The sequence below is a fragment of the Zingiber officinale genome, chromosome 1A (genome assembly GCF_018446385.1).
Source record: "Zingiber officinale cultivar Zhangliang chromosome 1A, Zo_v1.1, whole genome shotgun sequence".
Classification (NCBI taxonomy): Eukaryota; Viridiplantae; Streptophyta; class Magnoliopsida; order Zingiberales; family Zingiberaceae; genus Zingiber; species Zingiber officinale.
The window spans coordinates 8630458-8701975 of record NC_055987.1 but is presented as its reverse complement, the minus strand read 5'-3'; the positions used below and the strand labels follow the sequence as shown (position 1 = coordinate 8701975).

General features: G+C 41.8%; 4 protein-coding genes across 6 annotated transcripts; 2 read left to right on the top strand and 2 right to left on the bottom strand.

Annotated features, from left to right (window-relative positions):
• Positions 1–2900: 2900 nt before the first annotated feature.
• On the top strand, positions 2901–8161 carry LOC122017283 (anthranilate synthase alpha subunit 1, chloroplastic-like). Its single transcript, XM_042574855.1, has 12 exons — positions 2901–3239; positions 3364–3593; positions 3683–3873; positions 3947–4136; positions 5164–5315; positions 5871–5986; positions 6082–6328; positions 6445–6501; positions 6822–6974; positions 7141–7221; positions 7439–7525; positions 7706–8161. The coding sequence occupies exons 2-12, from the start codon at positions 3404–3406 to the stop codon at positions 8030–8032; spliced, it is 1791 nt and encodes a 596-aa protein (XP_042430789.1). The 5' UTR covers positions 2901–3239; positions 3364–3403; the 3' UTR covers positions 8033–8161.
• Positions 8162–9411: 1250 nt separating this feature from the next.
• On the top strand, positions 9412–11032 carry LOC122017294 (probable pectate lyase 5). Its single transcript, XM_042574863.1, has 3 exons — positions 9412–9583; positions 9662–10402; positions 10477–11032. Exons 1-3 carry the CDS (start codon positions 9441–9443, stop codon positions 10835–10837), a joined length of 1245 nt encoding a protein of 414 aa, XP_042430797.1. The 5' UTR covers positions 9412–9440; the 3' UTR covers positions 10838–11032.
• A 17504-nt stretch (positions 11033–28536) lies between these two features.
• Positions 28537–40195, bottom strand: LOC122017263 (protein DA1-related 1-like). Of its 3 annotated transcripts, XM_042574845.1 has the most exons (13): positions 40041–40195; positions 39809–39939; positions 38704–38841; positions 37675–37774; positions 35935–36067; positions 33151–33271; positions 32988–33071; positions 30549–30668; positions 30157–30369; positions 30016–30078; positions 29774–29892; positions 29514–29572; positions 28537–29080 (listed from the first exon to the last, which is right to left on the bottom strand). In XM_042574845.1, exons 3-13 carry the CDS (start codon positions 38812–38814, stop codon positions 28767–28769), a joined length of 1437 nt encoding a protein of 478 aa, XP_042430779.1. In that variant the 5' UTR covers positions 38815–38841; positions 39809–39939; positions 40041–40195; the 3' UTR covers positions 28537–28766. The 3 variants fall into 3 exon arrangements, with proteins under 3 accessions (XP_042430779.1, XP_042430771.1, XP_042430762.1); XM_042574837.1 differs by lacking the exon at positions 39809–39939 and having other exon boundaries at positions 38704–38838; XM_042574828.1 differs by lacking the exon at positions 39809–39939 and having other exon boundaries at positions 40041–40194.
• Positions 40196–40913: 718 nt separating this feature from the next.
• On the bottom strand, positions 40914–49689 carry LOC122017255 (alpha/beta hydrolase domain-containing protein 17C-like). The gene is made up of 5 exons (XM_042574819.1): positions 49251–49689; positions 43365–43401; positions 43038–43274; positions 42895–42942; positions 40914–41552 (listed from the first exon to the last, which is right to left on the bottom strand). Exons 1-5 carry the CDS (start codon positions 49550–49552, stop codon positions 41082–41084), a joined length of 1095 nt encoding a protein of 364 aa, XP_042430753.1. The 5' UTR covers positions 49553–49689; the 3' UTR covers positions 40914–41081.
• Positions 49690–71518: the final 21829 nt, after the last annotated feature.

Here is a 71518-nt window from a genome sequence, read left to right as displayed (position 1 = left end):
AAATGTACCCACCTCCAATCGAAAAGTCCAATCTGGCCCGAATACGACGTCGAGATACTCGTCTCGCGTCAAAGTCCCGTGTCACGGATAGAAATACATTTTTATTTAGCTAACTCCTTTAAATAGCTAAATAAAAATCTCTTACACTAAATTAGGGACAAACCCTAATTAACAAAATAACATGAATCTAATCCACGATCCACCATTAGATCAAGAATCCAAACTTAATTCCATTTACACATGATTACACATCTACATAACCAATCACCTAATTCAAATACATAAACAATTATGTATGTACCAATTCCTACCTAAATCAACAGGTATCATAATCATATTCCTTACCTAGATTCACATGATCATCTAACCAATTCCTCCAATTTGGAACATGATCTACAACAAGTATTCAAATACACCTAATCCTTACCTTAATTCAGCCAGCTACTAGAACTCAAGAGTTGATGTTGGACAAAGTACTACTGGATGAAACGTTGCTGCACAATTAGCAGCTGCTCGTTGCCCGACACGAGGTGAGAAGCTGCTGGAAGCAAGAATACCTGCTGGACTCTAGATCAAAATGACCTCTTCCTCACTGCAGGGGCATCCACTCAATTAGATAACATCCCGTACCCATAATTGAACCAAAAAAAAAAAAGACTCTAAGAATCCAAAACTCACAAACGACAGTTTCCTCTCCGACGATCAATGGTGGCGTCGGCTAGGGCAGCACTAGAAAGAGGGTTCGGGTGCCAACAGAGGAGAGGCGACACAGTGAGGAGCGACACTGCTCCGGGCGACGCCGACGGCTTGCTAGGGCACCAGCACAGAAGAGAGGGGCCGGCGATGACTCGTCGGACTAGAGGAGGGGAGAGGAATCGGGAGGCGGCGTCGGCGGAGATGCGAGGGCACAAAGGGACGGCAGTCGGCGCTAGGGCTCGGGTGCCGGCACAGAGGAGTCGGGATCATGATGTGCAGCGGGGAGGAGCGGCTATCGCTGCTCTGCTTCGTGCGGGAAGAAGGAACTCGGTCGGCGGCAGCGTCGGGTAGAGAAGGTGCCGAGAGGAGAGGAGAACGAAGAAAGGGGATCGACGTCTAGGTTTCCGCTCGTGCGGCGCCGGTTAGGGCAGGGGGAAGAAGTCGGGCGCGCGGGGGGCTTTCGGCGAGGAAGGGAAAACGAAGGAAAAGAAATAAAATAAAAAGAAACGGGAAAGCAATTATAAACATAAACATTTCCTCGCTTAAATGGGCAGCCTAAACATGCTTTCCCGGAACCCCGTTTTATCCCTGTAAACTCTTCCATACGAGCTCCGAAAAATTCCCAAAAAAATATCCAAAAATTCCAGAAAATTTCCTTATTAATATTCGCATATTTTCGGTATTTTACAGGGTCGATCACCCACCCCCGGGCTAGTCAATGATGCTAATCGGGTTTATTATTTTGCCCCCGGGGCTATGGTGCAGCGGCAGAGCATTCAGGTTGTCACCCAAACACCGATGATTCAATTCGATCCCCAGCTATGGCGAATTTATAGAAATTTTTCCTACAATGGAGCGTGCAACCAAAGGATATTGGGTCGTCCATTGCGAGCGCTTTCCGATTTACCCTGGTAGCTGGTGGAAAAATTCTATGGGACCAGACTGATCACTCAGGGATAATCAATAAGGCTAACTGGGTTAATCTTTTTTTCTATTGGAATATTTATGTTTAGGAATTATAAGTAAAAATTAGGGTTAGTTATCCCAAACTCGACGTTATCCAACCTGGTTAATCATTTCTATTAGAATGTTTATTATTTTTTCTCTGTAGGCTGATATAGTTATCCGACGGGTATAGAGAAAGAAAAATTTATGTGACAAAAGATGATTTGCTTGCCCCGCCTCCGTCAATCCATCCCTAGGCTAACACGAAGGTGGCCAAGACATAGGGGAGGGCATGCTCGGACGCGTCGAGTTTTGATCCTAAGATCTCATATGGCAACACCCTATACTTTAACTACCGCACTGCCCTGAGGAAACATAGAAAATAAATTCAGATACATAGATAAAAGGTGTAGGGTAGAATAAATTTTAGATCATAAGTTCCTATCAGATTCTCCTGATTGGTATATCATAAATATCGTCCGCCCTGGACAATATTTATAGTGTTTTTATAATCGGTAATTTACCAAAAGGTACATTTATATTTATGAATTGATCAAAAGATGTACTATACTTTGATATTTACATACCAAATAGCGTACTCAACCCACTGATAGACCTAGAAACCTCAGATTAGATTTATTTCAGGTCCTGTAAATTTTTGAGGTTGCAAGGAGTCCAACAGTATCGTTCATTGCATATTTCAACTTCTCCAAAGGTATTAAAATATTATCGAAAGAAATATATTAAATTCTAATCTCGTAGATCTAATATAGAATCATATCAATGAGAGAAAAAGAAAGAGGATGCATGCATTGTACATAGTGAAGGGAAAAGAAATTATATATATTAAAAAGAGAAAAAAAAAATAGATAAATAATTAAGGAATAGAATAGAAAGAATAGAAAATTAAATATAGTATTCCATAACTATCAAAGTATATTTTTTTTTCAGAAATAATAAATTACCGTTATATAATTTATCATAACGTGCATAAAATGCATCGCGGTACTTTCCATGCAAATGATCATACAGTGGGAATGACGTCCTTGTAATTTACGTATTTAGGATTTTATTATTATTATTATTATTATTATTATTATTATTATTATTTATAATTAATTTATTTTTCTTCCCGATTGCGTAGACTAATTTTGGAGCTACACGAAGTAACCTGTTTTACAATTTATTACCTATTATAAGCAGAAAAGCGATGTGAGATGGACGGTCGAGATCATCCAGATTCCTCTTCCCTGCCGATTCCACGGGCCTCGTCTGCTCGCTGTTTGTGCGGCGGGCGTACTTCCACGAGAAGCGGAAACTACCGTTTTGTCGCGCAAACTCATCCCCCGTAAGGATTCGGTTGCTAGGAAAGCCGCCTTTCTGGTGAATCCGTCCCATATCCGGCAGTTGGGCCTCTGTGGGACCCGGCTCGCATTCCCTTCCCCGGCTCGGTTAGACTTTCCATTTGGGGCGCGTGTTTGGGCATTATAAAGGATACCGGCCATGGGAGACCCCGTGTGTTGCCCACGCATTCTTCGCTTTCCTTCATCTGTTCATCGTCCGCAAGATGGCGTTCTAAAGAGGAGCGAACACTAAAGGTGAAATCTTTCATGTGTTTATGTCCATCGGAGCAATTCAAGTATTAGCTTTCTTCGTGTTTCTTGCTCTTGCCGTATTTCTTCTCACGTCCATCGGAGTTCCCGCTTTCTTTGTATGTTGCAGCTATTCGTTGTTTGCTGGAGGCGCAGGAAGTTAATGTGCAATGGTAGCTGTCACCTTCTCGTTCTGCTCGCAGTTGCTGGGCCTACGCGGTCGCCACTTGACCCCACCGTTCCGGTTCCCTTCCGCCGTCGCCGCGTCCTGTCACAAAGGAATCCAATTTCGCATCATCTCTTCGTTAGCTCCCTCAACCAAACGCTCGGCCGTCTCACATTCCTCCTCGGAGGAAACAGGTACCCGCGCTCCACTTGCTACTAAGGGAGTGAGAGTTCAAAGTTATTTTACGCGAATAACCACTAAAGGTTTTTCTTTCTCCATCTAGTTGAAAAAGATGAGGCATTTAAGTTCGCGGAGGCTGCCAAAGTTGGCAATTTGGTGCCCCTTCACCGTTGCATTTTCAGTGACCAGCTGACACCGGTTGTGGCCTATCGTTGTCTTGTGAAGGAGGATGACTTTGAAGCACCAAGCTTTCTATTTGAGTCAGTGGAGCAAGGTTCCCGGGGGAATAATGTGGTCAGATTTGCTTCTTTACTGTTTTTATCAGTTGCCTTCTTCCTTCTTGTTATTAAACAATTTCTCTGATCAGGGACGTTATAGTGTTGTTGGAGCGCATCCAGCAATGGAGATTGTGGCCAGGGAGAACATGGTATCTGTTATGGATCATGAGGAAGAGCGAATGACAGAGGAGATTGTTGATGACCCCATGCAAATCCCCAAGAGTATCATGGAGGGTTGGAGCCCACAGACCATTGATGAATTTCCTGATGCTTTTTGTGGTATATTTTTTTCCCTATGATCAAGTATGTTTCTGCTGAAACATGTCTGTTCCATGTTGTCAATGTCCAGAAAATCTTGTTAAGAATACCCTTGTCGATTTGAGAGTTCTGGCTCATGTAAATAACAACAGCTGGTTGAAATTATAGTGTTTGCCCTTTCTATTCTGGTGATGATGAGAGCTAAATGGCACCTTCAGGACTCACTGGACATTGATTCAGAGTTTCAGAATTGTCAACTCCCACAGCCAAATGTTAAAATATTGACTCATCTGATGAGTGTAAAATTTTAGAAGTCCCAGTTCATTGTGTTAAAATATTTGTAGAGATTCAGATAATTTTTCACAAACCTGTTTCACAACGAACACCCCCATTTGGAGGATCAAAGACCAATTAGTTCAGACAGCATGGTATGGTAATCATCTCATGCGTATTAGAAACTGCTGAGATAAAATAGAAAATGAATTTATAGGAGAGATAGATGAAAGGGAAAATAGATTAAGGTGCATATCCGAATAGGAAAAGAGATGAGGGTCTACCTTTGATGTAAACTTCTGATTGTGACAAAAACTTTAACGTTTGATTCTCCTTCACTTATAAGAAAAGAAACATTTTTTTTCTTTTTTTTATTATGCAGATGCTTTCTTCAGAAGATTCTTTCAAGGACAGAAATTCAATTTAAACCAAAGACTTGTTCATTCCTTGTATTTGGGTTCACTTTGGTATTAATATCATTTTTAATCAAATGAAATACAACATTTGTTTGATGGATATCCAATCACCATGGATGATATGCCACATTTTGTATTGAGTTCTTTCCTAGAACTATGTTTTAACTAATCTCTATTGTACCACTTGTCTCTAAAGTCTAGCTCTTTGTTGGACCACAACTTTTTAGCAGTCTGAAGTTTGCATTCTATTTCTGCTTTACGTCTTGCTGATTTTCACATTAGAATTATGAGAGATGAATGTTAGTGTGCTGGAAAAGCATCTTGAATGTAGTTGCATGAGTGCATGTTGTTTTTTACAGGTGGATGGGTCGGCTACTTTTCCTATGATACCATGCGATATCTAGAGAAGAAAAAGCTTCCATTCTCAGGTTCTCCCAAGGATGATAGAAACCTTCCAGATATCCATTTAGGACTGTACAATGATGTTATAGTGTTTGACCATGTGGAAAAGGTACTTTTTTCAACCCAATAGCTTAGAATGAGCTTCACAATGCGTGCCTCTTGAATCCTTCACATGCATTATTATATATCAGTGTATCAGTGGATCCTTGTTATTTTTGTTATTACTGAATTAGAGGAGTTTTATTTTACATTTCTTCTTTTCCTGTTGCACTTTGCAGCTGCATTCTAGAAGCAAAAGTTGTGTCTCCTTCATCCACGATTTCCCTTTTTTTGGTTTAATAATTATATTCTTTGTTTTTGATTACCATAGATAACAGTTTGATGTTTTCGATATAGAATCAAGAATCAAAACGTTAGTTCCTTAACTGCATATCACAAACAGATTTAGTTTGCAATTACAAATACTGATTGATTTGTTAATCAATGGAAAAAGATCTTTTGGTGCAATTTTAAAGATATATGTTTGTTGAATCTCATCATACCTGAATATTGTGAACCACGTACCAAGTAGGATGTGTCTCTCTCCTCTTTTTTTGAATTAGCAGTTCCTAGTGCTTGTCCAAGTTCCAACTTTTTTCTGTTATTTGTATTAATTATGCTCCAGAAAGCACATGTAATTCATTGGGTAAGATTAGACCAATACTCCTCGATCGAGGAAGCCTATCAAGATGGGAAGAGTCATTTGGAAGCTTTTCTATCGAAGGTGCACACCGGGAAAGTGTGAGTAATTGTGTTAAATCTTTCTGGTGGATAAAATATCTTCTTTCACCTTTCTGGTTTGGTTTATACTCAATTTTTGCAGTTTCATATTTTAGGCCTAGGTTATCTGCTGGATCTATAAAAGTCCATACAAATACTTTTGGCCCTGCTTTAACAAAGTCATCAATGACAAATGAAGAATACAAGAAGGCAGTTTTGCAGGCAAAGGAACACATCTTTGCTGGCGATATTTTTCAGATTGTTTTGAGCCAGCGTTTTGAGCGGCGCACATATGCATCTCCATTTGAAGTATATCGCTCACTGAGAATTGTGAATCCAAGTCCATACATGGCCTACATACAGGTGTGCTATACTCTCATATTCAAACTGAATTTTAATTGCGAAAAGTATCTGCATTTGCATGCTTTGCGCGGTATTATGCTTCCTTTTTTGAACTTTTACAAAATATGTTTTTTCAGGCAAGAGGATGCGTTCTTGTAGCATCCAGCCCTGAAATTCTTACTCGTGTAAAGAAGGTATGCACCTAAAGTTACTCAATATACAGACTTGGTAGCTCACATTTGCTATGTTTGTTTATTTTTTTCTTTATTCTTTTTTCTTTCTCAATATTTGGTTAAGGGTATTTTTACTGTCAGATTAATATTCTTACTATTACTTTTACCTAGGAATCCATGTAATATGCACTTGGATCTTCACCATTTGAAAAATTCACCACATTAAATTTAAGCTGGGGGATCCTAGTTTTACTTCTATTTAGAATAATCTGTCTTATGCTCAGACGCTATTTCAATGATTTCGAAGAAAACCTGAACTTATTTATTTATTGATTTTGCAGAGGAAAATTATTAACCGACCTCTTGCTGGGACAATTAGAAGAGGAACAACAGAGGAGGAGGATAAATCAAATGAACAACAGCTACTAAGCGATGAAAAGCAGCGTGCAGAGCATATCATGCTTGTAGATTTGGGAAGAAATGATGTTGGAAGGGTATGTTCGGTTTAATAATAAGAAGTGAAATGTATGCCCCCTTCTTTGCTGAGGGTGATTTCTTATTCTTCTGATGAAGATCTATGGAAATGTGATTAACATGCTTTCTAGTTGAAGCATTTTTTAAAAAACCTTTTGCCATACTGAAACATGTTTATTGTAACAGGTATCAAAACCTGGATCGGTAAAGGTGGAAAAACTAATGAATATCGAGAGATACTCCCATGTGATGCACATCAGTTCGACGGTAAGGTGGCTTCTTATCAATTCAACCTCTTAGAAGAAGTTTTTTGTTTTGTGAATAACACATGGTTTTAGATGTAGTGGAAATTGATCATGATGCTTCATTAAATTTTAGTTCAACTTCATGTAAGAAGAAAAGTCTTGTGTTAAACGACACTTTTAGTTGAACTTCATTAAATTTTAGTGGAAAAACTAATGAGTATCGAAAGATACTTATGCAGGTAATTGGGGAGTTATATGATCATCTGACTTGCTGGGATGCTCTCCGAGCTGCATTGCCTGTCGGAACAGTCAGTGGAGCTCCAAAGGTTATTCTCTACATGTTACTGTCACGGAATGTGTTCTGTATAGCTGAGTAGACCATTCGATACACGGGCACCATATCAATCCAAACTAGACAGTAGATTGGAATTTTGAACAAAGCAATCAGTATCATCATTTATCTTGCTCATCCATTGTGCCTATAACATTGATTTGCTTTTACTCAGGTAAGAGCCATGGAGTTAATTGATCAATTGGAATTCACACGACGAGGACCGTACGGTGGTGGCTTTGGAGGAATCTCATTTACCGGCGACATGGACATTGCAATTGCTCTTCGGACCATATTATTCTTGACTGGGAGCCAGTACAACACTATGTACTCATACAAGGATCCCGAGAGGCGCCAAGAATGGGTGGCACACCTTCAAGCTGGAGCAGGCATTGTAGCAGACAGCAACCCTGATGATGAGCTGAAAGAATGCGAGAACAAAGCTGCAGCCCTTTCTCGCGCCATTGATCTCGCGGAGTCTACATTTGTCGAAAAATTGTAGGCTCGTAACAGAAGATTTACCAGATAACTCATTTCAGAATCATGTTCTATGCTTTGGTTTCCTCAGGGAAAGTTCAAAATCTCTCTTTGTAAGGACACTTCGACCTCAATAATTCACAACTAATTACTACTTACTGATTTTTCAAGTTACAGCCAAAGAAACTTCTGAAATAAAATCCCCCAGAGCAGTTTCTCTAGTCGACTTGAAGAACAGAATCATGGTAGTTTCGCTTGTGTAACAAGACTCCATGCAATTTAAAGAAGATAGAGTCAGTGATCAAGTAACCATCACACTCTCTCAATTCAAGTACATCAGATAGAAAAGAGGTTGTCAATGGCTCGGATCTTCTTGGTCGCAAGATCAACGGCCCATACGGCAGGCGGTTACCTGGCCAAGCCATGATTGGAATAGAGGGAAGGGGAAACTCTCACATGGGAGAACATGGCATGGCAAGACTTCTCATCTCATCAGTCACCACCACCCTAAGGAATGCTAAAGGGTGCTCACATGGCACGACTAAAGCCCACGTAAGCAGGATCGGTACTGCTCGGTACTATGACAAAACAGAGGTTTATGGCTGCTGAAACAAAATGTCCAGTGCCCCCACACCATGTGCACCAAACACTCCATTACTATCATGGGAAATAATAGTTGTGAGATCAACATGCCTTGAAGCCTAAATAGGCCTCTCCACTTGTAACCTAAAAGTCCTTAAAGATAGCCACCGACAATTCGGACCAATAGTAATGGTTTTTTGGGTGATCAGGATCCTTATTCTTTGGTTAGGTTCATATATATTTGCATAAACTTGTCATATAATTCTTGACTGGTATGAACAAGTATGAAATAGATGAAGGAACTCGAAGCTAAGTGAGACTGAGCAAAGTCACATGGATACAGAATCAAGAAGGCTTAAGACGTCCCCAAACTAAATCTGTGCAATTGTTTACTCCTTCTGGGTCTACCATCATGTGCTCTCCTCGTGGTGGATGCTGACTTTAAGCAAAGATAAGATACCAGTTCGAGTAACTGTGCCACAAGAACAGTAGGGTTTGTGTGTATGATGGTGCCACAAGAACAAACTGGCCTTGTGGATGGAATGGCAATACCTCATCTTGTGGTGTTCTTTAACTCTGCAGTCTGCACTGACGCTGGCCATGTGAGGATGCACTTGCACTGATAGGAGAAACGGTCGAGCTCGACTGAAAGGGAAAAGAAACAAAAACACTGCAATGCTAACTAACAATCCATGTAGGGATGATTCGATAATGCTGTGATGCTGCCATTTCACCAAGTTTAATAATAGAGCCATGTCTTTCTTTGTCTCTTCCCACATCATTCATTGCTAATGCCTTTAAATTCCTCATTACTTTCTCCCGTTTCCTCAATCATAACTAACATCGAGAAAATGGCAGCACTCATGGTGCTCTTCCTCCTCGCCTTGTTGTCCTGCAACGTTCTCTGCTCTTCTTCTCGCACTTTGCCTTCGAAATCAATTGCGGCGGCGGCGGCTGTTGAAGATCCTGAGTTAGTCGTACAAGAGGTGCAAAGGTGAGTTGTCCTGCTCTTATTTTAGTGTTCTTTTCGTGTATTTTGATTGATTCTGATTTGGAGTAAACTAAAATTTAGGAGTTTGAACATGTCGCGGCGGGAACTGGGGTACTTGTCGTGCAAGACCGGGAACCCGATCGACGACTGCTGGCGGTGCGATCCGGGGTGGGCCAAGAACCGGCAGCGGCTGGCGGACTGCGCGATTGGGTTCGGGAAGAACGCGATCGGCGGCCGCGATGGTGACATTTACGTGGTGACTGACAGCGGCGACGACGACCCTGTGAACCCCAAGCCGGGGACGCTGCGGTACGCGGTCATCCAAGAAGAGCCGCTCTGGATCGTCTTCGACCACGACATGACCATCAAGCTCAAGGAGGAGCTGCTGATGAACTCTTACAAGACCCTCGACGGCCGCGGCGCCAACGTGCACATCGCCGGCGGGCCCTGCATCACGGTGCAGTACGTTAGCAACGTCATCATCCACGGCCTCCACATCCACGACTGCAAGCAAGGCGGGAACGCGAACGTGCGCGACTCTCCGGGGCACTACGGATGGCGCACGCTGTCGGACGGCGACGGCGTGTCCATCTTCGCCGGCGCCCACGTGTGGGTCGACCACTGCACGATCTCCAGCTGCCGCGACGGGCTGGTGGACGCCATCCACGGATCCACCGCCATCACCGTCTCCAACAACTACTTCAGCCACCACGACAAGGTGATGCTGCTGGGGCACAGCGACGACCTCGCCGCCGACAAGAGCATGCAGGTCACCATCGCCTTCAACCACTTCGGCGAAGGCCTCGTGCAGAGGATGCCAAGGTCGCTTACCATTGCCGCAAAGATCATGCTCTGTTTTTCTGCTTAAGTGAGCTAATTTGGGGGGCGGATTGCAGGTGTCGCCATGGCTACTTTCACGTGGTGAACAACGACTACGTTCATTGGGAGATGTACGCGATCGGAGGGAGCGCGGCGCCGACAATAAACAGCCAAGGAAACAGGTTCCTCGCACCCAACGATCAGTTCGCCAAGGAGGTGACCAAGCGGGAGGAGGCGGCGGAGAGCGAGTGGAAGAAGTGGAATTGGAGGTCGGAAGGAGATCTGATGCTGAACGGAGCCTTCTTCACGCCGTCGGGGGCCGGAGCATCGTCGAGCTACGCGAAAGCGTCGAGCTTGAGCGCGCGGTCGTCGTCGGTGGTCGACGCGTTAACGGCGGCTGCCGGCGCGCTCACGTGCAAGAAAGGCTCCCGTTGTTGATTAATTAGTGGGAAGAAATTTGGATTGAGGAATATTTTTATATTTTTTATGTTTTACTGTGGGAACCACCTCGGCCTGAGAACCGAACTGAACCGAAGCGGTTGGGTTGAAGGGAACTCATGCGGTTCAAAGGCTCAAAGTGCTGATGTGTAACTATATACTATTTGAATCGAATCGAATCTTAGGTACTGAAAATATTATGATCCTCTCCGAAAGTCGAAAATATTATGATCCTCTCCGAAAATTGAAGAGACGGATGTTAAAAATATGGTGCTTTCATTGATCTCCGGTGGGCTTCGTTTTTGTCTACAACATAAGCAGTGTTAGTGCCGAGCCAGGGAAGGGGTCCCGACGATGACCCTTCGACGCTCAAGTCAGTCTCCGACGAAGCAAGTGTTGATACGGTCTGACCTGGCTGTTGTTTTGATGTTGACACTGATTTAAGTTTGTATCAGATATTAATTAAACTCAGATTGATTACTGATCAATGTTGATCAGGTGGAAGGGAAAAATCCAAGTATGGAAACTTGACACGCGAAGTCAGAGAGGGCTCGGTAGCTCGTTCTCCGGACTATGTCAGAGAGGGCTCGGTAGCTCGTTCTCTGGACCGGACGAGGTCAGAGAGGGCTCGGTAGCTCGTTCTCTGGACCGGACGAAGTCGGAGAGGGCTTGGTAGCTCGTTCTTCGGACTAGGTCAGAGAGGGCTCGGTAGCTCGTTCTCTGGACCGGACGAAGTCGGAGAGGGCTCGGTAGCTCGTTCTCCGGACTAGGTTAGAGAGAGCTTGGTAGCTCGTTCTCTGGACCGGACGAAGTCGAAGAGGGCTCGGTAGCTCGTTCTCCGGACTAGGTCAGAGAGGGCTCGGTAGCTCGTTCTCTAGAACAGGAAGGCTTTAGGGTTTAGGGCTGGGAAGTTCTAAACCTACCTACATAGGCATTGGATCGGTCTGTTGACCGATCCAGTAATACTATGGATATCTGATCGGTCTGTTGACCAATCTAGTGATACTATGGTTATCTGATCGGTCACCAAACCGATCAGTAACCAAACAGTAACTCACTGTGAGAATGACTGATCGGTCTGTAGACCGATCAGTAACCAATCAGTAACATTCTGTGAGATTTACTGATTGGTCTGGAGACCGATCTGTAGGCAATGAAGTTCGGGAGAGAGTATAGGGGATCGGTCTGTGGACCGATCCACCTATAGCCTGATCGGTCCACAGACCGATCAGAACTCTCCTGGACCGATCAGGCCATAGCCTGATCGGTCCAACAAGCTATGGATCGATCTGTTGATCGATCCACAAAACTGTCTGAAGTTTCTGCTGTTTCTCTGCAACTTCTGATCCATCTGAATTAACCATCTGTTGTTAACTTTTTAAGTTGCAAATTGCAGGTATCATGCCAATGCTCAAATTCAAATTAAGCTCCATCAGAAGAATAAGACAAAGGGTTCTTTCTGCTGTGTTTCGCTGCAAATGGTGAAATTGGAGCATCAACGGTTACTGGCTGCGATCAGGCTGTGATCTGGCTGCGATCAGTTGGGAATCAGCTTGACTCTTGCTCATTGGTTCGAGCTTAGAGACCCAAGTAAAGACCATGGGTTCTATTGGTGTGAGTTCAGAGAACCAGAGGAGGAGGAAGAGTGATTGGCAATGTCGTAGCTTGCAGCAGGGATTTGGTGCAGGTTGACAGCAATTCGGGACAGGCTGAACGCAATGGAAGCAGAGGCATAAGAAGAAGGATGAAGAGAGGTTCTAGGAGAGAACTCTCGGTCGATCAAACAAGGGTGCTGAGCTTTGAGTTCTTGGTTGTGCTTCCTTCTTGTGCTCTGTTTAACTGCTGTCTTTGCGTGGCTGTGAACTTCCTTCCTCATTCTCTTTAGCCACTGATCTGTAAGTCTTGTGCTTAATTTTTACATATTTTCTGAGACTTTGTGGAGAGGTTACTCCACCGAGAAGGAGAAATCTTTAGCCGGTATCTATCCGGGGTGTGATCTACCGAAAGATCAAGGGATCGTCCACCTTACAGACACGCCGAGGAGTAGGGGCAAGTTATCCCCAAACCTCGTATATACTGGTGTTAGTGGTGTGTGTTTTTCTTTTCCTTGTATTAGATTTTCATGTGCATATTTCCGCTGCGCTAACGATCTGATTGAAGAATTTAGTTAAGTTATAGAGGAGGCTATTCACACCCCCCCTCTCTAGCCATCCGAAGATCCTAACAAGTGGTATCAGAGCAAGGTGCTCTTCATCCGGATTAACACCCTAAAGAGCAAGAAGATGACTATGAAGGAAGGGTTTAGCACCAATCGTCCACCCTACTTCAACGGAGCAGACTTTCAATACTGGAAGAGCCGCATGAAATATTATCTCAAGACCAACATCTCAATGTGGTTCTCCGTCAAGGAAGGGTTTACACCTCCAAAGGCCGAAGAAGGTAAGGAACTTGACTCATCAAGGTGGTCCACTGAGCAAACTCGCAAAGGACAAGCTGATGCCAAGGCAGTGGTCACTTTACAATGTGGGATAGCCAAGGATCAACTCGTCAAGGTAGGTCCATTCACGAGCGCAAAAGACTTGTGGAACAAGCTCATCGAGCTCCAAGAAGGAACTCGAGACTCTCGGATCGCCAAGAGAGATTTATTCTTAAACCAACTACAAAACCTCACCATGAAGGAGAACGAGACGGTAAGTGAACTACACGGAAGGTTCAAAGAAATTATCAATGGTCTTCATTCCGTAGATGAACGCATAGAGAATCGCGATCTCGTAAGGTATGCTCTCAAAGCCTCTCCTAGGAATGCCCTGTGGTCATCTATGATAGATGCCTACAAGGTCTCCAAGGACCTTTCAATTGTTAAAGTAGATGAATTTTTTATGAAATGGAACTCCATGAGTTTGCTAACAAGGGTCAAAAAGAGAAAGGTATTGCCTTAGTTGCAGGAGAAAAGAGCAAAGATGGAAGAAGGAAGAAAGAAAAGAAGAAGGAAAAAGAGATTCCCTCATCCTCATCCTCCTCCGAGTCTGATGACGAAGGTGGATCATCATCAAGCGAGATGGCTAACTTTGTAAGGAGAATCATGAGAAGAAGCCGGAGATACAAAGGGAAAGGTAAACCTATCGATCAAAATGTTGATAAAACTAATGTTACTTGTTATGAGTGTAGCAAAAAAGGACACTATCGAAGCGAGTGTCCAAAACTCAAGAAGAAGGAGGAAAGGGTCAAGAAGAAGAAAGCTCTCAAGGCTACTTGGGATGAATCCTCCTCAAGCTCATCGGAGGAAGAGAAGAAGGAGAAAAGCACACGTCAATTAGCGTTCATGGCAAGGGAGGAACCGGATTCCGGGAGTGATGGTGACACAAGTGACACCTCAACCGCGACTTCATCATCTTCGGATGATGAAGAGGTAACATCTCCTCATTTAGAGAAATGTTATAAAACCATTGCATATTTATCTACTTTGCTTAAGAAATCAAAAACTCAAATTAAATCATTAAAAGATGAAGTAGAGCACTTGAGGGCCCTTAGGGAAGATGAGGTTGATGACCTACATCTAGAGGTCCTTGAGGATGAAAACAAAGCCTTAAAGGGTGAAGTTGAGAAACTCAAGAAAATGCTTGAAAAATTCTCAACTAGCTCTAAGACATTAGATATGATTCTAAATGCCCAAAGGGCGGTCTACAACAAGGCTGGGTTAGGATATCAACCTAAGGAGTCTAGTTTCATTTCACTAGTGTCTAGAACCCAATTTCATAGATCACATGCTTCTAGGGTTCATGAGACTAGGAAGGTTGTGACCAAGGCATGGGTTCCTAGGTCTTTCATTGTAGATGCATTAGGTCCCAAGATTTAGGTACCTAAAACGTTTATTTTTCGTGTCTTGTAGGCATTGGTCAAGGGGGAGCATCTATCAACTTGGTTTGTTGATAGTGGATGCTCCAAGCACATGACCGGGGACAAGTCACTCTTTGCCACCCTTCAAAACAAAAATAGAGGTAATGTGTCATTTGGTAATAATGGTAGCCTTAAGGTTATAGGAGTTGGAGACATTCATATATCCGAATGTCTCCAAATCAAGAATGTTCTTCTAGTCAAGGGGATGACCTTTAATCTCCTAAGTGTCAGCCAATTGTGTGATACGGGTTACACAATTGAGTTTCATTCAAGTCAATATCTGGTCAAATACATTGACACACTTGACACGGTACTAGTAGGCACAAGAGAAGATAACATTTATCAATTATCTTTTAAAAGTGCTACTAATACCTCTGCTAAGTGCTTCATATCAAAAGAAGAAGAATTATGGCTTTGGCATAGGAGGTTGGCCCATGTGAATATGAAGAATATTCGAAAGCTAGCCAACAAAGGATTAGTGCAAGGTCTACCAAGCATCAAGTACCAAAAGACAAAATTATGTGATGTATGTCAAAAGGGTAAGCAAACAAAAGCGTCTCATAAAGGTAAAAGCGCTGTAAGTACCTCTACTGCTTTAGATTTATTGCATATAGACTTATTTGATTGTAGTAATGTCATTTCATTGAATGGAAGTAGATATTGCTTAGTGATCATTGATGACTTTACTAGATATACATGGACTTTCTTTTTGAAAAATAAGGATCAAACCATAGATATTTTTGTTTCCTTTTGTAGAAGAACTGAAAATGAAAAATCAACAACAATTAAACAATTAGAAGTGATCATGGTGGAGAATTTCAAAATCATAGATTTTTAGAATTTTGTCAAGAAAAAAGATATAGACATGAGTTCTCTACTCCAAGGACCCCACAGCAAAATGAGGTTGTGGAGAGAAAGAATCGAGTCTTGCAAGAGGCTGCACGAAGCATGCTCAATGAGTACTCACTACCGAGCTACTTATGGGCTGAAGTTGTAAATACAGCTTGCTATGTGCAAAACCGAGTCGTGATACATAGGTTTTTAGGAAAGAACTTTAGTTTGGAAAACCTCCTACAATTAAACATCTTAGGGTGTTTGGTTGTAAGGTGTTTATCTTGAACACCAAGGATCATCTTGGAAAGTTCACGGCTAAGGCTGATGAAGGAATACTGGTCGGGTACTCTCTCATCAGCAAAGCCTATCGAGTCTACAACAATAGGACTAAATTGATTGAAGAGTCCTCGGATGTAGCATTTGAAGAAATCCCTAAATCAAATGATCAATCGAGGGATGTAGGAGAAATTCAATTTGAACTTAGAAGGCTAAGTTTGAATGATCAAAACATAGAAAGAGTCGAAGTTGACTCCGATGACGATGAGCGAAGGCAACAAAGGGCTCAGGCTGATCCTTTGCCTAATACTGAGTCTTTGCCTGTGCCTAGTGAGACCACTCATGAGGCACCGCCGACGCCAAGGCAATCCAGGATAGCCTCTAGTCATCCCCAAGACCAGATTGTTGGAGACATCCAACAAGAGGTTAGGACTAGAACATTCTTTAGAAATGAGTCTAATGAGGTCGCCTTGATCTCAGAAATCGAACCAAAAATAGTTGATGTGGCATTGCACGATCCTGACTGGATCATAGCTATGCAAGATGAGTTAAGTCAATTTGAAAGAAACCAGATGTGGGACTTAGTTCCTAGACCTAAGAGAACCACCATTATTGGAACCAAATGGGTCTTCAAAAATAAGTTAAACCAAAAGGGAGAAGTCGTAAGAAACAAGGCAAGACTTGTAGCCAAGGGCTATAGTCAAGTCGAAGGCCTCGATTATGATGAGACTTATGCTCCCGTGACCCGATTAGAGTCCATTCGTTTGATGCTAGCTTTTGCTGCACATAGAGGCTTCAAGCTATATCAAATGGACGTTAAATCGGCCTTCTTAAATGGTTTCATTAAAGAAGAGGTCTATGTTGAACAACCACCGGGATTTGTAAATACCCAAGCTCCAAACCACGTGTACAAGCTCAAGAAAGCTCTTTATGGGCTTAAACAAGCATCTCGAGCTTGGTACAAAAGGTTGTCAACTTACTTACTAGAAAAGGGTTTTGTAAGAGGTCAAATAGATCCAACACTATTTCTGCGTAGAGATGGTGAAGACATATTTGTAGCCCAGGTGTATGTCGATGACATAATTTGTGGCTCAAATAACAAGGGCTATTTGAATGAATTTATCACTCACATGGAAAGTGAGTTTGAGATGAGTCTAGTGGGAGAATTGACATTCTTCCTTGGACTTGAAATCAAACAAACTCGAGATGTCATCTATGTCCATCAGACGAAATACACTCAAGAGATGCTCAAGAAATTCAAAATGAGTGACTTTAAGGAAGTATCCACTCCAATGGCGACAAACACTCGCCTTGACAATGATGAGAATGGAAAACCAGTTGATCTAACGCAATATAGAAGCATGATCGGTAGTCTTCTATATCTCACAGCTAGTCGACCGGACATACTTTTTGCTGTGTGCATGTGCGCTAAATATCAAGTCTGTGCCAAGGAATCTCATTTAATTGCAGTTAAGAGAATCCTGAGATACCTTAAGGGCATAATTAGAGTAGATCTATGGTACCCTCGTACGGAGTCTTTTGACTTGATAGGTTATACCAACTCCGATTATGCTGGGTGCAAATTGGATCGGAAAAGCACTAGTAGGGGTTGCCAATTTTTAGGTTCATCATTGGTTAGTTGGTCAAGCCAGAAGCAACATTGCGTTGTTCTCTCCACGACCGAGGCTGAATACATTGCCATGGGAGAGAGTGTATCACAATTGTTGTGGATGATCCACACCCTAGAAGATTATGGGCTTTCGTATAAGGGAGTGCAAGTGTTGTGTGACAACATCAGCACAATAAACCTAACGAAAAATCCAGTCCATCATTCAAGGACCAAACACATTGAAGTGCGTCATCACTTCATTAGAGATCACGTAGCTAGGGGAGACATTGCGCTCACATATGTTGAGTTAAAATCAAACCTAGCCAATATTTTCATCAAACCCCTTCCGGAAAATGAATTTAGTCATTTAAGGAGAGAATTGGGAATATGTTTGGCTCAATAGGCCATTAGGATTTCATCATGATTAATAAGGATAATTAAAACGACAAGAGAAATTGAGAAATTAATTTGGGCAACTTGGGGACATCTCACACAAATTATAAGGTTTAACAAATTATTTTTGTTTGCTAGAAATGGGGTGAGATGCTAGGATCAGCCAAATTATTCAAAATGTATCATGCATCTCTTGAATAATTAGGTTGAAGAGACATAAATTGAGTATTGGGAAGACCATTACATAATTCATGTGTATTTGGTTCCTAGATCTTACTCATATATTCCAACCAAGGAAACTTGGTTGGACCTTTACCTAGAATTTATCTAACTTTGGCTAATGTGTTGATTGATATTTTTGATCGATACATTTCATGATTTTGATTAAAAATAAGACAAGCTATTGAGGTAATGATAGCAATTTGGATATATTTTGACAAACTTGAAACTGATCATAGCAAGGATGTGTTTTGAACCAGGTAATAAAAAGCATGAGTTTTGATTAATACCCTGGTTCACTATAAATCATAGTTTCAGAAGTTTCTCTGGTTTGAAACCTTAAGGTTCAAAACGTCTGAACTCTATGCGTTTGGAGTTGGTCTGTTTTTTAAATGTTTGTAACTTTTCGGTTCTGAACAACTTCAGACCGTAAGAGCTCATCTTTCGGGAATATTTATGTTTGTAGATTCTTCATGTTCTAGGTTCTGAATTTGGAAGTTTCTGAACTTCTTCAATTCTGAATCTTCAAAATTTTTCGATAGAAAATTTATACGAAATTCAGTTACTTAAATTTCATTTTGTCAGTCACTGATCGGTCCACAGCCCGATCAGGAGATGCTGGATCGATCTATCGACCGATCCAGAACTCTCTGTTTGTTTACTGATCGGTTCAGAGACCGATCATATTATTCTGGCACGCAAGGAGGCTTCTTGATCGGTCCAGGGACCGATCAGGAGGTTCCCTGATCGATCCACCGACCGATCAGGGTATTCAGGAGACCAAGCGAGGATCCTGATCGGTCCAGGGACCGATCAGGAGATTCACTGATCGGTCGGTGGACCGATCAGGGTATTCAGAGGAGATCCTTGTGTTATGTTGAGGATGTTGATTGATACACCTTGTGTTATGTTGGTCATTTTGACTGCCTATGTTTCAGATACTGTTTGATAGATACTGTGTCTGACCTGGATATTAACTGTTTATGCTACTCGTTTTTCTATTACTTGTTTTTTTTTTCAGTTCTTATTGACTGTTTATATGCTTTTCATATATCATGTCTTGATTGTCTCTTATTTACTGTCCGATATTACACTTAGAGGAAATTCTATGTGAATTAAGAAAGAGACAGTATGGGTTAAGGGGGAGTCTTTTGAGTCTTATAACCTAACTCGCACATTTTCGGTGTTTGACAAAGGGGAAGAAGATGACTAAGTTTAGAGATGAATGAAGTCTTGATTTTAGGGGAGAGGATAACCTTGAGGATTATTGACTTCTTTAGTGTTGTATTCATCTTAGGAGGAGGATCCTGATTCTCGGAAATATGAGCATTTCTGATCTAAACTTAAATCGTGTTGTCAAACAACAAAAAAGAGGAGATTGTTGATACGGTCTGACCTGGCTGTTGTTTTGATGTTGACACTGATTTAAGTTTGTATCAGATATTAATTAAACTCAGATTGATTACTGATCAATGTTGATCAGGTGGAAGGGAAAAATCCAAGTATGGAAACTTAGCACGCGAAGTCAGAGAGGGCTCGGTAGCTCGTTCTTCGGACTAGGTCAGAGAGGGCTCGGTAGCTCGTTCTCTGGACCTGACGAGGTCAGAGAGGGCTTGGTAGCTCGTTCTCTGGACCGGACGAAGTCAGAGAGGGCTCGGTAGCTCGTTCTCCAGACTAGGTGAGAGAGGGCTCGGTAGCTCGTTCTCTGGACCGGACGAGGTCAGAGAGGGCTCGGTAGCTCGTTCTCTGGACCGGACGAAGTCGGAGAGGGCTCGGTAGCTCGTTCTCTGGACTAAGTCAGAGAGGGCTAGGTAGCTCGTTCTCTGGACCGGACGAAGTCGGAGAGGGCTCGGTAGCTCGTTCTCTGGACCGGACGAAGTCAGAGAGGGCTCGGTAGCTCGTTCTCCGGACTAGGTCAGAGAGGGCTCGGTAGCTCGTTCTCTAGACCAGGAAGGCTTTAGGGTTTAGGGCTGGGAAGTTCTAAACCTACCTATATAGGCATTGGATCGGTCTGTTGACCGATCCAGTGATACTATGGATATCTGATCGGTCTGTTGACCGATCCAGTGATACTATGGTTATCTGATCGGTCACCAAACCGATCAGTAACCAATCAGTAACTCACTGTGAGAATTATTGATCGGTCTGTAGACCGATTAGTAACCAATCAGTAACATTCTGTGAGATTTACTGATCGGTCTGGAGACCGATCTGTAGGCAATGAAGTTCGGGAGAGAGTATAGGGGATCGGTCTGTGGACCGATCCACCTATAGCCTGATCAGTCCACAGACCGATCAGAACTCTCCTGGACCGATCAGGCCATAGCTTGATCGGTCCAATAAGCTATGGATCGATCTGTTGATCGATCCACAAAACTGTATGAAGTTTCTGCTGTTTCTCTGCAACTTCTGATCCATCTGAATTAACCATCTGTTGTTAGCTTTTTAAGTTGTAGATTGCAGGTATCATGCCAATGCTCAAATTCAAATTAAGCTCCATCAGAAGAATAAGACAAAGGGTTCTTTCTGCTGTGTTTCGCTGCAAATGGTGAAATTGGAGCATCAACGGTTACTGGCTGCGATCAGGCTGTGATCTGGTTGTGATCAGTTGGGAATCAGCTTGACTCTTGCTCATTAGTTCGAGCTCAGAGACCCCAGTAAAGACCATGGGTTCTATTGGTGTGAGTTCAGAGAACCAGAGGAGGAGGAAAAGTGATTGGCGATGTCGTAGCTTGCAGCAGGGATTTGGTGCAGGTTGACAGCAATTCGGGACAGGCTGAACGCAGTGGAAGCAGAGGCATAAGAAGAAGGATGAAGAGAGGTTCTAGGAGTGAACTCTCGGTCGATCAAACAAGGGTACTGAGCTTTGAGTTCTTGGTTGTGCTTCCTTCTTGTGCTCTGTTTAACTGCTGTCTTTGCGTGGCTGTGAACTTCCTTCCTCATTCTCTTTAGCCACTGATCTGTAAGTCTTGTGCTTAATTTTTACATATTTTCTGAGACTTTGTGGAGAGGTTACTCCACCGAGAAGGAGAAATCTTTAGCCGGTATCTATCCGGGGTGTGATCTACCGAAAGATCAAGGGATCGTCCACCTTACGGACACGCCGAGGAGTAGGGGCAAGTTATCCCCGAATCTCGTATATACTGGTGTGTGTTTTTCTTTTCCTTGTATTAGATTTTCATGTGCATATTTCTGCTACGCTAACGATCTGATTGAAGAATTTAGTTAGGTTATAGAGGAGGCTATTCACACACCCCCCCTCTCTAATCATCCGAAGATCCTAACAGCAAGAAGCAAAGAGAACTGTAGCGCAACAATAGAGATCGCGAGAAAAACATACTTCCGCCGATATCTGGATCCCCTTTTATATAGGGTTCCTATAACGTGTGTGCACGCTTCTCAAAGTAGGCACGTTATCCTAAGTTTTCCCTGAAGAGACATGTTAGTAAAGTGTCCCTGACGCAGTACCTTAACGGATTGAGCATATATCTGAAGTGGCAGTGGAAGTTTCTGTCGTACGATCATCTGTCTGACCATGTCGTCCGTCGGTGGCATGAACTCCCAAAAGGATGTCGCAGGATATCCTATTGTGTTTGTTGCTTGGCCGAACACAGTGGTCGCTCGGCTGAAAATACCCTATCCAAATGTTGTCCGTTGTTGGGCCGAGCAGGATGGTCGTTCGATCGGAAGCGCACTGTCGCGCCGAGCGAGAGAGTTGCTCGGTTGAAAGTCCTTAGTCCATGTCGTCCACCGTCGCGTCGAGCAAAAGAGCCGCTCGGTCCGGCTTCTACACGTCCCTTGAGCATCAGTTTGATTACTCCGTGTCGAAGACGATGGGCTGATGCTTAACCCTCAGTCGGAATACTTCTCGCCCGACTGACCAAGATAATTCATCCGTTGATCATCTTAACTTTAACCTCTATTAATTTCCACCGTGACAACGGGGGGCAGGACCCCTTACCATCACCTCATCATATTGAATAAATGATTATTTTTTAAAAAATTAATATATCTCTAGAGTTCTTTGGATAATATTTAATTTTTATTTGCTTCGCTATAGCAAATAAACATTATTGTAAATTCACATTTCATTTAATTTCTTTTCCTAATTAACCAAACAGAACTTGAATCAATCATTTCATGCTTTGCTCAATTCAAGTCTATTTAAAAAAAAAAACAAACCGAGCTATTGATATGATTCAATTTAGTTGGATTTGTTGTGTCTTTATTGTGATTTATTGAGAGATAAATATGAAAAAAAAAAGAAGGAAAACTTAATTAGTAGGAGAAATGCATGTGAGGCAGCATGAAAATTTTGACTTTGGAGCAAGCAATGAAACAAGTTCTTGATCATCAGTGCCATCTTGTCTGGGATTTTTTATTTCTATATTATTATTTTTATTTATTTGATATCTGCCATTTTATCTTGCCATTTTGTTTTTTTCTCAAGGCCAATAATTAATGCTTCAATAACGGCATGAGGTCTCGTTCATTAAAATGATGCTGTTGTTTCCCGGATAACGGTAGAGCTGCATGATGTTATCTTAGTTTTTTTAGTTATTTAAGATCGAGTTTCAGTCTTCATAAAAATTCATATATGAATTTTTACTATTTGTTAATGGACGGTTGATCTGATGGGTATTTATTGTGAATATTTTTAAATTTATTTTGATGGCAGTTGAATTTTTTTTTAAAGTTAGACCGATTATCTAGTCTCCTTAAATTGAATATCTAGTATTAAATAAAAAAAATGAGGTTGTTGTTTTCTTTTTTTTTTATTTTTTTTTATTTGCCATCATATATGTAATTTATACTGGTTAATTTTATAGGTAATCGATTTGATCTCATACAAATCTTATACCACCAGTGAAATAAATTAGAAAGTGTTCACAACGATCTATTAACCCAACAGTCTTAGATTAATAAATTATTATTAAAATTTTATTCGCCCAACTCTGTCCTTAAATATCTTAAAACTAACAGCATAATCTCGGGATTTCCTTCACTTTCTCGTCCTCGATAGAAGAAAGCAAAAGCAGTGGCGTAGTCAAGATTTTTAATTAGGGGAGGCGAATTCAATAAATAAAAAAAATAATACAACACAGAAAATATATAATAAAAGTTATATATGAACTTCATATGTTTTTACAATATCATTCTTCGAGATTTCATATTTTGAAAATACTGAATAATAGCTTCATTATCAATGGTATCAAACACATTTCGCTCAATATATGGTATCAAACAATCATTTACCATATCATCTTCCAACCGATTTCAAAGTGAAGTTTTGATTATTTTCATTGCTGAAAACACTCTCTTTACAATTGTCATTGCAACTGGTAATAACAATACTAGCTTCAAAAGTAAATATACTAAAGGATATAGACGATGTTTTTTCAATTGAACCATCCTTTTAGCAAATTGGCTAATCCCCACAACCTCAGAGAATTGATTGTTACTCCGCATATATATATCAAAAATAAAATTATCAAGTTGGGACTCAAGATGCATTAACTCCATCGGGGAAAAATCGAATGGATAAAACTGAGCAAATTGAAGTAATATTCTCTTATCATAAGTAGAGAATGAATTTGATGGATCAAGACAACTCATACACAACAACTTCGTGTTCACCTCGTTAAAGCGATTGTTCAACTCCTAAAGTTGCAAATCCATCACTTCATAAAACGTTTCAACACGATAATAGTGAAGATTTGTCCTTCCTTCAATATTTCGTCGTGATCTTCCATGAAAGACGAATAAGTCTTCCATGTGCGGGGTGACTACCTCATACTTAACACAAAATAAAGAAACTTCATTCAGTAACAAATTCCAACCATCATCTCTCATAGTTTGCAGTTGATGTTTGCTTGATCTTACAATAATCATGACATTTACAATGTCTTGATCTTTTCTTTGTAAAGCTTGCGATAAATCATTCGTGGCTCCCAAGATATTCTTCATTAAGTGCATCTGAAATATAAATTCATATTTTCCAATCAATTCTAACAGATTATTTGTTTGCGCCTTTTGCTTGTTATTTTTTCCCTCCTCTTCAACAAATAAAAGGACATAAATAACTGAAGGATACAGACATATCAAACTTAACAATGTATTATAATGTGAACCCCAATGTGTGCTCCCAGCTCTTTTTAATGTCATCTCTTGATTCATACCTTGTCCAGTGAAAATATCACCATTGCAAATTCCTTTAATAACTTTTTCAAATTGTTTCTCACGAAGTATATCTCTTCGCTTGCATGATGCTCCAACAATATTGTTCAATTGTGCAACCACATCAAAAAAGTAGAAATTCTTATGTGATTTTCAGCAACAGCTACAAGTGTAAGTTGCAATTGATGAGCAAAACAATGAACATAATAAGCAGATGGATTTTCCATCATAATTAAGATTTTTAAATCATTGAATTCTCCTCTCATATTGCTAGCTCCATCGTATCCTTGCCCCCGTAAATTAGATATAGATAATCCATGTTGGCACAACAAAGAATCAATAGCAGTTTTAAGTGATAAGATAACAGTGTCACTTACATGTACAATGCCTGGAAAGCGTTTAACAATATTTCCCCTTTCATCTACAAAACGTAAAGCAACTACCATTTGTTCTTTAACAGATATATCACAAGCCTCATCAACCAATATAGTAAATAATTCATCACCGAGATCTCTAAGAGTAGAATTAGTGGTTAAATAAACAATAGATTTGATAATATCTTTCTCAATATCAGGCGATATTAATTTGAGATTTGAGATTTGAGGGAGCATTGTCTAGTGCAACTCTATTGATATCCTCATTATGGTCAGCAAGAAATCTTAACAGTTCAAGAAAATTATCATGATTGAATGAGTTTGTTGATTCATCATCACCACGAAATGCTAATCCTTGACGCACAAGAAATCTTATGCAATCAATTGATGTTGTCAAATGAATACGATAATCAATAGTTACTTGACTAGACTGATTGACCAAACAAGTTTCAATATGTTGTTTTTGATTCATTAAATCATAAGTCGTCATCATACACCTATTGTGAATGCTGCTCTGATTTCCAACATATTCATTAAATTTTTCTTTCTTTCTCCAATTTTTAAGTCCCTCAGTAACAAAAGAATCACCACCATGGTTCGTTTTGAATAAATAGCAATAAAGATAGAAAGCCACATCTTTTGCAATGTTGTATTCTAGCCAATTAGGATGAAGACTAAACCATATAGCTCGAAATCTTCGTTTCTCTTTTGGACAAGAATACCAAGGAAATTCATGATTCTTAGGCTGAAAATGACCTTTTTGCAAATAGTAACGTTGAACAATCTCCCTTTCATTAACATTGTACTCAAGATTGTGCTTTCTTAGTCCAGGATCACTAGGATACTCATTTGAGTCAGCATCAAGAGAAGTTGGTGGAGGAGGTGGTGGAGATGATTTATTTAAAGTAGGTTCATCTCGTATTTTCTTAAAATACCTCAACATTGTTATTCCACCTAATTTATCATCAACATAATATTTTAGAAATATAATCATCTAATTAATGACTATTTGTTTTCAACAATTTATAGTCAAAAACAAATAATAAACGAAATTGATAGAAAGAAATCAAAAACATGAATATATGCAAAATTAACACTATATATTTTTTTCAAAAGACATTTGTTGTGGAGCGTCAGTAGCGTTGTCAGCAAACGATAGCAGCGATAGCGGCGAAGCGATGATGGCAGCGTTGGCAGCAAACGATAGCAGCAATAGCGGCGAAGCGATGATGACAGCGTTGGCAGCAAACGATAATGGTGTTGCCGCGTTGGCAACGGCATGCGGTGACAGGCCGACAACAACGTGGATGACAGCAACAATGTGCGACGGAGGATTTTGAGGGCAAAATTAAGATTAGGGGAAAATAAAATGAGAATTAGGGGAGGAAGAAGAACATGGGATAGAGGAAAAAGGAAAGGGTAATAGTGGAGGTAGAAGAAAATAAAAGAGGAAAAAAAAAAGGTTCGACGGGAAGAAGTTTCACCGATAGGGAACAAAATAGTGAAAAAGAAAAAGGGAAAAACTTCGGCGGAGAGAAAAAAACTAGAGAGACAGATAGAATCAAAAAAATTTGGACAAAAGAGATAGAGAGAAAAATATTAAAAAAAGTGCTAGATTTTAATTGGAGTTTTTCATAAAAGTCTAAATAGTTTTAAATTTATAAATAAATGTTTTTTAAATTTTTAACCATATTAATTTTTTTTCTCAAAATTTGAAAGGGGGTGATCGCACCCCCAAAATAACTACGCCCCTGAGCAAAAGCATTCAACTCCAATTTAGATAGAAACATATTGTTCACGCGTGATAGTGTTTAAATCGGATTAAAATAATTATTTTAAAATCTATTTTGACTTATTTTCTATGTTAACAAATAAACTCTAAAACTATTTTTTTTAATAAAAAACATAGATTTTGGTGGCAGAAAAAGATCTAATTTTATCTGATTTTGCATTATTTTATATATATAATCTTTTTAATCCTTCCCTTCATGGGGGAGGTTTTTTATTAGTTGGGGCATTAATTACTCCCTATGCAAGGATCATTCATTATTTGAGATACCTTATGAAATTATTAGAGGTAAAATAATAATTAGAAAACTAAAGGAAGCATTGGGAAGAAAATGGTTAGGGTTGTAAATGAATCAAGCGTTCATGAACAAGTTTGATGTTCAGCTTGGTAAAAGTTTATTTATGTTCATTCAATATACATAAAATTAATTAAACAAACAAGCTTGAACAACTCGTTAAGCTAAGCAAACAAACTTGAACACATATGTGTTCAGCTCGTTAACGTTCATGAATAACGTTCGTAAATAATGTGTTGTTCATGAACAATGTTCACGAACCATATTTATTAACAAAACTCTTTTCAATATGCTAAATAAATAATAAAATAAAATAAAATAAAATAAATAAATAAATTTAAATTATCAAGCTCAATAATCAATCAAATAACTAAAAGTTTCAAACAATCAAACAAGCTTGAATTGAGAGCTTGATAACATCTAAACGAACAAAACTCAAACCAAGCTCAAGCTATGCTTGAATTGAGAGCTTGATAACATTTAAATGAACCAAGCTCAAGCCAAGTTTCAAACAAGCTCAAGTTTATAAAAAATAAACCAAGTCAAACTTGAACACTGATTTCAAAAGTTTGATTCATTTTAAGATCGGCTCAACTCGACTTGGCTACCTTATCAAATAAGCTTGAACACCCCAAAGCTCGGCTCAGCTTGACTTATTTATAGCGCTAATCGTTGGTACCTGGTGACAGCCTGGATATCTTACCGTGTTGCCATGGCCCTAGGGACTGATATGATTAAACTAGTTTATAAATGAAGTAGTTTGGGTGACATCTGCATTTAAAAAAAAATAATAGGTTAATAATTTAAATAAAAGATTGAAAATGGTACATAGATATAAACATACTCAATAATCTGGGGTACATATCTAAATAATAATAAAAAAACACGTCGGTAAAGGAGATCATGAAAATTAAAAACTAAAGAATTAGGCTAAACTATAGAGAAAAACATGAACCAAAATTAAGAAAATTATTCCAAAATACTAGAAGACTAAGGCATAATGAGAAGAGTTACAAACACTGGTAAGAAAAACTTAAAAAAATATAGTGTAAAATAAATATTAGTCATGAATGAGACTAAACTGTGTCTTTTTGAATTTCAATTATTTAATACTTGGTTCAACGAAAATATAATATATCTTCTGCTCAATTAACACTGATTTAAGATTTTTTAATATTTTGCAAATATTAATTAAGTTAATAAAAAATGATCTTCTAAAGGGTAATAGAAAGTCCAACATAAAATAAAATTCACAAAGGTTGTTCTTCTTGATCACCTACAAGATTTATTGCTTTTATCGTGAGAGAGAACGACTTCTATTGTATGACATTGTTGTGAGTTGCTTTCTATGTCAATTCCCTATCGTATATGCAACCCAAGTGACCCTGAACAAGAAGTAACTAAACTCGATATCGATCAGTCTTATAGTGAGTGGTCTTGCTACGCATGATGCCACTTGAAGGATGACTTTGGAAACTCATGCCAAGAATGAATATTTGATAATGAACTTGTTGAACAAAATGTTAGGCTTCAGCTTGAGCATGCAAATACTTACATCATGCGTGTGCAACTAGTAAAAGGTGATCATCCTTTCGATGTGACATTTTGTTTTTAAAAACAGTTAAATAAAACATTTTGGAACCAACCTTGAGAGCATGAGTTTTCAAATTTCCACTCTAATTCCCAGAGGTAGAAACAAATGATAGAATCGAGCATAAAGTTTTAAATAAAAAAAGTTTTCAGTAATTCTTCGCGCAAACAGCAAAAATCTGTGTATTATTTTGTGTTTCCTAAAAACTTTACATTGAACTGCACAAAAAAAGTTGCGAGAAACTGTTTGTGGAAGTGGATTAAATCCAGCTTATTAGTGTAAAGTATAGTAACACTTCATAAAAAAGAATTAATCATTTTGGATTTAACTTATACAGTTGATTGATAACTTCCCTTGTTTACCAGCATAGTCTTTTCATTTTGGTTCCTCAAAAAAAAGCTGTAATCTTTCTTGGAAAGCTTCAGACCCTCGAATCCAATCGAAGGGCTAAGTGATCCACGTAATCTCGTATTCCTCACATAGGAAATGTGCCTGTTAATTTGATATGATCGAGGGTGCGACGGAGGCCGTAGTGAAGAACCGCTTGGTTACCAGCTCTGAAACCATCTCCGTAAGCCGGCGATGTGTCAGATTCAATCTGGTGCTTAAAAAAATCTCCAAGTTTCCTCTCAAACTGAGACCTTGAACCCTTCTTCGATGATGTGGAAGAGGAGGAAGAGGTAGATGCAACATTACTGCCAGAACCTCCCAGAATCTCTGAATCCAGCCACATATGTGCTAGAACCTGACAAATCCCTTCTTCAACTTCTTGACTAAGGGTCCGATAGCCTACAAGGCAATGAGAAGGGCAGATGAATTAAAAAAGAATTAAAAACAAATTCAGTTTTTAGAAGCTCACAAAATACTTTCAAGTGTTGTCAATTTTTTGTTGCAACTTAAAATGGAGAATTCTTTTCATGACTCTTTCATCACACTAGAAATGACTATTATCCAGTTGCGTGTGTACACCCGAACACTCCAAGCCAAAACAGTATATCCAAAAAAAGTTATAAGCCCAAGTCATTTTGAGCTGGTAGCTATAGTTTAATACACAGGAAAGGCAAGCAGTGAGCTAAAATCTGATCCAATTCTTTTAAGACTTGAACAAATTAATTTCACATAGATTAAAGTGTCGGGTGCAAATTTATAATAAATGAATTCATGCCTACCCAACTGAGAACATGAAGACCCATTAGATTTAAAATCAGTATTAACTACCTACCTTTGAGCCGGAGCCATGCGTGCATCATCTCATGAGCTAAAATGGATCCTGTTAGTAGTCTGTACAAACAAGAACAGAATAAGTTCAGCAAACGTATTGGACCACATATCACTTGTGAATTCAATCGATGATATTCTCTCTAAATGGCAAACTTTTCTGTAAGTTATCTAACCTTTTGGTAGCCTATTGCAAAAGGTTGGTAGGGTATTCTAAAGAGCTTAAGTCATTTTCAACGGAAAATAACGTGCATTTTGCAATACCTTGGGAGACCATACAAAATGAGAATTGCAGTTACTTCACATCTACGAGTCAATCTATATGGCTCTGTTATCATGTCCATGACTCTGTTTCCAGCCCCAATCCTCGGTCTCCTTAAAATCTATCCACATTTGAAGTTGTATTGATGAAAAGGTCAAGGATGGAAAAAACACAAAAATAATGCAACCTGAATATCACTGAACCAGGAATCAAAAAAACTAAGTCAGGTGACTAAAGTTTCTACCGTGCTAACAGTCTGTTCCTCAGATAGGCAAAGGCCTCTTGTTTCTGGGAGGCGATGATGACCCTAAACAAAAGAAAACCAAACATCGTGCTAAATTCTGAATAAATAATGACAACAATTATTTCCATGCAATTGGCTCACATGTTTCTCTCCTTCCATGGCCTCATTTAGAGCTTGTCTCTCAACAAGAAGCAAAGGAACCTGCTGTTCAATTTTCATATTTAGGCCTTCATAAAATTCCTGTATATCAAGATATAGTGGTTGGCATTCACTTGTATCCATTATTGAGGAATCAAGGCACTCTAAGCAGAGCTTCCTCCCATCATCTAAAGTGACATACTTTGAGTCTCTGGGCTGGAATTTGCATAAAACAGAAGGGAATAAAATACCACATAATTAAAAAAACATTATGCAAATATACTGAGAAGATAAAAGGTTTTTATGTCGACAGAGAAAGCCATTATTAATAAATTGTATCCAAGTAAATAAATTTTCTAAAACTTGAAGCTTGATATTAGAAACTTAAAAAGAACCTCCATTCTTTCACAACTACAGCATCTTGGTGTACCATCCATTTCATGAGAAGGGCAATACTTCTGCAACCAGAAAGGATGTGCTCTGTACTCAATAAGGCCATTCATATTTGTCGGTATCTGAAAAAAAAATCATGATAATAGGCAATGCATTAGCCAAAACTTCTTAAAAGAAAAAGCTCATTATGGAATTCCTTAATATAGCTGCAGCAGAATTTGAGACTAAGCATCCAAAAGTCAACGTACATAGTGAGACAGGTTTAGATTTCAGAAGCATGGCCTTTCATGGTAAATTGGATTGACAAATAATCATCTGTTTATATTTTGTTAATCTTCATGAACAATAATCGGTGTATCATTGCAGAGGACAATTGACAAGAAACTAAGGCATTTTTGTTGATAAAATAACAAGGACAGTATTCCCATTGGGCCTAGCAACATGATATAAAAGGTTCTTATCAGTAGAGACAGCAACTTCAACATCAACTGAGAAGGAAACATAAAAGCATGGTTTAAAGTGTCGTGCCGAGGCAGTCGAAACGAGCGAAACATCTCGTTCCGCTTGGCAACCGGCACCGGCACGACCCCGGCACCAGACCCACAACAACTGTGATGTGTTGCGCGCCCCCATGCCCGGCACCAAACCCACGACAATTGCGACGTGTTGCGCAACCTCGTGGTCGCAGCGAAGGGGTCGGTCGACCTCGCAACAGCAGCAGAGGGGTCGCATAACCCTTTCCCTACCGCCACAGAGACGTTGTGCGACCCTGAGACTGATGCAGAGGGGTTGCACGACCGTCGTGATCGCCCCGGAGGAGTCACGCAATCCCCGTGGCCATGGCTGAGGGGTCGCGCAACCCCGCGGCACCGCCGAAGTAGCGCGAGCTCGCGTCTGGTGTAGGATTTCAGATTTTTTTTAATTAAATTTAGGTTAATTATTTTAATCAACTCCTAGTTATGATGGAGATAATCTAAATAGGTTTTATTAAACCCTCATAAAATTTTTATTTATTTATTATCTATTTTCATATCTTTTCCTTTTTTAAAGATTATTTTTTATATTGTTTATTTTTTAAATATTTAAGTTAAATATTTTATTTTTTAATTAATATATGTTATATTTAAAAAACACTAAAACTATATCGGCACGACACGATACGGTGTCGAAACTGTATCATTCTAGTCCAAAACTGAAACCTCGGCATGGGTCAAAATTTTAAACCTTGCATAAAAGATCCAAATTGTTGAACCTAAGCTACCTACAGAAAACAATCAATGCCTGGCCTAACTTCATTAGGTGAAGTACCATAATTAAGAAACTGCCCGAGAAGAAAAGTGAGTTGTGTTATTATTATGTAGCAAAATATAATCCCAATTTTAATTACAAGGATAAATTAAAATGAAACGCTTATCAAATATAAGGATTCTCTATATAAAAATAGAATCCCAGTTCACTTTTTCTTTGTTTCCTTCTCTCAGATCACTTCATTATATATAAATATTCTGCAACCTTTTCTTCATTAATAATGGGGTACTCCTGGGTTTTCCTTCCTCTTTTACACAAAAAAAAAAAAGAAGAAAAACATTAGGGTTGCAAACTTGAACTACGATTAAATATGACCTTTGTTAAAGAATGGTAGATATGGATTGATTATTGGATGCTAAGAGAAGTATGACATTTGGTTGAATAAATAAATAAATAACCAAATTACCAGTGACCACATTCCAATTTTACCTTTGGTTATATTTATGCCTCATGCTTAAGCAAGGAAACTTTTATCTTGATTTTGAATCTAGTATCAGTGAGAGTTGTTTCCACTTTTTTCCTCAAGAGAAGCCCGTGATACAGGTCTATTAGTTTATTAGGTAGAGGTTCTTAAAAAAAAGTTTAATCAAGTGATGAAAAGCTCAAATAGTTTGACAGAAATCTGCAACAGGAATATTTCTTATTGTTACCGTGAAATCTGTGGAATTTAGCAGTCAACGAAAAGTCTGAGGTCTTAGCAACATGAGGTGATCATGCTAACTGGGTTCCAGAGAATGACACAAGTCTTTCTCTTAGTAATTATTATGCATGTTCCACCACAAGTCAACCTTAGATGTCTTGACAAGATGAACATACTAAGTAATAAGTAATAATTACAGATCCTGTGACATGAGACCGTAAGCTTCAAGTTATTGAATACAAGAATTTCAACATCAAAAAGACAAGGAATATTATGCAATGATGAGTTAATTGGAACAAACAAGTCCAAACAATAAATATCCTTTGCAGATAACAAAATAAAATGTCCTTTCTTTTGCAAGAAAGAAGTGATGAAATGTCCTTTCTCATATTATGTTACTATTATTTAAACTTTCAACAAAATAAAGACCAATGATCTTTTTCTAATTCTCATTATATTATTCCAAGGATTTTCTAGAAAGATAAGTACTCACAAATTGCTTGCATACATCACATTTGGGATGATAAAGCTCCTTGTAGCAAGATTTATGGTATGGATAATTCCCAGACATGGAGAACTGTAACAAGGAAGAATGGTGACTTAGTGAGTATTAAATATTGTCCGTGTATACATATACCATAGCCGTTAATATTTACCTCATAATCAGATATTGGCTGTTTACAGGAATGGCAACAAAAACATTCTGGATGCCAATAAGCATCCATGCAACTAAGAAAACGGCCATGGCCAATCTCATTATTACATCCAGCGCACATCCTACAGCATCAAGGTATAAAATAATGAGAAACAAGAAGCATTGAGTTCAAATCATTTGGCACTGGACTATAGTAACAAAAGGAAACCAAGAGACACAGTGAGTGCAAGCGATGGTATTTTTTCATTGAAAATGTCATGATTATTGGTGTAATTTTCCTAGGTCAAGGTTGACTAGTTTGACTAAGCTTGAGTCTTGATGTTTGAGTTTTGATGCTTGATAATATATGGAGATTGCGGGTGCAATTGTCTGTTTAGGGAGATTATTGGTGTAATTCTCCTCTAGTCAAAGTTTGACCAATTTGATGTAAATAAGAGTCAAGTAGGTTAAGGTTGACCGGATACTTGACTGAGAAGTCTTAACTGGAAATTAGACAAGGGCAAGATCAACGGAAAGGTTGACAGAGGAAGAAAATCCAAGTGGGTCATGTTGACCAGACACTTGATGTGAAAGTCCTAGTGAGTGAAGTCAGGCAGTTGAAAAGCCCTAGTGAGTGAAGCTAGGCAGATGGAAAATCCCAATGAGTGAAGATAGGTGAAAAGCTCTAATGAGTGAAACTAGGCAAATGAAAAGTCCTAATAGGTAGATGAAAAGTCCGGTGAGTGAAGCTAGGTGAAAAACCCTAGTGAGTGAAGCTAGGCAGTGAGGAAGTCCTGGTGAGTGAAGCCAGACAGTTGAAAATCCAGGTGGGTCAAAGGTTGACCAAACACCTAGTGATTGAAAGTCCAAGTGGGTCAAAGGATTGACCGGGCACTTGATGAAGAAGTCCCAGCAAGTTATGTTTGACCAGATGGTAGGCAAGGAATCCCAACATGTCACGGTTGACCGGATGTTGGGCAAGGAACCCTAGGACTCGAGTTTAGGAGCTAGGGTTGCTAAATCGCTTACGGTAAGCAATTTAGCAAGCCTTAAGCAATCAGGGTGATCGCTTAACGACCTCTCTCTGAGGAAACAGAAAGGGTCGTAATTGATTATGATAATCGATTACGGCATGCTTAATAGATAATGGTGATCAATTGAGCCAGTTTTCGCGAATGCACAGAGAGGTGTCTAATCGGGTGCCTAATCGATTAGGCAATCGCTTAAGAAGCTTTCTATTTAAAATAAAAGTTACAGTAAGTGATTAAGCAGGGAAGCTTAATCACTTACGACCCTCTCACGATTGAACAGAAGGGAGCGTAATCGATTAGGGTAATCAATTACGCCCTGCTTAAGCGATTAGGGTAATTGCTTAAGGTTCGAAAATATAGTTGTTCTGAGCAGGTTGCTGATGTGGTGATTGCAGTAATCGATTAAGAAGATTCTTAATCGATTAAGGCGCTTGAAGAGCCCTAGAAAAGGGTTTTGCTCAACATTGTTTCAACAACTCTCTCGTCCACATTTCTCACCAACTTCACACCAGTTCTTGGAGGCTTAGAGTGAAGCATTGCTTCACTTCCAAGTTCATTAAGAGGTGTCTACAAGCAAGAAGAAAAAAACTAGGGATTCATTTGCTATAAATCTGGTAAGATTTCTTATTGTATTGGCTTCCTCTTATTCTTCTTCTTGTATTTCTGTGTGTGAACTTTTACGAGGCTTTTCGACCTCCGGATTGTTTCCGAGAAGGTGCTCTTTCATAGTGGATGTGTGAGAGAGCGCCAGATCCTTGGATTAGTCACCTCGCTTGAGGTGAATACCAAGTAAATTAAGGCGTTAGCATTGCTTCGAGTCCATTCCGCTGCAAATCAATATCATCGTCAAACTTGTCTATGTGATAACTTTTCTTCTAGTATTTACCAACTGGAATAATAGGAACATTTGATGATACACCATGATTTGAAATCCTAAAACTTTTTCCTTTTGCTCAAATTTGAATGATGATAAAAAAAATGCATACTTGAAAAGATAATGAAACATACCTGTACGTTGTAAACACAATTAACATATTCAGTGTATGGTGCATGAATTTTTCAGAATGGCAGAAAATATGATAAAGTTCTGGCATTCAGACAGTTCAATAAACTGTATACCTGTTATAAAAATATGTGCTTGTATTTTGACTGACAATCCAGTAACTTTTTCTATTAGTCTATAGGTCACCAGAAGTGAAATTAAAGTCTCAAATTTTCTTTTCAAATTGAATTTTATTTGGTTATTTCCACCTAGAAGCAATTATCTTGTACCAAATTAGATTCCTGACATTACCAAGGAAAAGTAGTTAATTGGCCGAGTATATAAAAACAAGCCATGAATTCCAAGTTTTCACCATTTGGTCAAGTGTTATTGTCTAATCCCTACTATCTGATCAATACACATTGCTGATTCCCAAGTTGACTATTATGGCAAACAAAGCAAAACAACATCATGGAGTAAACACCACGGCAATGGTGCCATAATCACCTCAGGCTCGCCCATAACGATCAATTTTACACTCGAAACTGACTACATGTGTTATCAAATATGGTACACAACTTTACCAAAAACTGATAAGAACGCTTTGATTATGTTATTTGACCAAAACTAAACATCAATCCTGTAGAACCCATCCGAAAAATAACTCGAGAAAGAGAAACAACAGATAATATATATTACACATATTATATAACATCTGTTCCATTCCATATCTCTGATGCTCTTGAGAATGAATCAAGTATTTAAACTAGACCAGGTTTAGAAGCAAAATCACCTGAACCCTGATGAGAACAGAAATGGCATTGGCTGAAAAGAATGGCCATTTTCTCGAGGAGGAGAATATACATTAAGACTTTCTTGCAAAGCCCTTGCAAGCTGCTCATCTTCCTCCAAGCTAGAAACATTTTCTAACAGAAAGCAACAATTAAGAAACCAAATCAAATTATAGGTAGCGTGTTGACTATTATTAACTATTAAGGCATCAAGGAATCTTCTAGGAGTATTATGGATTATCCAGAAGATTTCAATCTTTTAATAAAATTATGCATTGCAAAAGAAGAAACTCACAAACTTTAATACATCAGTATCAATAAAAGAGGCATTCTAAAGAATAATCAAAGAGACCATTTCATCAAGAAAGATCATGCATTTTAATCCATTCTGTAACAAAGATAATTTTTTTTAAAAAAAATTAAAGATAAAAAAGAAAAACATTAAAGTTAAATAAACTGAAAGAATCTAATGGTTGTTATTTCCATTGAAAATCCAAGATGAAAGATATGCTTATTAAACTTATGGATACAATGATTCCTTGAACTAAAATATCATCCTTATTTTCAACAGAAACAACCCCTCACATATCCATCACAAGAAAATAATAATTTTAATGGGAGAATTCCCAAAGAAATGTGCCTAAAAGTGCTTTCCAAGTGCAATTTAAAATTAATTTTTTTTTCAAATTTCAGTTTCACAAACACTGAAGAACATACTAGAGTTCTAGCACATGCATTTATTAGATTTCTCATAGTTAGCATATGAATACAAGATATTTTCACCAAAAAGTATACTCTCGCTATTTTTTACTTAATACATTTATGATTAAAAAAATTGAAGCAATTAAAGTTGAAGGTACAAACCAAGTGATACTACCATAATGATATAGCTAAAAGAAATGACCTGTGTTGCAAATAATATGACCTTGCATAGAGCACCAAGCACAATGGTGGAATAGATCCATATAGCCAGCCTCAAATGATTATGACTATGCAACTTATTATATTATCCAGTACATATTCTATTTTATTTATTTTAGTATCTTATGAAGCCACTATAAAATTATCAACGTAGATGCCAAATCAAAACAAGAATAATGGTTTCTTTATATCTTCATAATCAGCGTAAAGTATCTAAAGGCTATGACATATATCTTTAGTATTAAGTATTGCATTGAGTTCAATGGGATAAGATCCCGGATCAGCACAGTTTTTGATGATGGTGCTCTCACAAATCCACTACCAATCTATATTTGACTCCAAATCACAAAATATGCATTGCTGACGAATATAGACATAAGAGATGTGTCTGAGAAAGGAAGATGTGTTGATTTTCCTATAGTTCTCAGAGCCACAAACACAGACTAGTAGTCTGATTGGGATAGACCTATCCAACTAGTCCACAAGTATAGATCAGAAAACTTAGAAATGGAAATCAGGTTCAGCATTTTAACAAAGCACAAATCTAGCATATTTTCACCTGTGGTTAATTGGGTTTGATCTGTTTTTTCAACACATCATATTTGTTTCTAGTTTGAGTTGGCCCAAGCCTAGATTTGAATCCCAGTTGAAAAAGAGTAATGCAAAAAATGGAAACACAAACAAGCATAAACAACAGCAAAAGAAAAGAGACAATCTTTTGCATTCTGGAATAGTATTATTATGTATAAAGAAAAAAATTGAATGAAAGATTGTATGGCAAGATATGCTATTGATACAACATAGGATAGCATAGAACTTACCTGTCGGTTTTACTTTTTTATGCTCTTCTTCAGATAAGGAAAGTGCAATTGCACGATCTATATCTTCATTTTCATAGTCTGATAGGGGATTCTGTGTTCCCTGCATTTGTGATATAAAAAATTTTTGTGTTAAGAATTTAGTGGTGGAAAAAACTCTTAAGTACCCAAAAAAAATTGGTTTCCTCATAGCTGTGTCAAACAATGAGTGATCTGAAGAACAACCTGTTTTATTTTTTCAGAAGAAAACAGCGGGTGGCTAGGGCCTTCTATGCAAACTATTTCCTAAGTTTTGTGATGATATTTGTGCATTTTAAAATAAAGAATATAAAGACTCTGTTGGTACAATCAACCTCTAAGGTTTCGATGTTTAACAATGTACCTAAGTCTAAACGACGGTCAATATTCAACCCCCCCCCCCCCCTTCGAACACACAGATCCAACATAGTCTTTGTCATGTTGTTCATACAATTGTTCTCCCATCTCTTAGGTCAAATCCAAATTTCTAATTCTAGGGTTATCGCTCTGCCCTAACAACAGGAATTTCAAAACTATGTGCGCAAAACAGTAAGTCCTTTGGTTCATATTGGTCCCGGGGAAAAAAAATTGGTGTGATGGACATGGACATGGAGGATACACTATTCTTCTGACAATAATTGTACTAAGCATAGTCAAGATATTTGTAGAGATTTGCTACATGGACAATCACCCATGTGTGGTTGATGTAGTTAAGGTAGATAAGGAGAAATATCTGATACCATGTCTTGAAAAATTGCAATAAATGTTTGAGCCCAGAATGATTACCCACACATATACATTATGAATAAGGCCAATAAGCACACCTAAATAGATCCTCAACCTCCTCAATAACATGTTTCATTGAGTTATTATCAAATTCACAAATTTTATTTTCACCATGGAAGGAAATGGAATGATGAGATCATGTGGCAAAGAAGCAATAGGCAAGCTGAAACAAATTGTTTGATAAAAGGGGGAACAAGAAAGTTTAGATCCTTGTAATTTACCACTTACCAAGGAATTAAATGGTTCATTCCAAACTCCATCATCCCCATATCTGTCTTGATATTGCCCCTCCGATACTCTATGGCTGGAGCCTTTAAAAAATTTGCTCAGCCAACCCATAATGTGTATGCTATCTTAACATTCCTGCTGTAAATTATGGTTGCATATTATTCGCCCAATCAGCATAAAACAGCATAGGCAAGTCAAAAATTTAGAAGCAATAAACAATTCAGGAAACAGAGCATAATTTGATTAAATCATTGTTATAAAAAACATAATCAAAAATATGTGGTAGAGAAGCACATGTTATAATCTTTAAGTACTTCAAAAAAGTAAGAATTTAGTTGTTGATATAAAGTGAACTTGCAGGAATGGCATGTTTTCACTGGTAAAGCTATAAATTTCTAGTACAAGATAGATCATAAAAGTGAATACAGATTAAAATGTATAATGATACTATAGAAGCATAATAATTTATCAACAAAATAGAAATATTTGTCCTGTAACTCTTGTTTATTGTTCAAAGTTTATTATCAACTTTTTCAAAATTCATGTGGGATGAAATGACCCACTTTGTATAATGGGGTAACACTTGCATGTTTTTAAAGAAATAATACCAATGTTAAGAGTGACAAGGATATGGAGACCTGATAAGTTCTCTAATTGCAAACTAAATTAGAAAATGGCATAAGTTGCCTACTATGCCCATGGGGCTGGCGTTATGAAAAACATAGCCATGTTCTCTTCAACTGAAAGATGAAATATCTCAAACAGTTGTTGAATGCCATATTAGAAAATGGCATGCAATTTTCACAACAAAAAGGATAAACAAGACAAAAATGGAATTTTCAACTGCCATTCTCAGAGATCTAGAATACTACAAGTCATTCGTCAACATCCAAATAGCATATTCAGATTCCTCCAAGAATTTTTGGCTTGAAACCATGTAAAGTAGTTACTTTGTTCTTTACGGGAGACCACACGATTGGAAATCGTGCCGCTGGGTACATACAAGGGATCAGGTATCATATGGGACACGCAGAAAAAAGACACTTGTGGAGCAAGGATCAGCACATCGAAGGTCATAACGGACACAAAGGATAAGCACAATCACCGTCATAGTTCTGTTCGATGCGAGCATCGCGGCCCAAGCAAATTAGCTGCAAAAGAATATCTGAATCTCGTGGTCGAGGATTACGATTGGGATTGGGCAGAAACCCTAACGTCTCTAATCGCAAGTGGGGGCTGATGCGGCAGCAGCGGGAACGAATAAAGGGAGGAAATAAGGACGGAACGAGATTAGTGCTGGGCGGAGAATACAATACGAGGAGGAGAGAGGTGAGTACCTTCGCAGAGATCGCCGGCGGAGGAGAGGAGGAAGGGAACGGCTTCCTCCTTCGAGTATCGGCCCAGGAAGAAGGGACGCGTACAGTTCAACGTTAGTCTCTCTCCGTAGCCGGCAGTTTTGACGTGACCGCGCGTCACGAGCGTTGGATTTGGGAGCGATTATACGTAATTATTGCAAAATGTTAGAAAATATATAACTCGTATCAAGTAGGACGAAAATTTAATTAAACTGAATTAATTAAGTAATTAAACTGAAGTTAAAAGTTAATTTAGAAATTTGATTTTTTTTTCTGAAAATATCAATTGGGTTTAGTTTCAATTTTGAAAATTAAAATTCTCTTAACGGATTAAATCGATATTATGAATTGAATCAAATTAAACAGGAATCAAATCAAATCAAATAGAAATCATATTACGAATTGAATCGAATTAAACTGAATTAAATCTAATCAAATCAAATCAAAATAAATCAAAATCAAATCAAAAAATTTGATTATTTCGATCGAAAATCAAATTAATTAATGTTTTATCGATTTGATCCGTTCTATTTTTTAAAAAAAGTTTGATCGGTTCAATTAATTCGGCAAAAATTTAGTCAGTTCGATTTAAACCGATTACTCATCCATACATACAAATTATACTGTTATTGAATATTGTTATAATTTTGTAGCCCACCGAGCTTGGTGTGATAAGAAGCAGTAGTGCAAACTGGCCGCTTCCAAGTGAATAAAGGGTAAAAATCCCTAGACTTTTTATAATTTTTTTTTGTTGCTGAAATTTTGTAGCTCATATAATTTGGTTATTAAATAACGTGTTAAAATATCCAGATAATAACTGATTAACTACTTCCAGGCACATGAATCGTTTGAACATTAAGGAAGAGCTACAATCATTCATCAACAAGGTTCACCTTTCAACATACAACTAACGGTATAATAAGCATCTATCCAGCCAAATTACATCATTTGTAACACAAACAAATGTGCAGATGGTCGACACAATCAAGACTGTAAGGTTTACAAAGAGGTTATACTTTCGCTTCACCTAGCCCGTATCCTATCCAATCTGTCGACGCTCTTCCTCCCTCTGTCGATTTGATCTATGTGCTTTGTGAACATACCGAAGCAGTCTAAACTCCTCCTTGACTTCTCCATTTGGTCGAGCGAGACGTCCAATTTTGCCAACTTATCCAAATTGTAATACTTCTGGTCCTTGTTCCTTGGCTTTGTTTTTTCTTGGCGGCTGGTGCTCCTCCTTGGTGGCTCGAAGCCATCAGTGCTCTTCCTGGATGGTTCAAAGTGATCTGAGCATTTCCTCCAAGTCCTCCAAGTGCAGTCAGTTCTCCATTTCTCGACTGTTGTTATGAACTTTCTGAGGTGTTTGATGTAATCAGGGAAAAGTTCCAAGTCACAATGTTTTCCTCCTTTAAGCCAGAGTGGCTCATGCTTCTCCTTGCACATTTCCCACAGTTGCTGTCCATGAGAGAAGTCCACAACATCATCTGCTGTGCCCTGCAGAATGGTGCATCTCAAAATTAACAACTGCATTTAGTCTGCAAAAGTAATGATTGAAACATCGAACTTTTCATTAGAATTGTCGTAAGTGCAGAGACATAGGATAGCTTTTATGAACTCTTTATTATTATAAAGACACAGGTATGTTGAACAAAGCAGACACGGAGCTTTCGCTCGAAACAGTGGACTTATACCTCAAGCAGGACAAACTGTTAGTTATTTTTGAAACAAAATCAGCCTTGATGACCAGGAAACTATTTAATTTTACTAGGTAACAAGGCCATGATTTCAACGATATTAATTAAGGAATCAAAACTGATTGGATAATTAGCAAATTTATCTTGGGTAAACTGTGACCAATAGATTGCATATGTGCTATAAAGAGGGGAATAAACGCTAAAAACAGCAAATGCACCGACTTTAGTTAACTTGGGGCCAATGACCAATCTGGAAATAAAAAGTTGTGCGCTTCAATCTGGAAACACTTATGAATTAGCTGTGCGTTCAAAAATTTAGTGCATGAAAGCTTTAATTCTTGGCATGTGCTACAGGTTTCTTGTTTCATCCTGCAATTCCAAATAGCTATTAAGGTAGAATGTTGAATTTTGTGGAGAATGCTATTAGATGTACAGTTCAGAGACTACCTAATACCGATTTGTTAGTAGAAACAAAGATGTACTAACTACATAAGTACATTATAACACACGATGATAAAAGTCAATATTCACTTATGGTGAGAACCCAAACATCATATGACATTCAAATATTCCATATTTGTGGTCGCATCATACTCTTTCAAGTCCAACAAGCATGAGTAGCTACAATCTGTTTAGTCCACACAGATAATCAGAATCACAATAACTTGTTGTTTGTTTGGAATCGACTGTAAATAAGAAATCTTATAGTGATGGAGCAAAAGGGGATTAATTGGTGGCAGGATATACAGTGTACCATGCAAAACTGAAACTGAAAGACGTTGACAAGAGCCAAAAGTTTCAATTTAACTGCGTTTTTATCTGCTCATAGCAGTATCAGATATCTATGTCAATTTGAACATTTATTGGACAACACTTCACTTACAACCAAAGAAGATAGTATACCGGACCACAAAATAATGCTGACACTTAGTTAGCTAAGATATATTATTGAACAAGTATTGCACCTTGTTTCGATGAATCGGTCAAATCAGATTACCAGAATAATAGCTTCTTCAAGTATGTAAAATATCTGAGAGAAATAATGAAGAAACTACAAATTTCCCCCGAAGAATAAGAGTTATTTTAACACAAAACTGAACTTTGTGCAAGTAAATATAAAATGTGAGAGGAAATATACTTACATGAATTACTAGAACGGGACAGTTGACCAATGATATTTTGTCAATATTCTGGAGGCAAAATTAACTAGAATGTTAAGAAATTATAAAAACTTAAGATGCAGAAACAATAAAAGCAAAGAAAACCAGAATAAGTGAAATTCAACCTTGTAGATGTCGAACCAGTATGTACGTTTCACAGGATACATTACTCTTAAACCTGAGAGTATAGGGCTATGCAATATTACAGCTTGTAAGCAAGGTAGGCGAGCAGCCAAATCCACAGTCGGTCCACTTCCTACAGATTGACCATATAGGATAATTTCATCCTCCTTGGCACCATAGTTTTCTTTGAGGCATTTATAAGCAGCCTCTATATCAGCATATGTGTTATGCTCACTCGGCTACATCAGTGAAAAGTTTTAGTTACTTTGACCATTATTACTAATCGTCAAGAAAATATAAAACATAGTTAAGGAAGCGAGTATATAAACCTTTCCAGTTGATTGTCCGTATCCAGAGTAGTCATACCTGCAAATATATGGGAGCTTCAGGAAAGTTGCAGAATGTCATGGAAACATTCATTAGTTGGCAGGGATTGGCAGTGCTCATTAAAGAGATAGCAACTCAAATGCATTCCCTTGTTCATCTTGAGAAACCCATATACAAAAATAAATAAAGGTTTGAAATGAAGAGAATTGTTGAAAAATAGCTAATTTGTTCGATTTTAAATTCACGGCAAACAATTTAGAATGAAGCGGCAAAGAATACACTAGAACATGTGACTTCGGCCCAAAAAATATTTGCCAAGTCTGGTTTCACGAAATTCAGAAGCAGTTGGCAGTAGAAACATTGTAATTGGCAAATCAAATACTCGAAGTAGGATTACTTGTTTGCCTTGACACAAAAATAAAATGCATGTAGTTTGATACATCTTTTGTATGAAGAAATTAACAATGTCAGTCCAATTAATTTAGCTGTTACGACTTCAGAAAAACAGTTGGTAGCCATCAGAAAGAATGGATGAACTCCCTGAACAAGAGACTTATTAAATGCATCTAGGAAATTATCATCTTTCATCCCTTTGAGTCTAGGATTCCATTTTTAAAAAGTCTTGTTTTACAGCTAGGTAAAAGCTATTTACGTGACTGTCTATAGAAAATATATCACATTATACCGGCATATCCTCTTTGTTGTTGTTCCTCTTGCAACATGATGAAGCATGAATACCAACTTATATCAGATTATCTTACAACAGCAATCAGCAAACAAATAGGTCCTCAACCAAATTTGGTTCATTATAAGATCATAATTAAAATTTTCTTCCACTATTGTTAAACATAGTTGATCCGGCGGTAAGAATGGGGGACCCCATTTAGCAGAGTCAACACCACGTGGAGGTCGAAAGGTAAAAGGCCAACCAGAAGCTTGGCCGAGCTGATTGTGATGGTGATAACCGGCTGAATCTTCCGAGCGGAAGCGATACACCCCTGCGGGGAGTCGGGGTTCCGACGCTTATGATGAACAGTATAGTAGAGCCGAGCGGATGGCCCGCTCGGCCGAAAGAATGAAACACTGCGAACAGTCCCGAGCACGCGACCAGGAAGCTCCCGAGCGGATTAGGAAGCTCCGACCGGTCGGACGTGAGGAAACCGCCGACCGGTCGGACGCTCGGCATAGAGACAAGGACAGAAACATCCTCTGACAGCAGGTGATACGCAGGATCTTAAGGCATGGACTCACTGTCCCATCAATGACGTGCTCAGACTGTAGCAGTAAGGGGTCAGGCAAGCCCATCTGACAAGCCCATACTAAGGTATGGCACATAACACGTGTGCACCTCGGTATGAGTGCATCTATCTTATATAACATCCTTGCGGGAGATGTATCTCTCTTGTGTGTGCAGACTTCACTTGGGTCGAATTTGGAAGCTCATCTGAGACCCTCCTCGACCACTTGCGAAGATTTTCACGAGGACGAAGATAGGGAGAGCGCCACTTCACTTTATTTCTCCGATGTTGAAAGCTCCCTCCATAATAAGAGCCCTTGGTAGAAGGGTGTTGAAATATGACCCTCACACCGTGATGCTCCCCCAGGAGAAACTCGACGCTCTAATGGGGGCAAGAGCAGCTAAGCTCGTGGAGCAACAGAGACAAAAGGCTCAAGCTGAGCGGATATCCGAGCGACCCAGGAGGACTGACCGGAGAAACATTAGAAATGGGAGTAAAATAAGGGTCCAATCGGCCCTCAGGTGGGAGCAACTCCTGCCCCGATATCGGTCCGACAAAGGGGTCTTCATCAGGCGAGGCAACTGGCCAATAAGTTTCGACAAGTATAACGTATGCTCCTCACTCCACGGGTATTCGGGAGTTGAGAAATTGGGTCATAGTCGTGCCGATCGATAGGTCAGTTCTTTCAATTACCTGTTGCTCAGATTGGTAGTTTAAGTAAGAACTCCCGTGCCACTCGGCCGGGAGTGTATAAACCGAGCCAAGAGCTCGATGGGAAGGCCACGTGCCGCTCGGCCGGGAGTGCATAAACCGGGCCAAAGGCTCGACGATTGAAGGCCCCGTGCCGTTCGGCCGGAGGTATAATATCTGAGCCAAGCGCTCGACGATTGAAGGCCCCGTGCCGTTCGGCCAGAGGTATAATATCTGAGCCAGGCGCTCGACGAACGAAGGCCCCGAGCCGCTCGGCCGGGAGTGCATAAACCGAGCCAAAGACTCGACGATTGAAGGCCCCGTGCCGTTCGGCCGGAGGTATAATATCTGAGCCAAGCGCTCGACGAACGAAGGCCCCGAGCCGTTCGGCCGGAGGTATAATATCCAAGCCAAGCGCTCGACGATCGAAGACCCCGTGCCGTTCGGCCGGGCGTACGATACCCAATCATCGACACCAAAATCGAAGGCCACGTGCGGGAAGCAAAGTGGTGTAATATAGTGCTAACGCTGTATATTTTAAGCCGCGCCGACCGGCTATAAATAACCGCGCCGTCGAGCACCGACGTTAAACATCGAGAGACGAGCCGGCGTCTATAAACCCTCCGAGCGGAAGACCGACGAGCACCGTCGTTAAAGATCAAGAGACGAGCCGGCGTCTATAAACCCTCCGAGCGGAAGGCCGACGAGCACCGTCGTTAAAGATCAAGAGACGAGTCGGCGTCTATAAACCCTCCGAGCGGAAGGCCGACGAGCACCGTCGTTAAAGATCAAGAGACGAGTCGGCGTCTATAAACCCTCCGGGCGGAAGGCCGACGAGCACCGTTAAAGATCAAGAGACGAGCCGCCGTCTATACAAGGGGAAGACCGACGAGCACCGTCGTTAAAGATCAAGAGCAGCCGGCGTCTATAAACCCTCCGAGCGGAAGGCCGACGAGCACCGTCGTTAAAGATCAAGAGACGAGCCGGCGTCTATAAACCCTCCGAGCGGAAGACCGACGAGCACCGTTAAAGATCAAGAGACGAGCCGACGTCTATAAACCCTCCGGGCGGAAAGCCGACGAGCACCGTCGTTAAAGATCAAGAGACGAGCCGGCGTCCATAAACCCTCCGAGCAGAAACCGACGAGCACCGCCGTTAAGATCGAGAGGCGGACCGGTATAATATCCGCGCCGACGAGCACCGTCGTTAAAGATCGAGACGAGCGGCGTCTATAAACCCTCCGAGCGGAAGGCCGACGAGCACCGTCGTTAAAGATCAAGAGACGAGCCGGCGTCTATAAACCCTCCGAACGGAAGACCGACGAGCACCGCCGTTAAAGATCGAGAGCCCGGCTATAAATAACCGCGCCGTCGAGCACCGACGTTAAACATCGAGAGACGAGCCGGCGTCTATAAATCCCCGAGCGGAAGATCGACGAGCACCGTCGTTAAACATCGAGAGCCGCGCCGACCGGCTATAAATAACCGCGCCGTCGAGCACCGACGTTAAACATCGAGAGCCGAGCCGGCGTCATAAATCCGAGCGGAAGATCGACGAGCACCGTCGTTAAACATCGAGAGCCGACCGGCTATAAATAACCGCGCCGAGGAGCACCGACGTTAAACATCGAGACGAGCCGGCGCCTATAAATCCCCGAGCGGAAGATCGACGAGCACCGCCGTTAAACATCGAGAGCCGCGACCGGCTATAAATAACCGAGCACCGACGTTAAACATCGAGAGACGAGCCGGCGTCTATAAATCCCCGAGCGGAAGATCGACGAGCACCGTCGTTAAAGATCGAGAGCCGCGCCGACCGGCTATAAATATCGAGCGGCTAAATTTGGCATGAGGGTCGAACGGCTCACGGGATGTCAGCAGCATCGATAAGGCGACGACCGCCCGCTCGGACACACAGTCCAGTCAGTCGGACTCACTGCCTCCTTCGACTAGACTTGAAGGGGAGGCAAGTGATCCGGCGGTAAGAATGGGGGACCCCATTTAGCAGAGTCAACACCACGTGGAGGTCGAAAGGTAAAAGGCCAACCAGAAGCTTGGCCGAGCTGATTATGATGGTGATAACCGGCTGAATCTTCCGAGCGGAAGCGATACACCCCGGCGGGGAGTCGGGGTTCCGACGCTCATGATGAACAGTATAATAGAGCGAGCGGATGGCCCGCTCGGCCGAAAGAATGAAACACTGCGAACAGTCCCGAGCACGCGACCAGGAAGCTCCCGAGCGGATTAGGAAGCTCCGACCGGTCGGACGTGAGGAAACCGCCGACCGGTCGGACGCTCGGCATGGAGACAAGGACAGAAACATCCTCTGACAGCAGGTGATACGCAGGATCTTAAGGCATGGACTCACTGTCCCATCAATGACGTGCTCAGACTGTAGCAGTAAGGGGTCAGGCAAGCCCATCTGACAAGCCCATACTAAGGTATGGCACATAACACGTGTGCACCTCGGTATGAGTGCACATGCCTCTTCACAGCCCTATATAAGGGTCCTCACCCTTCGCCGGAGGTACGCTCTCTCACATGTTGGAGCCTCATATCTACTGTCTGCTTGCCTGACTTGAGCGTCGGAGGGTCGTCGCCGGAGACCCCTCCCCGGCCCGACTTCTGTGCAGGTTCGCCGGAGGTCGATGCAGCTGGCCGAAGATAGGGGAGAGCGCCACGTGCCCAGCGTCCGTCGATTCAGCGACTCGGACAGGATCAATAGTAAAAGATCATCTTTTTTCTTTCCCATTGTTTTGGTCTCCCCCTTCCTTTCCCTCTCCATCCGACGAAGTAAATACAGCATCTCCATGGAGACCACTTAAAAGTTGTATCAGAAGAGTGGCAAGAAGAGTAAAAAATTACAAGCAAAAAGGTTAAATATGTATCTTTTGCATCCTTTTTATAACAGACATGCATGTTAGATTCTTTAGATGCCAACGACTAGGATATGATCTGAAAAAAAGGTGCAATAAATCACAAGGTTTATCACTGAATCAAGCTGTAAAGAAATTCATTCTCATCCTGCAATTTCCAAACATTCATGAAAATGAAGGTATCTAAACTCAGTGGCCAGGTCCTGAGCTATGCGATGAGGGTTTTTTCTCCACTAAACGTTTCCCATCAATCAAAATTGATATATAAAATGCAGATTAGACAGTAAAAAACAATAAGAGATGAAAGTATTGATCCTGAAAGACCGGATTTTTGACATCCTTTACTTGCAAAACGTGTCATGCGAAACAGTATCAAGTGACTCGCATTTGAACCTAAACGATGTCAGCTTCACCGAGCTAATTTCGATCATTAAATCATACAATTTGGACCTAAAACAAGATTATTATTTTTTTCCCTCCATATCTATATCCAAATTCGACCGACTCCAGAAGTTAAGAAAAAAGCTATCGAATTATCCGATCATTAATTTCCATATATACCGGGCCTTAATGTTTACCCACAATCTTGAGCTTTGAATGCCGGGTCCCCACCACACATAGAAATCGACTACACACTTTGACCTAAACAAATGAGTACTTGCTTAATGCGCTCCTATATCATGAATTACTAATTCAAAGTCCCCAAGGTGTAGCACAGCTATGGACGCATGGTTTCGTGACCGAGAGGTCCAGGATTCGATCCTCGGGGTGTCATTGCCTGAGGTTAACGTCCCAATCATGCGCTTTCAAGTGTGTACCTGCATTTACCTTCCTCCGTATCCGTGGGACCGACTCTAGGGGGCCACTAATGTGGTGGTTCCATCTTTTCATGAATTACTAATTCAAAGATTAAAAAAGCACCACATCGAACTTCAAAACGAGTCAAATTGCTATAATTGGACAAAAGAACTATTTTTTCAAAAAAAAAGCAAGTCAAAGATTTTCTCAGCCATCAAAATTCGATGTTCTGGGCAACAAACCCCACTAGAACAGCACACCAAGAGAAGGCAAAAGGATCTCCCTACCCCAAGAGGTTGACGCGAAGATGGATGCTGAGTTCGACGAAGAGCTCGTACATCTGGCCAAGATCGGCGGCGTTGCCGTGAGAGTAGAGGACGGTGGACACGGCGAGGGGGTTGCGAACGTAGAGAGCCACGACCTCCGTGCCGCGCCGGGTGGGGAGGCGGAGCACTTCCACGTTCTCCCGAGGAGGGTAGTTGCTGAGCCGGACCACCCCAGACTCCGGCTCCGTAACCACCTCGTACGACGGCGGCGAAGGTGGGAAGAACGCCAACTTCGCCGCCACCGAGGACGTCACGCCTCCCATACCCTTCGCTCTCTCTCTCCCTCCCTCCCTCTGTCGCCGTGTGGGAGATCGGTACGACGGTGACCCCTTTCTGTGTCTCTGTCACTCTGTCTCTCGGTCTCTCTCGCCCAGTGACAGCGTGAGGAGAGATTTATTGATAGCAAAATTGAAGAATTAATTATCACCAAAAAAGAGGGAACAAGCACTATTAATTATATTATTTCCAGGTTTTGGGGGATATTTCGATAGATTAAAGTTAATTTAAATGTAGCTTTACATCAATAGTTTAATCAATATTTTTTTATTTTTCGTCCTTTTAGTAAAATGTTTGATAGAATGACAAAATTCTTGAAAGATAATTTATTAAAATAGGTAAATCAACTCAACATTTATCAGTAATTTCACCTTAAAGAAGGATTTTATGTAAATATCGAGCCTTGCACTTAGCCTCGACACCTTCACCTTCCTGCGAGAATCGTGGGTTTTTTTGTCGTTTATATGGGTTTTGTAAATATCCTACGTTTTGCGGGGTGTTGTCAGGTTTATGGATAATTTTCTTTGTATTTTGTTTGGAGAGAGTATCAGAGTTGAGAGATTCAATCGAGGTGCAGTTCTTGTGGTTTCCAACAAAATACTATATTGTAATTATTTGTTTTAGTCCTCACGATTCGAGGGCGAAGCAAGTTGTTTGACAAATTGACAATGTGATTTTGGATAAGTCATAATAATTTATTAAATAGAGTCGTGTTACTCGTGGTTAATTTATTATATAGAGAGTTTAACCTTATGTTTTATTATTTTCATCATACCCAAAGGACGTTGAACTTCTGGGTTGATCGTCATATGCACTTTCTAATTTATCTTGATAACCGATAAAAAAATTTCATGAGACCGGGCCGGTCATCCCAGGCTCAATGTTACCCAATCTGATTAATCATTTTTTTTGTCCTCGAGGTCATGGTATCGTGGTAAGACATCCAGGTTATCTTTCAAGCACCCGCGGTTCGAACCTCAGCTACGACGTATTTGTAGAAATTTTTTTTCCAAATAGGGATGGGGGGTGTAATCAAAGGATGTTGGACTTCTGGGTTGGTCGTTACGTGCGCTTCCCGATTTATCCTGGTGTTCGGTGAGAAACTTCCGTGGGACCGGGTCGGTCACCCCAGGCTCGACGTTATCCAGCCTAATTAATCATTTTTTTTTTAATTTTAGAAGAGAATGAGAATAAAAAAAGTGGAAAAGTTGGGACGCGGAGTGCCTTGATCATTTTTCATACAAGGGTTGTCCATCATGATCACCCATAGTGGATATATCGGGTAAATTCTCTCTCTATATATATATTTAATTAATATTTTTTTAAAATTTTAAATCCTAAATATATATAATATACCTTGTGAACATCTAAATTTTTTTATCTTAAACACTTTAATCCAAGAAGAAAGTCTGAAGTCTAAAGGAAAAATCTTATTGACTTAAACTCAATATAACCCAATTCCTAAATCCTAAATATATACCCTAAATACTATATACTATACACCATGAGTATTTAAATTCTTTTCATTTTAATTTTTTTAACTTAAACACTATAACTCAACCCCTGAACTCTAAAGATATCTATATATATATGATCCGGTAGTAAGAGTGGGCCCCCCCTTCCTGCAAAGTCAACGCCAAGTGGAAGTCACCGGAACAGCCGCCCACCCAGAGGAGAGTGTGGTCCGACCGGACGGACGGCCGTAGATGGCCGGTCCGATTGGACTGCCGGTCGGCCTATGGAATCGAGTACCCGGAGGGGTCCGGCCGGTTCGCACTTATAGTTGGGAGGCACCCTGTCAAATCGGGGTTCCGACGCTCAGTTAAAAAGGTCATGGACCGAGCTGACCTTTTGACCGACCACAGTCATAAAGCACCCCTGTTTGTTAGTCTCCACAAAGCACAAGTAAACCACTGCGGATGTCCGGTCGGATGTTTAGGTATCTGTCCGCTCAGACTACAAGTTTGGAGCAAGGGAAAAGGCCAGGGGATTTCTTTCTTTGACAACCTGTAGGTCTCACGTGTGTGTCATGCTCCAAATCTTGTGACAGAGGATTCTGCTGTCCCATCGAGGGCATGCTTTGACTGTATCGATATGGGTCAGGTAAACTTTCTGACAGCCGCGTACCTAGGAAAGGACAGGTAAGCTTTCTGACAACCGCATACCTAGGATAAGACAGAGGACACTTATGCACCTTGGTACGCGTGCCCAAACCTTTCACAGCTCTATATAAAGAACTTCAGGTTTCACCGACAAAGAGGATTCTAGGTACGTACTCTGAGACTTTGGGAGCCACCTTGTTCATCGTAGTTTACCTGACTTGAGCGTCGGAGGGTCATCGCCGGGAACCCCCTTCCCGGCCCGACTTCTGTGCAGGTTAGTCGGAGCATCGCGCCACCAGTTGGAGAGCTACATCAGCGAGTCAGGGAGCGCCACGTGCCCAGCGTCTGTTGATTTCTGGTTCGGACAGGATCAAATTGGCGCCGTCTGTGGGAACGCACCTGCATTCGAACAAGAGCAATGGACGAGGCTGGACAACAACACACGGTGGCGCTTTCAACAGAAGAACTCGAAGCTCTGGTCGAGATGAGGGCTGCCAAACTAGTGGAGCAAAGACAAAAAACATCAGCCGAACGGCCAGAGCAACAAGCAACATCTGTGTCTGGTGGCCAAGCGGAAGCACCTCCAGCCACCGTCGCATTCCATCGGGCCTTATTTCGCACCCCTGAAGCCGCACCAGCTCGAAGAGATAGAGGCTCTTCTTCAGACGAGATTCCAAGGCGGGATGACAGAAAAGGAAAAGCACCCCGGGCGGACTCATCTCCCGAGCGGATCAATCGCCAATTCTCGGAGGCTATTCTACGAGACCCTCTACCCAAGCACTACGTGCCTCCGACGATCGGCGAGTACAATGGAACAACGGACCCGGATGATCATCTGGGTAAGTTTGATAACACAGCCACGCTCCATCAATACACCGATGGAGTGAAGTGCCGAGTCTTTCTTACCACTCTCTCGGGATCTGCTCAACGGTGGTTCCGGAGGTTGCCGGACGGATCCATCACTAGCTTCAAGGACTTCCGAACGGTCTTCCTCCACCACTTCGCCAGCAGTCGGCGTTATCAGAAGACAAGTGTCAGCTTGTTTGCCATCAAGCAAGAGCCGAGAGAATCGCTTCGAGCTTACATCCAGCGATTCAACCAAGTGGCGATGGATATCCCAACGGCCACATCGGAGACGATGATGAACGCCTTCACGCAAGGCCTTGTGGATGGGGACTTCTTCCGGTCGCTCATCCGAAAGCCGCCCCGAGATTACGATCACATGCTACATCGGGCCAACGAATACATAAACGTGGAAGAAGCGCAAGCCGCTCGGAAAAAGGAAACTCCAATCGAGCGCGCACCTGTTCATGCCGAGCGGAAACAGAACGCCGCTCAGCAGCCACCCAGAGGACCGAGGGCCGAAGCAATTCGATCCCCCCACGTCAGATCGCACGTACAAGAAGTGGCTGCCGCTCGGCCCAAGCCAAAGAAGAGGTGGACCCCTATGTTCTGTTCCATCCACCAGTCGGATACGCACAACACGAGGGATTGTCGAAGTCTTCCCTTCGTGGCTAATCCCGTTCCCAGGAAAGCCGAACGGCGGTCGCCTCCCATCGACAGGAGACAAAGGGCTCATGAAGCTGACCGGACCCGCACCGAGAGGCGACATCACCAGACGCCCGATCGGCACCGATCCCCAAGACAGGAGAATCGCCGGGCGTCCAGAGAACGGTCCCGACCGTCCACTCGGGAGGAGGAAAACAGGAGCAATACTTCCCGGGGCGAGATCAACGTTATTGCTGGTGGGCCGACCGGAGGAGACTCCAACCGAGCCAGAAAGGCGGGCGTCCGGCAGCTACAGATCCACGCGGTCGGCTGTAGCCAAGAGCGGGCAAGTGGACCGGAAATCACTTTCGGACCCGGGGACTTAGAAGGAGTGGAAGTGCCCCACGACGACGCGCTGCTCATTAAAGCGGTAATAGCAAATTACACCATTCACCGCATATTTGTTGACACAGGGAGCTCGGTCAACATCATATTCAAGAAGGCGTTCGATCAGCTGCAAATTGATCGAGCCGAGTTGCTGCCCATGACGACCCCGCTCTACGGGTTTACGGGCAACGAAGTTCAGCCGGTCGGACAAATCCGGGGAGAAGAGCCGCTCAGGAGGACCAGGACAATAAACTTCGTGGTGGTCGACTCTCCCTCATCCTACAACGTCATTTTGGGACGACCGGCGCTCGGCGAATTCCGAGCGGTTGTCTCAACCTTCCACCAGAAGATAAAGTTCCCCGTGGAGGACAAAGTAGGAGAAGTGCGCTCGGAAGGCGCCCCGAATCGAGGTACACGCCATAACCGAGAAACCTCCTGCTTTAATTTATGATGAAAAGGAGGAAGTTCAGATCCATCCGACCCGATCGGAGGCCACGACTTTTATCGCCTCTGATCTGGAGGAAGAACAGAAGGAGAAGCTGATCCAATGCCTCCAACGAAATCACGATGTCTTCGTCTGGACGACACATGAGTTGCCCGGAATTTCGCCGAGCCTAGCGCAGCATGAGTTACATGTCCGACCAGACGCTCGGCCAGTGAAGCAGAGGAAAAGAGATTTCAGTGCCGAGCAGAATGTCATCATCCGGGCGGAAGTAGAGAAACTTCTGGAGGCCGGCCACATACGCGAGGTGCAGTTCCCGAGCTGGCTGGCCAACGTGGTATTGGTCTCCAAGCCGGGCGGCAAGTGGAGAGTTTGCATCGACTTTCGGGACTTAAACAAAGCATGCCCCAAAGATTTTTATCCTCTGCCCTGATAGGTGGACTCTACGGCCGACTGTGAATTAATTTGCATGCTCGACGCCTACCGTGGCTATCACCAAGTACCGCCGCCCGTGAAGATCGTGAAAAGGTTAGGATCACGACGCACATATTGCTACAATGTGATGCCGTTCGATTGAAGAATGCGGGCCACCTATCAACGCTTGATGAACAAAGTGTTCAGGAAGCAGATCGGCTGGAAGTTTATGTGACGACATTCTTATCAAATCCTTCCGAGCGCCGATCTCTTCAAGGACATGGAAGAAACCTTTCAAACGCTACGCAGATATGGAGTCAAGCTAAATCCCCGTAAATGCTTGTTCGGAGCAAGGGGGCGTTTCTTGGGATATATAGTGACCGAGCGGGAATCAAGCCAATCCTAGCAAGGTGAAAGCTCGCAAGACATGCCGCCTCCAAATACGAGGGAAGTGCAACGTTAACCGGTCGAATAACCGCTTTGTCCAGATTCATCTCCAAACCGCCGACCGAGCCTACCATTCTTCAAGATCTTGCGCAAGGCTACCAGTTCCAGTGGGATGAGGAATGTGACCGAGCGTTCAAGAATTGAAAACATATCTGAATTCTCTGCCTATACTTGCCAAGCCGATCGGGGTGAGTCACTTTATCTGTATCTGTCGTCAATCGAGCATGCTGTAGGCTCGGCACTTGTGAGGGCGAGCGGCGAAGAGCAGCCGGTGTATTTTCTAAGCCATTTTAAAAGATGCTGAATCTCGTTACACCGGGCTCGAGAAGTTGGCCTTTGCTTTGATTCTAGCCGCTCGGCGCTTCGACCATATTTCTTGGCTCACACCATCATCGTCCGGACAAACAGTCCACTAGGAAGAGTCTGTTGAATCCAGAAGCGTCCGGACGGCTCATCAAGTGGACGATAGAACTAAGTGAATTTGACATCCAATACCAGCCCCGCTCGGCAATCAAAGCGCAATCCTTGGCTGATTTTGTGACCGAAGTGCAGAGGCGAGCCGGAAGCTCTGTGGAGGATATATGTGGATGGGTCTTCCACTCGAGAAGTGGGATTGGAATATTGCTGATCTCACCTCAAGAAGAAAAGATGCACCTATCCGTCCTACGGACTACAAAGCCACCAACAATGAAGCGAGTATGAGGCCCTCATAGCGGATTACAGACGCGGAGCCGGGTGACTCTCTATTCGATTCACGGTGGCCGCCAATAACTTTCGGCTTAAGCTCTACGCTGAAGCCTTTGAAAAACTCAAAGTTACTTTCCGAGAGGTCCTTATTCTAAAGATTCCCCGAACGGAGAACCAGGCTGCCGATGAGTTGGCCAAACTAGCAAGTTCTATAACGCCGATCGCCATTCAGCAACCAATTGAAAAAGTACTGCTGGTGGCGCACGTCGACCGAATGGAAGGCCTCACATTTCCAAGCGACTGGAGGACACCCATCATAGAGTTCCTCCGCTCGGGAGCCACATCGGCCGGTCGGGATGAAGCCCAGCTGCTCAGGAGGAGGGCCGGTCGGTTCACACTCATCGGCGATCAGCTCTACAAGAAGGCTTTCTCTCGCCCGCTATTGAAGTGTGTGAGCTCGGAAGACTCGGCTTACATCCTCCAAGAGGTACATCAAGGATCTTGCGGAGGACATCCGGGCGGACGATCACTAGCCAAGAAGATTTTGCTAGCTGGATACTTTTGGCCGACCTTACAAATAGACGCCGCCCGGACAGTATCTACTTGCCTTTCATGCCAGAAGTATCACAATGTCTCCCACCGACCGGCAGAGGAGATGAAGGCATCAACCGTCTCATGTCCGTTCGATCAATAGGGAATGGATATTGTGGGTCCATTTCCTATGGCGACCGGGCAGAGGAAATTTTTGCTAGTGGCGGTCGATTATTTCTCCAAGTGGGTGGAGGCCGAGCCACTAGCCAGGATCACCGAGCAGATGGTCAAGAAATTCATCTGGCAACATATCATCTGTAGGTTCGGTATCCCTCGCCGATTGGTTTCCGACAACGGGCGGCAATTCACAGGGAAGGTGCTGGAAGATTGGTGCAAAAGCTACGGCATCGAGCAACACTTCACGTCTGTGGCTTACCCCCAAAGCAACGGTCAAGCCAATCGGGAAATTCTCCGTATTCTGCGCGCTCGGCTCGACCACGTGGGAGGAAGTTGGCCGGATGAAGTGCCGGGCGTTTTATGGGCCATCCGAACGACGCCAAAAGAAGGGACAGGAGTCACGCCGTTCCATTTGGTATACGGCGGTGAGGCCGTCGTTCCGGTCGAAGTCGGCGTCGAGTCCGCGCGGATCCAGTGTTATGATGAGGGCAACGCCGAGCGGAGAAACATGGAGCTGGATTTGATCGACGAAGAGCGTGCCAAGGCATCCGTTCGGCTGATGGCCTATCGTCAACGAATGAAGCAAAACTACAACCGACGCGTCATTCCCAGATCATTCCAGGTAGGCGACCTGGTCTGGAAGAAAGTCAAGCCGGTCGGCGACGTCGGCAAGCTTGAGGCTCCTTCAAAATCATCGAAAAGCTCCGCTCGGGCGCGTATTATTTGGAGGATGAGGACGGTAGGCAGCTAGATAGGCCGTGGAGCGCGAACCACCTCCAGCCTTACCGGGCGGGGTGAAAGGTGTGCCTATGTAAATCATCCTGTGTACATTTTTCGATTGATTACTGGAAATGCAGAAATGAAAAGTCAAAAGAGCGAATATAAGGCATTATCATCGAAGAACGAAGGCCCCACGCCGCTCGGCCGGAGGTAAATGGGTCGAGCCAAACGCTCGAGGAACGAAGGCCCCGTGCTGTTCGGACGGAGGCAAATTATTCGAGCCAAAATGCCCGACGAAGTAGACCCTGAGCCGTTCCGCCATGAATACGTTCTCCAAGTTGGGTGAAAGGTGCGCTAAATATAAACTTATATACTTTTTGGTCGCCTATGTACTTGCGATGCAGGAAGTAGAAAGATGAAAGCACAGGGTATCCTCTGCTGAAAGGAAGGCCAAGGTCGCTCGACCTGGTAAGGAGTTAGCCTTAAAGGTCGTCTAGCCCAGACGTTAAACCGTAGAGCCGCGCCGACCGGCTATAAAAACCGAGCGAAAGGTCGTCTAGCCCAGACGTTAAACCGTAGAGCCGCGCCGACCGGCTATAAAAACCGAGCGAAAGGTCGTCTAGCCCAGACGTTAAACCGTAGAGCTGCGCCGACCGGCTATAAAAACCGAGCGAAAGGTCGTCTAGCCCAGACGTTAAACCGTAGAGCCGCGCCGTCCGGCTATAAATATCCGCGCCGACGAGCTCCGTCGTTAAAAATCGAGAGACGAGCCGGCGTCTATAAATAATCCGAGCGGACGAACCGACGAGCTCCGTCGTTAAAGATCGAGAGCCGCCCCGTCCGGCTATAAATATCCGCGCCGACGAGCTCCGTCGTTAAAGATCGAGAGCCGCGCCGTCCGGCTATAAATATCCGCGCCGACGAGCTCCGTCGTTAAAAATCGAGAGACGAGCCGGCGTCTATAAATAATCCGAGCGGACGAACCGACGAGCTCCGTCGTTAAAAATCGAGAGACGAGCCGACGTCTATAAATAACCCGAGTGGAATATCGTCGACACTGCAATTATCCGTATTCTAGGTATAAAAGGTTCGGATCGGCTTATAACGAGCGATTCTGGCTAGCAGCACAGAATGATATTCGGCCGAACGGAAGAGCTGGGGAAAACACTTGCAAGAATGCATCTCGAATGCCCAAGGTATGATGTGATAGAAGACGAGCGGACAGTACAAGTGTTAGCAAGGGGACAGTGCAAAAAGATAGAGTACACGAAAGGAAAGCATTTCATTAAAATTAAAACCTTAGGCCGAGTGGCCTAAGTACAAAAAGGTTCATGTTCAGTCGAGCGGCGAAATTACAAGAATTACTCGATGTAGTCGTAGAGGTCCCTCGGAATGTTGCTCAGGAGCTCCACCTGATCGCCGGCCGGAATATTGGTGGACTCCGGAAGAAGGCCCTTCGACTTGAGATAGGTCATAGTGGCCGTAATGGCCAAGTCGAAAGCCGAGTACATCCGCTCGCAAATTTTCTCCGAGAACTCGGGCGATCGGATGTGGCTTTGTCGGAGAGCGGCGATTCGGCTCGGCTCGGCATCCTGGTATTCTTTGAAGGTTGCCTGGGAGCTCGTGAGGGCCTCATTCAGACGTTCAATCTTCTCCGAGCGGCCCTTCTGCTCGCCTTCTAGCCGCTCGGCTGCTCCTTCAACTGCTCCAGTGCCCGGGCCTCCACGTTTTCTTCTCCAGATCGGAGATGGTCGTGTTCTTCCGAGTGGTGGCCAGTTATCTTTGGGTCAAGCGACTTGACCCGTCGCTGGACACTGTAGGCGTGTCGGCTGTTTTCTTCCGCTCAGCCTCTAGTAGATTGGTTTGAGCTCCTTTTGCACTCGGAGTAGGAAGGGCCTTGGGAGCCGCTCGGACCGCTTGCCGCCTGCAGTTGTCTTATCTCCTCGTCCGCCATAGCTAGGCGGCTGGAAACCGCTATCTCTTCCACCCATCTCAAGCAAGAAGACCCAGTTGTTAAAAGCCGAGCTGAAATATTTAGGCAAACTTGAAAACAACAAACTTACCCCGTAGCCAGATGTGGTCATGGCTAAGTTCGGAGGGGATCATCACGCCCGAGCCGCCCACATCTCGAGGGCCCTTTCAGTAATGGTGTGCTCGGCACGGTGGGCCGGCTCGTAGCAACTCTTGATTGGAAGATGAAGAGTAACCCGTATTGTGCGGCCGGGATCAGAAGCTGGCGCAGAAAACCGCGAATGGATGGTCGAACGTTGGACCGAAGCGAGCGGGGAGAGTGTCGACCGAGTGGCCTCAACCGGAGCCACCGTCTCACCAAGGCATCCGGTGACGAAATGGTCTCGCACGGCTCCTTTCCTTTAGCACCACACGCCCGACGGAGGGTTGGACCATGAGGTAGCCGAGCTGAGTCTCCACCCGCGCCTCTTTGCAGGGTTCCTCCTCCCGAACGGACCCTTCCTCGGGGGCCGTTGGTTCCCTGGAGGGGGTAGCTCCGCTGGTCGCCTGTTGTTGAGAGGCCTGAGCGGCCGATTCAGCCTGAGTGCCGCTCTCTCCTTCGTGAGAACCGACCGGCTGAATACCCAGCGCCTTCATTTCCTTTGCCGCCGCGGCCTCCAGCGCCGTTGCCTTCCTCTTCAGAACGTCGGCCATCACCGAGTCCATGACGATGTCAGCTGCATGAAGAGAAGAAGAAATCAGTTAGCAATTAAAGCAAGTGCCCAAGCAAAATTCTTACCGAAGCCGGTCGGAAGTGGGGTCCGTATAGGACTCAGCCCAAAAATGTACATCACTCCCTCGTGAAGAAGTTTGTTGATGTCGAGCCGCAGACCGGCTAGTACATTTGCGGCGTGAAGATAATCCGGTCGGGTCTTGAATTTCTTCAACTCAGGAGTAGGAGGTAGACTGACTTGCCACTGGGTCGGAAAGTTTGGCTGACCGGGCATGCGGATATAGAAATAATAGTCCTTCCAATGTTTATTGGAAGTGGGTAGTTTATTGAAGAAGACCAAACCGGGCCGAGCTTGGAACATAAAGGTGCCCGGCTCGGCTTGCTTAGGATAATAGAAATAAAAGAAGACCTCCGGTCGGAGGGGAATATTGTGAATCTTAAACAAGACAACAACGCCGCAGAGGAGACGGAAGGTATTTGGTACTAAACTTCCGAGCGGCACGCCAAAATAATTGCAGACGTCTGCTATAAAAGGATGTACGGGGAATCGCAGACCGGCGGTAAATTGGTCGCGAAAGACACAGAAACCACCGCGCGGCGATCTGTGTGGCCGAGCGGCAGGACCAGCCAGGCGAAATTCGATATCCTCGGGGATTTCGAAATTGTCAGCCAATATATCAAAATCCCGTTGTTCGAAACGGGATCGCATGGTAGTATACCATGGGCCTAGGGATTGTTCTTCGAGATGAGAGGAACTGGCCATGATCCGGACAGGATAAATCAAAAAAGGAAGTTCCAAAGACGAAGGAATGGAATTTCAAAGACTGGAGCTAGGGGGAGAAATGCGGATTAGATACCGGAAAGGAAGGAGGAGAGATCTAAAACCTTACTGAGGGGAGATGAATCGAGGAAAGGCGCCGGAGAGCGTCAGAAGGCAGCAACAAGATCGCCGGAGCTCCACAGCGCAGAGAGCAACAGTAGAGGTAACGGAGGCGTGTGAAGGCGAGAAGGAAAAGAAGAATTTATAGGGTGAGGGCCGGTCGGCCTCCACCGTCGGATCCAGTCACGGAATCAACGCGTACATCTAGCCGTTTATTTCGAATTGCTTCGGTCACATCCAAATATCATGCAACCGCCTCCGTACTCTGATGGCATTGCTCCACGTGGCAGTCAATCATTCGGAGCATTTAATGAAGGTATGGTCGACATTGATGTCGAAGATTGGCGCAGAACGCGAGGAGATCCGGCGAAAGCCATCATTGATTCATTCAAGGATATCTCTGCCGCTGACCGGGCGGAGAGTATTAGCATGGAGGAGCCGTTCGGCTAGACTCACAGTCGAGTCGGTCGGACTATGCGCCTCCTTCGACTAGACTCGAAGGCAAGTGATCCGGTAGTAAGAGTGGGCCCCCCCCTTCCTGCAAAGTCAACGCCAAGTGGAAGTCACCGGAACAGCCGCCCACCCAGAGGGGAGTGGGGGCCGACCGGACGGACGACCGTAGATGGCCGGGCCGATTGGACTGGCGAAATCGAGTACCCGGAGGGGTCCGGCCGGCTCGCACTTATAGTTGGGAGGCACCCTATCAAATCGGGGTTCCGACGCTCAGTTAAAAAGGTCATGGACCGAGCTGACCTTTTGACCGACCACAGTCATAAAGCACCCCTGTTTGTTAGTCTCCACAAAGCACAAGCAAACCACTGCAGATGTCCGGTCGGATGTTTAGGTATCTGTCCGCTCGGACTACAAGTTTGGAGCAAGGGAAAAGGCCAGGGGATTTCTTTCTTTGACAACCTGTAGGTCTCACGTGTGTGCCATGCTCCAAATCTTGTGATAGGAGATTCTGCTGTCCCATCGAGGGCATGCTTTGACTGTATCGATATGGGTCAGGTAAACTTTCTGACAGCCGCGTACCTAGGAAAGGACAGGTAAGCTTTCTGACAGCCGCATACCTAGGATAAGACAGAGGACACTTATGCACCTTGGTACGCGTGCCTAAACCTTTCACAGCTGTATATATAAAGAACTTCAGGTTTCACCGACAAAGAGGATTCTAGGTACGTACTCTGAGACTTTGGGAGCCACCTTGTTCATCGTAGTTTACCTGACTTGAGCGTCGGAGGGTCGTCGCCGGGAACCCCCTTCCCGGCCCGACTTCTGTGCAGGTTAGCCGGAGCATCGCGCCACCAGTTGGAGAGCTACATCAGCGAGTCAGGGAGCGCCACGTGCCCAGCGTCTGTTGATTTCTGGTTCGGACAGGATCAATATATATAGCAAATTTATCCCGCACATCCTTACCCTTCACACTCATGAGCGATTGAGTGTAAATCTAGGGCGCCCCAATTCACTTTTGAGGATTGGGATGCCCGAATGAGCTTCCGAGCGGCGAATTTACACTCAGTTGCTGGTAAATGTGCAAGGTATATATATATATATATATATATATATATATATATATATAAAATTTAGGTTGGACCTGTCGGGTTGGCCCGCCCTGCCAAACTAATTAAGCGGGTTGGGTTGGAATTTTATCAACACAAGCCCGCCGCAGGCTGACCTGCCTATGCCTGCGACCCGCGCGGGTCAGCTTGCGACAGGCTTGGGTTAGGCCGCGGGTCGAGAAACACATGTTCGTGGACATGAAGAATGGCACGATATGGTTTAAGATACGAAAATTTTTCTAGCTGGCTATTAGCTTTATTGATCATGAGATTGAGGTCATAGGTGGATAAATCTTTTTCAACTTAAAGCATTGAAATTTGCTTCTGCTAGTCAACAATTATCAACTCTTGCATATCCCATAATCCATCTATCTCACCCTTTACTGCTTTGATTTTCCTAATTGTCTCTCGCAAATCATTAATCTCTTCTTCAAGTAACGTTTTCTGTGAATTTATCTCAAGTTGCAATTTTTCATTCTCCTTTTAAAGGTTGCATATCAAGCTGCAGAAGCTTGTCAAAGATATGAAAGATTTTTTTTTATTTTTTTAAAAATTTTTATGGGCCCGTGGGTTGGCCCGCCAAACCCGCAATCCGTCTTCGATTGGGTTGGGTTGAAGATTTCTTAATCTACCAAGTTGACAGGTTGGCCCACTGATGTTGAGCTCGAGTGTCGTGCTACGGGAGCTTATCAAATTACAATTAAAGTTTACCGAACCCCTCTACACTAAAGTAGTATAGAGATGACTCGGGTCGTCTCCCCAAAGAATGTAGCGGTGAATGATAAAATTAGGATCGATTATTGCTTTGAATTTTAACTTGAAAATGGAGGGGTTGGGTTTTGAATTTTGAACTACGATATGAAATAACAAAACAAGTATAAAATTAAATATAAAGAACAAAAGAGCAATGCAAATATGAAATCTAATCATAATTAATAAAAGACATCCTATCTATCCATTAGTAGTGATCTCATAGCGCATTGTCACTCTACGCTACGATTTCACTAATAATAGAATTAAACTAAGGAATGAAAGAGCGAAACATTAAATGAAATCTAACCTAATAAATGAAAGACGATGCAAATAAGAAAACCTAGTCTAACTTAAACTATGATTGGAAGGAAATTAAAGACAACATAAAGTAAGCAACTAAAGAAATTAAACATAGAACGTAATCTAGAGCATTAAAGAAATCTAATCATAATTACATTCAAACGAAGAACAAAACTTATAACAATCGAAAGAGACAAGACAAGCTAACATTAAGTAAAATAAAGTGCACAAATGTAAACCTATTGTTGGAAGAAACATTTTGTCAAACACCTTCCGAGCATGGATCAGAATGACATTAGTACGTGCACTAAAACATGGGAGAATTCAACACAATTACAATTCAACCAATAATGAATTCATACCAGCACTAAAACATGAACACAAGCAAACAATCAAACATCAACAAAGTAGATCATCAAATCACACATCAAACCAAAATGAACCGAGCTGCTTTGAATAGCTGTGATGGAGTTCGAATGTGGGCTACTCTGTTAGAAGAACGGATGAAGATGACCAGATCCCTTGGAAGAAGTCTCCGGTGGAAGCACTTAATGGATGGACTGTGGATCTCCGAAGATGGTGGGCGTGCTTTTCTTCTAACCCGAAGCAGAGGTTGAAGGAGTTGCATCCAGATTTGTTGCAGGCAGCTGTGGATCCAATGAAGAAGCTTCCCCGCTTCTAACCCGAAGAGGAGAAGAACTCCAGCGGAGCCGCGGAGTGGCGATGCGTGTCGCATGCCCTAGTCGCACGAAAGAAAAGGCATGTCAAGGGCGAGATGGCTTCCGGTCTTTGGCTAGTGTCGGCTTGATGAAATGAAGAACAGAAGAGGGAAGGTGATGGTGTCCGGCCGGCGGTGGTGGTTGAGTGGAGGTGGCTGCCGGCCGTCGGTGAAGGAGAAGAAGCAGAGGTCGCGTGAGAAGGAGCCGAACGGGAGAAATCGCAAGGAGCAGATGCCTCGACACTGTGCCATGCTTTGTGGATTTATTCCCCCAAATCCGATCCGACGGTCCTGATTAACCCAGATCCGATGGAGTGGCTGAGATCAAATCTGATTGAATGGTTGAGATCAACTGAAATCCATTGAATGATCAGGATGGATAAATCAAGATGAGCGGCTAGAATTAATCAGATATGAATCTTTCATTTAATTTGTCACATATTTGATCCAATGGCTCAGATTTCTTTAGATTGTACTTCTCATTAACTCAAGATTTTATGTTCAATTTAGTTCAACTTGAGCTCAAACCCTAGAAAATAAAAGTACACAATTATAAGTAGAAATCCATAAAAATAGGAAGAATTATAACAAAACCCATAATATGAATCCAACTTAATAAACATGATAAAAATTAACAATTAATCATATGACAGAATTAAAACATGAAAATTAAGGACAGAAATAATGAATCAAAATGCTAATTATCAAACTCTCCCACACTTATTCTTGCATGTCTCGGGCAAATAAAATAAAACTAAGAAGCAACCAAAAACTCATCTCCCTATCAATTTCCTAACAATACTATGAAAATAGTAAAAGAAAGTTATTTAGGATGATCAAGTTTTAAGAATCAAAGTATTCATGATTCCAATTCTCACAAAAGTTAATAAGCATGGTAATTTCAATCAACTTGAATAGACTAAGCATGATAAAGCCTCACAAGGACAATATATACACTCATGCTCACATAAATAATAGACATGAAAGTGGAGCTCTCTCCAAAGCAACTCATGACATTGTACTACCATATGCTTGCTTATTTTCTACTTCTCCACTAATGTAAACATAAGTACACATAAATCAAGAGGACTTGCCATGAATAATAATGAAACCACACATGTAAACAATAGAACAAGAAAGATAGACAACAAAGGAATTCAAAGAGAATATGAGAGCATTGGGGTAATCAATATGAAGAATACAATCAAATAATATGTTTTAAAACTCACCTAAACATCCAACACTCAACTCTCTTTACACATTCTCATGTGATATACATCAACCACTATAACACTTCCAAAATACATGTATGTATTAACAACTTAACTCATGAGAATCTCTCAATAACAATGTTAAATGAGTATACATCAATCTTTCCATGGAGACTTCCTTCTAGTTCATCACTAACAAAACAACAAATGTTTGAGATTTTTTTTCCTCTCTTTTTATTTTTTTTTAACTTTTTTTTATAACTTTTTTTTTCTTTTCTTTGGTTTTTTTTCTTTGCTTTGTTTTTTTTTTTCTTTCTTTTCATTTTTTTCAACAAGCATAGAGAGAAATTTTTTTTTCAACAAGCATTCGTCCATACATATTTGCCTCCCCCACACTTAAACTTGTCCATCTCGGACAATATAACAAATCATGATATTACTTAAAACTCACAACAATAGGGGGCTTAAAAAAATAATAATAATAAAGATATGCCAAAGAAAATGTAACTCTTCATGCAATCACCCAATGCTCTCATCAAAGGACTAGGGAATGAATGAATCAATAAAGATATGATAGTGAAAATATAACGACAATGAAAAGATGTGACAAGGGAAGTACAATGATAATGATAATGAAAGCAATAGGTGAAATGCTTACTAGTAAGAACAACAAAGTAGAGGAACAACTAAGAGATGAATAAGAAAATTTGACTCTATCATTTTCATGCAAGCTTATGTTACCATAATTTCAAAAAGAATCAAAGCAAGTTCTAGAGTGTCAAGTATCACAAGTGCTATCACACACAAAAGGATTAAGGATAAGCATGGAAAAAACCTCACTACGTAAATAACAAAATATCATGCATAATCTAACAAGATAGAGTCCATCACCACAACAAATGACTAAATGCAATAAATGTACCCAACAATATCAAGGAAACCAAAACTTGATAGTCAAACTTAACTGTCTTTTTTCGATTCTCAAAGCATTATAAAGGGACATCTAGGGAGATATGACTCAAAATCAAACAAGGTATAAAAAAAAAACAAACAAAATGCCAAACAAGAAAGCAAAGTATGAAAGCAAAGTATGGAAGCAAACAAACATGCAAGTGTAAAGATAAAGAAGCAAGAAAAGGAAAGAAAAGGAACGAACTCCCCTTTATTCTTGGCGGTTGAAGACGATTCAGAAGTAGAAGCCACGCCGGTAGTGGAATGATCTTTCCAGGTGGTTGCAAACGATTAAGGTGCAAAATCCAAGTTGGGAGTGGAATGCTTGCATTTGAAGTAAAGACCGCTCCCTTCCCCCTATTCTTTTTGAAAGTTCTTCCCGGAGGTTGAAGACGGTTCAACTTAAGCATCCACTTCAGGGGCTTGTAAAAACCTGCAAGGCCAAGGACAGAATGCACCTTCCACACGCATGTAGGGTAAGGAAGAGATAAAACACTATCAAACTTAGATAAGCATGAATCCAAATATAAGTCACATCCAATAAAATCAATATTCGAAACCTCTATGGAATTCTCTACAAGATCATAAGAAATATTTACCTTGCTGTACCGAAATATACCTGGAGGTTCTAGAACAGTGGATGTAACTTTCTCTTCATCAAGTAATAACTCAGGCTCTAGTTCTGGCTCAGGTTCTGATGGTCCATCAAAAAGAAGTGATTCTTGGGGCTCTGCTTCCACAGCACAAGTCCCTACACTCTCATCATCCACATCTGATTCAAGTGATGGTCCAATCAAAATAGGTGATTCTTGGGGTATTGCTTCCAATTTGCAATCCCCTACACTTTCCTTATCAACAAATGTATAATCAGGCTCAGCTAGCTCCTCAACATCACCAACAACACTTACATCTACAATATCTACAACAACAATATTAGAAGAAGCAAAATCATCTACAACTACAACATCATCACATAAAAAGGTAGAGGAGTCCTGTATAGGAGTAGAATTAGGGTCAGGGCTATGACATTCTCTAGAATCCATCTCCTCACTAGATAATTGGGCTTGTCGTTGGCTGATAGATGCTGCAATTTGATCCAGATACATCTGACAATTCTGTAGTGATGCTTCATTTCTTTGTTGAGACTAGGTGTATGCCTCTTGTTGCTGCTGCATCTGTTGCATTACATCCTTCAAATCTTGAAATATTGATTGACTAGGGGCATAAACTTCTTTAGTACTTTCTTGAAATGTCCCCCCAGGTTCTGGATCGGTCTACTGGACTGAATGTGACCATGTGGGCACAGAATCATCCTGAAATCCTTGTGGCATCTGGTATGCTGAAAAAGATTGATCCACTTGTTGTTGCTCATTCCAATGCATAAAATTTGGATGTTTCATCCAGTATGAATTGTAACACAGAGGATGCTCAAAAGTTTGTTGTTGTATATTCTCATATTGCTCAGGAATTTGTTGGGGTTGATAGCATTGGGATTGGAAGTACCCATGTTGCTCTGGAATCTGGGGTTGAAAGTATTGAGTCAAATAATTGCCCCAGTCATGACTGTAGGTACTAGGAGCTGGATCATATACCTGTTGATATTGATGTTGGAAATACTGAGGTTCCATAGGAAATCTAGCAGCCTTTTGAATAAGATGACATATAGCAACTGGATGCGATGGACTGCCACAATTAGTACATATATGTTTCACTTGCCCAGTATTAGAATTATGATATTCATTGATATTTCTGAATTACTGAGAATAAAGATCCATGTTGAACTGAAAGAATTGTCCTGGTCCTACACTAAAACACTAACAAACAAGATTAGAAGACATAGGAGTATATAATATCAAACACATGAATCTATTAACATTAAAGCATTTGACAATTTTTTTAACAAAATTTTGTAGAAAAATAAGAAAGCAATCCTAAAATTATCAAACACCACTACAAGATCCCCGGCAACGGCGCCAAAATTTGATGTTGAGCTCGAGTGTCGTGCTACGGGAGCTTATCAAATTACAATTAAAGTTTACCGAATCCCTCTACACTAAAGTAGTATAGAGATGATTCGGGTCGTCTCCCCAAAGAATGTAGCGGTAAATGATAAAATTAGGATCGATTATTGCTTTGAATTTTAACTTGAAAATGGAGGGGTTGGGTTTTGAATTTTGAACTACGATATGAAATAACAAAACAAGTATGAAATTAAATCTAAAGAACAAAAGAGCAATGTAAGTATGAAATCTAATCCTAATTAATAAAAGACATCCTATCTATTCATTAGTAGTGATCTCATAGCGCATTGTCACTTTACGCTACGATTTCACTAATAATAGAATTAAACTAAGGAATGAAAGAGCGAAACATTAAATGAAATCTAACCTAATAAATGAAAGACGATGCAAATAAGAAAACCTAGTCTAACTTAAACTATGATTGCAAGGAAATTAAAGACAACATAAAGTAAGCAACTAAAGAAATTAAGCATAGAACGTAATCTAGAGCATTAAAGAAATCTAATCCTAATTGCATTCAAACGAAGAACAAAACTTATAACAATTGAAAGAGACAAGACAAGCTAACATTAAGTAAAATAAAGTGCACAAATGTAAACCTATTGTTGGAAGAAACATTTTGTCAAACACCTTACGAACATGGATCAGAATGACATGAGTACGTGCACTAAAACATGGGAGAATTCAACACAATTACAATTCAACCAATAATGAATTCATACCAGCACTAAAACATGAACACAAGCAAACAATCAAACATCAACAAAGTAGATCATCAAATCACACATCAAACCAATAATAGAATTGGTGATGGTGTCCTTGGCTAGCGCATTGTCACTCTACGCTACGATTTCACTAATAATAGAATTAAACTAAGGAATGAAAGAGCGAAACATTAAATGAAATCTAACCTAATAAATGAAAGATAATGCAAATAAAAAAACCTAGTCTAACTTAAACTATGATTGCAAGGAAATTAAAGACAACATAAAGTAAGCAACTAAAGAAATTAAGCATAGAACATAATCTAGAGCATTAAAGTGTTGGACCCCGTGGTAGTTTTGATGTGATCAACCAAGTTGGTTAGGTCCTGCTGTGTTTGATCCCTGTGTCTGAGTGTGCAGGAGCTTAGGAACACAGGAAGTCAAGCGGAAGACGCAGCTAGCGAGAAGGACGACACGGGAAGGGAGCCGACGGGCTCGGTGCGTCCGAAGGATGAGAGAGCTGCGGAAGAGTACTCCGGTGGGCGTGAAGAGCGTGCGCGGTGCTTGAGGGACGTTAAGCTGGGACGGAAGGCTGCTCGAGGAGAAGGCCGGGAATTAGGTTCGGGTGAGCCCTATTCCGGTTGGCCGCAATCACCCAAAAGAACGGAGCATTGGAAGCGGAAGAAACCAAGCTGAAAAATGGAGCTGCCAGCTTGGAGGCACCTCCAGCAGGCTTGGAGGCGCCTTCAACATGTCAGATTTGACCGTTTGCGTTGCGGATAAAGTTTTATCCGCTGACCGAGCTGGAGGCGCCTTGAACCTTGTTGGAGGCGCCTTGGACCCTCGGGATAGACTTTCCAGGAGCTATATAAAGGCCCCTGGAGCTAGGAATTCACAACAACTTAGACAATCAACTTTGTACTTAATTCCTAGCAATAGTTCTGAGCCGTTAGTGTGTAAAAGGCTTCTCCGCCTTCAGCAAAGAGATTCTTCTAGTGCGCTTTTTCATCGCCCTGGATTACAACCTCCTTGGTTGTAACCAGGTTAATTGCTGAGTTTCTTTTTTCTGTTAATTTAATTGTTATTATTTTACTATTGCTTTTCTGAGTTGAAATCCGAGGAGGGTATTTTTATTTTGTGTTTTTAGCAATTCACCCCTCTCTTGCCGGCCTCCGCTGCACCAACATAAAGAAATCTAATCCTAATTACATTCAAACGAAGAATAAAACTTATAACAATCGAAAGAGACAATACAAGCTAACATTAAGTAAAATAAAGTGCACAAATGTAAACCTACTGTTGGATGAAACATTTTGTCGAACACCTTACGAGCATGGATCAGAATGACATGAGTACGTGCACTAAAACATGGGAGAATTCAACACAATTACAATTAAACCAATAATGAATTCATACCAGCACTAAAACATGAACACAAGCAAACAATCAAACATCAACAAAGTAGATCATCAAATCACACATCAAACCAAAATGAATCGAGCTACTTTGAATAGCTGTGATGGAGTTCGAATGTGGGCTATTCTGTTAGAAGAACGAATGAAGATGACCAGATCCCTTGGAAGAAGTCTCCGGTGGAAGCACTTAATGGATGGACTGTGGATCTCCGAAGATGGTGGGCGTGCTTTTCTTCTAACCCGAAGCAAAGGAGTTGCATCCAGATCTGTTGCAGGTAGCTGTGGATCCAATGAAGAAGCTTCCCCGCTTCTAACCCGAAGAGGAGAAGAACTCCAGTGGAGCCGCGGAGTGGCGATGCGTGTCGCGTGCCCTAGCCGCGCGAAAGAAAAGGTGTGTCAAGGGTGAGATGGCTTCCGGTCCTTGGCTAGTGCCGGCTTGATGAAATAAAGAACAGAAGAGGGAAGGTGATGGTGTCCGGCCGGCGGCGGTGGTTGAGTGGAGGTGGTCGCCGGCCGTCAGTGAAGGAGAAGAAGCAGAGGCCGCGTGAGAAGGAGCCGAACGGGAGAAATCGCCAGGAGCAGATGCCTCGCCACTGTGCCATGCTTTGTGGATTTATTCCCCCAAATCCGATCCGACGGTCCTGATCAACCCAGATCCGATAGAGTGGCTGAGATCAAATCTGAGTGAATGGTTGAGATCAACTGAAACCCATTGAATGGTCAGGATGGATAAATCAAGATGAGCAGCTAGAATTAATCAGATATGAATCTTTCATTTAATTTGTCACATATTTGATCCAATGACTCAGATTTCTTCAGATTGGACTTCTCATTAACTCAAGATTTTATGTTCAATTTAGTTCAACTTGAGCTCAAACCCTAGAAAATAAAAGTGCACAATTATAAGTAGAAATCCATAAAAATAGGAAGAATTATAACAAAACCCATAATATGAATCCAACTTAATAAACATGATAAAAATCAACAATTAATCATATGACAGAATTAAAACATGAGAATTAAGGGCAGAAATAATGCATCAAAATGCTAATTATCACCCACCCCACCAAATGGTTGGCCCGCCGTGAGCCGACCCGCCCCGCCATGGGTCGGCCCGTTTGACAGCTCTACTGGTGAGCTGTCATTAATGTTGACCAAGTCGTCATGACCAGGAGAAAAATAAGAAGAGGGAGTTGAAAGTAGAAGAAAGTCTCTGGTCAATAGTGTCTGCAAAGCTGCTAGAAGAAAGGAGATGGGAAACAGAGCGTTAGATGGACGACCAAGGGTGCCCCGGCTCATCCACTCCAACACTCAAGTCAGTCTCCGGCCAGCAAGATGAAGAAGATAAACAATAGTATATCAA

Excerpts from the sequence above, each read along its gene's own strand:
- LOC122017283 (XM_042574855.1), top strand. The coding sequence starts at position 3,404 with ATGGTAGCTGTCACCTTCTCGTTCTGCTCGCAGTTGCTGGGCCTACGC. Across the intron at positions 5,316-5,870 it reads TGTTTGACCATGTGGAAAAG|AAAGCACATGTAATTCATTG; the intron begins GTACTTTTTTCA and ends ATTATGCTCCAG. Across the intron at positions 6,502-6,821 it reads TTCTTACTCGTGTAAAGAAG|AGGAAAATTATTAACCGACC; the intron begins GTATGCACCTAA and ends TTGATTTTGCAG.
- LOC122017294 (XM_042574863.1), top strand. The coding sequence starts at position 9,441 with ATGGCAGCACTCATGGTGCTCTTCCTCCTCGCCTTGTTGTCCTGCAAC. Across the intron at positions 9,584-9,661 it reads GTCGTACAAGAGGTGCAAAG|GAGTTTGAACATGTCGCGGC; the intron begins GTGAGTTGTCCT and ends ACTAAAATTTAG. Across the intron at positions 10,403-10,476 it reads CTCGTGCAGAGGATGCCAAG|GTGTCGCCATGGCTACTTTC; the intron begins GTCGCTTACCAT and ends GGCGGATTGCAG.
- LOC122017263 (XM_042574845.1), bottom strand. The coding sequence starts at position 38,814 with ATGGGTTGGCTGAGCAAATTTTTTAAAGGCTCCAGCCATAGAGTATCG. Across the intron at positions 30,370-30,548 it reads GTAGTTGTGAAAGAATGGAG|CCCAGAGACTCAAAGTATGT; the intron begins GTTCTTTTTAAG and ends TGCAAATTCCAG. Across the intron at positions 29,893-30,015 it reads AGGAACAGACTGTTAGCACG|ATTTTAAGGAGACCGAGGAT; the intron begins GTAGAAACTTTA and ends AAATGTGGATAG.
- LOC122017255 (XM_042574819.1), bottom strand. The coding sequence starts at position 49,552 with ATGGGAGGCGTGACGTCCTCGGTGGCGGCGAAGTTGGCGTTCTTCCCA. Across the intron at positions 43,402-49,250 it reads CTTCGCGTCAACCTCTTGGG|GTATGACTACTCTGGATACG; the intron begins GTAGGGAGATCC and ends ATATATTTGCAG. Across the intron at positions 43,275-43,364 it reads ACGGACAATCAACTGGAAAG|CCGAGTGAGCATAACACATA; the intron begins GTTTATATACTC and ends TCACTGATGTAG.